Source organism: Sitophilus oryzae, unplaced genomic scaffold, assembly GCF_002938485.1.
Source record: "Sitophilus oryzae breed Bouriz unplaced genomic scaffold, Soryzae_2.0 scaffold_1297_pilon_pilon, whole genome shotgun sequence".
NCBI lineage: Eukaryota > Metazoa > Arthropoda > Insecta > Coleoptera > Curculionidae > Sitophilus > Sitophilus oryzae.
Genome location: NW_022145945.1, coordinates 3,533,597 through 3,585,754, shown reverse-complemented (window position 1 = coordinate 3,585,754; position 52,158 = coordinate 3,533,597). Strand labels below are relative to the sequence as shown.

Below are 52,158 nucleotides of genomic sequence, written 5' to 3'. Positions count from 1 at the left end.
GCAACAGATTCGTTGTTAGCATCTCTTTGCGATACAGGGGCGGGTTTATATTGAATATCGAGTTAAAACGGAATTAATAAGTTATCCTAAATTTCCCATAGTGATCTTGGAAACTACACTCACCCGCACGAGAAACGGGTACCTTACAATTTTGATATAGGTATTTTAAAGTTTGATATTTATACAGGGTAGTTCGAACTATATTCCGGAAACTTGGCAGCATATTCTGCAGATAAAAATAAGTACAAAAGTTCGTATAAATGACATGCCACATGTCCTAAAATATTTAGTTTCGGAGATACAGGGTGTAAAAGTTTCATTTTTATTTTTTTTCCAAATAATTTTTTAAGTAACGTCAATATTTGAATGAAAATTGGTGTCTGGAAGTGTCTTCATATTAGAAATTTGATTTTGATGTTAATATGACTCCTAGTTTTGAAGAGTAATAAATTTTCGTCCGTACCTGTATAAAACTACCGAGTAAAAAATATACATTTACGACGATTTTTACGTAAAAAACGACTCTTGGTAAAAATCGCTACGAGTAATGGTTCTCGAGATATTTGGAATCGAAATTATCAATACCTTTGTCATTGATATAAATTACACATGTTAATTTAGCAAACAGAGTTATTAGACTGAAATCATAAATATGAAATGTTTTTGTGTCAAAAGTTCAACAGAAACGGTTTTATCATCATTTTTCCGCAGAAGAATTTATGATTCATTTAAAAAAATAAAAATTTCCCAAATTTATTATTTCAGTCAAATAACAATCTACTCAACGTGTTTATTTTTTAGTCAATAATGAGATGTATTGACTGTTTCCATTTGAAATAACTTAAAAACGGTTGCTGGTAGCGATTTTTACCCAGAGACATTTTCTACGTTAAAAATAACGGTAATGTATATTTTTTCACTCAGTAATCTTCTGCAGGTACGGACGAAAAGTTATTACTTTTTAAAACATTTAAAAGACATGTAGGTGGCGCCCCCTACAAATTCATATTGACATCAAAATCAAATTTCTCATGTTAAAAAACTTGCAGACGCCGATTTTCAACCAGACATTGACGTTACTTAAGAAATTATTTGGAAAAAATCGAAATAAAAATGAAACTTCTACACCCTGTGTCTCCGAAACTAAGCATTTTAGGACATACATTTATACGAACTTTTTTACTTATTTTTATCTGCATAATCTGCAGCCGAAGTTTCCGGAATACAGTTTGGACCACACTGTATTTTGTTTTAGTGCGTCGATTTTGATGATTTTTTAAGCAATTTGTAGGTACCTAAATTATTTGACTTTTTAGTACTTCTTTCTTCTTTCTAAATTATCACTAGTAATACCACTAGAGGTCAAATTATTTCGGAAAAAAATGATCGGATTTAATTTGACCTCGTGTGGTATTCGGTAAGAAAATTTCACACCAAATTGTGTTTGAAAATCAAATAATTTAAATGTATTTTTCGATTTTTGGTCGAAATGATTATTTAGTTACTATGACAACTAAGTGACACTCAAACCCTAAAAACCAAAGCTAAAAACTATTTCAGTTTTGAATCTGTCAAGCGGCACGGCTTAAAAAAAATGTTTCGCTTGGGTCATGAAAGCAAAGAAAATATTCGCCAGGAGATTAATCAGTTGACACCCGCGAATACTAGGAAATCGAAGTCAAGCGTATGGAAGCAGTTTACAAAGTTTCATCAGATTTGTAATTGAAATGTATCAAAATTATCATGTAAGCAAATAAAAACCAGACTTTCATAAAGATATTCTGTCATTATAAACGTCAAAAAATTTCCAGTATAAATCGCTGTTGGGTGCCCACAAGGAAAAATTTTTCACTAAAATTTATCCGTTGCCATGGTGATTTTTCAAAAAAACACGTTTTGATTGGTTAAAAATTACAGCTGTGGAATTTTCAATGAAAGTCCCCGTCTCTGAATTATACGAGGGAAAACAAAATATTTTGGTGAATCTTTGAAACACCCCGTGGAATATGTTAACAAAGCGAAGGAATTAATAATAATTTAATCATCTAGGTACATATTTTCTCGATAGTTAGTTTTTAACCACTTTTCGGAGATAATGTTTTTAACAAAAATTTTAGAGGAAGAAATAAAATGGCAGTACTGCATTACAAGTAAAAATAGTGTAACATATGCAGAATTTTATGCCGAATCCAATTATTTACAGAAATATAGGGGGTGCAATTTAAAAAAAACTAAAACTTAAAGATATTTAAAACCAATGCAACATCTGTATAAAACGTTTTTCATATTTTCTACAACAACGACGATATTGGACTTCTTAGCACTAATGGGCCACCCTGTATATGTTCACACATAGTTGCACAAAACAATACAGTATGAATAGTGTCGATATTTGCTAATTGAAATAGGTTTTCTTTATTCGTTTTTTTTCTTACGACGCGACAAAGGGAGGAGATATGCACCCTGAAATGTCAAGCATGTTTTTTGGCTTGGCCAATTTACAAGTAAAAAACCACTTAAAAGCTAGTTTCCGCATTTGGATTCTACGCACTACTTTTTAGACTGCTATTTAAGGTGGCTAAATACCCATTTTTTAAAAGATATATTTGCATTATCAACGAATTTGATAATAATAATAAATAATTTGTTCTATCAGTCTGTTATTTGCTTACTACGCCTCTGTCAATAATCACTTATTATTCAAAAGAATAATTAACCGAAACTAGTTATTCAATAATTTGAAATTGTAACGATCTAATTGGGGAGCATATTGGTAACGGTAGGTACTTCAGAAAGTACTGGTAATTGCGTGATTTTACCCAGGAAAATATTTCCCATCGCGTACCATAACTTTGTCTGCCACTCATAAGTCGACATGTTACAAAATTCGGCAACTAAATTCTTTTAAAGTCATGTAATACACGACTTCATATGCTGAGGAAATTTTAAGACACGCCATATGAATTACACCACGGTAATAATAATATTTGTGAAGGATGTGTTATTGTTTTGTAGCCTGTTTTATTGCTAAGATGTAAGTACCACTACTGTAGTAATATTACTGGTATGTAGATATATTTTTATGCCTTCAAAAAAGTTTTGTGGGTATTTTGCCACTTAAGAAAATTTACAAAATAAAATATTTATTCTTTGTAAACACTGCTGCGATAATTCAACGAAGACCAGCTTGCCAATAATGATTTACTAATAAACAAATTTGCCTTACTTAATTTGCCAAGTTGCTTTACTAATAAACAAACAAACAAAAATGCTTAACATTTCGAAGAGTCTATCTCTTTCCGTCGTCGGAAGCAAAAAAAAACACTAAGAACAAAGAAGAAAACTATTTAAAATATCTAAATACAACTATTCAAGAACACTTTCGTTTTTTTTAACATATACGTTTATAAAAACCGTTGACGTTCTGTTAAAATGGCATTATATCAAGTTAAACTTCAAAATTAACAACTACTACCTGATAACAATTACTTAATGAGGTAAAACCACAAAGGTTCAAGCTTTCTGTATGATTATTTTTTATTTGTTTTTAATTTTTACTTATTGTTATGTTTATTACTTATATGTTTATTAAAAACAAAGAAGCGATTGCCATACGTTACTAACCTCTACATATCCCTGAGCAATACATTTACTATTAGACTGTATAAAAAAATCTTCTTTTATTTTTCGTTTAGGCTATCGCTTCTTTCATAATAATTTTTGCACAGTTAAAATCTATTCCGTGCCTTGTATCCCATGAATGCTAACAAAATTTGTCAGGTCTGTGAAAATCGCCCTTTCTTTAATAATCTTTCATTAATTCGAACATTTAAGGGTCTAGATGTTTCACCAATATAAAATTTCATCACATTCACATGGTACTTTGTATATTATATTTTTTGTTTGCTGTTCAGTGTTCATTGGTTTAGCGTGGTTTATAATAGATGTAAGTGTATTTTGTGTTTTGAAGGATGTTCAACTTTTTTTAGCGGAGAGACGAATTTACCACAGAAATATAGACATTTTTTTATGGTTATTCTTAACAATTAATTTTTAAAATCGTCGTTGAAAAAGATGTTTCGTTTCATACTGTATCGTATAATACACCCTTGCAGAATGTAGAATGTTTATGAGGGGAGTTATAAAACCAACCAAATCAGGGCAAACCAAATCACCGCGACCTTACAGATCTATTGTGTGTTCCCCTTTCTTGAGTTATAACAAGTTATAACTCATCATACAGTCTCAAGGCTTTAACAAAAGCCAGTATCTAAGACGGCTCCACAGAGGCCAGCTCTCCATCCTCGACATCAGCCGTACCAAAGTTCATGGCACGAATGGTCGTCGTCTCGGCGCACTCAGTGATAAGGTGTTCTGGTGTTTCCCCATTTTCCCCACAGAATCTGCATTCGCCGTTGTTTTTCAGCTTCAGCCTACTGAAGTATTAGTTGAGGTGTTCGATGAAGAGACAGTGTCCTGTTAGAAACCCCGTGACTGTGATTGTTTTTACTTAAATCAAGAAAAACCTTTGATTTTTCTCGGTCGTAAAGTTCTGAGGAACTTTTTCGAGTGACTTAGACCGTTGGAAAATACCCATTCCAAGTTACGGATGGAGTCTTCCAGATTCTTTAGTTCCGCTTTCAGTTGGTTCCCGTTTGGAAAACAGAACGGTTCTGGTCCAGTTAGTGGAGTGTTCGCTCCTTTCCTAGCTAGATCATTTGCTTTTTCATTGCCTTTTATCCCTTGGTGAGCAGGCACCCAGAGTAGGAGGACTTTATTTTCTTTGCCTAATTTGTGGAGCTTCTCTAGGCATTCTTTGACCAACTTCGAATTATTGAATAACACACCCTTACCTTATTTTAAATGGGTACCCTCATTTTTTATTATAATCATAATAGCTCCCGTATATAGCGTTCAACGCCTTGGGAGTAGCAAGGTATAGATAGCTTGCCATACTAGAGCCGTTCGGTATACAAGGAAGGTAATGTGGCTAGCACTACGCTTCAACCGCCTATTATTACCTCAGGATTGTGAATCCTAAGTACTCATTTAAGGCTGAGTCGACCTAGGTACCCAAACTATTTTTATTTTAATAAAAATAGTCGGCTGATGCAATGCCGGATGTGGGAATCGAACCCACCACCTTGAGATTGGTAGACGAGAGCCTGTACCTCTACGCCACCGGGCCACCCTCATTATTTATTACATACTTAAATTCTCTGGAATTGTAAATTTTATGAATTTTGATATTAAACACTCTACACCTAACATTTGCCGTTTTTGAGAAAAAAAATATTTAAATTTTTTGAAAGAAGAAAACTGCCTGTCCAAAAAAATTGTATAGCCTAAACCTCAAATTTAGTGATTATCACAGCCACTGTGACATAGAGAGAAGACGTGGCGATCTATTTAAATATATAAATTTTCTAAAGTTTTGTAAGAAGATTAAACGGAGAAACCGCATTGTTATAGGAAATAACAAGAAACGCGTTCATATTATCTCATAGCTGATAAGTTATACTTTGGTTATACCCTTGATTATGTATAAATAGATGTACAATGAGGGCTTAGTACAAGCCCGTCTTCTAGGTGGCGCCTTGCCCGTTCTGAATTTTTGTATTCCCCTACGATTTTCTTTGAGGGGAATCCGTTAAACCCGCCCATCGTTCAAAAATGGAAGGGCGCGAGGTCACATCTATTGGGCCACTTATTAGCACGTTTCACCCATGTTTTACGAAAATAGCTTTATCCTTGTTTGTTTCAACTGTGACAAGAAAAAAGGAAAAAAAGTTATATTCGCTTCTAAATTCGGCAGTTTTGTTGATCTTTCTCGACTTGTAATTTCGTTTCGTTTAGGTTATGTCTTATAAAAATAAATATTTATAAGCTTTTGAATTGAAATATACCTTAATGCATATCTGAGTAATTAAAAAATTCAGTTTTTTCGTCCCTCGCGAAGAAACATAAACAGTATTTGTGAAATTTGGATTAGAAACTATTATTTTATTAGTTTATTTTGTTGTGTTTAAGTGTTGTGTATTTGTACCTACTGGATAATATTTTCCAACATATTTAATTAAGCAAAAAGCATCTGTTTTACAGGTAAGTAAATACTGTTCATATTTATTTCTAAATTCATATAAATTTGTTTTAAATCACTCTTGGGAAAAATGTTATAGAGTCTGAGATAAGTTTAATAATAAACATTTGATAGATTGATAGATAGATTAAACGATAATGCCCAGTTTGCTTAAAAGTTTAAAAAAATACTGATTTTATGCTATAAATTGTTTCATTTCTCACTTTGCTTTTTTGGAATTGTCAGATATATTGTGTATTTTATAATTTTTCCGAGAATTTTTCTTAATAACTTGATAACGTAAAATATTTTTTATCTACAGTCAACCCTGTGTTTAGATAAAGCTTCATATCAGATTTCCTATTTTATATTTTCACTCAAATCATATTTTTTGTAAAATATGCTTGCAAAAGTAGCGTAAATTTGACAGGGAGGTATTTTTATAGATATACAGGATGATTCAAATATATATTTACTTTTAAAGTTATTAGTTATGAGCAAAGGTTATGAGTTTGTGAAAAGAAAGGCTATATTTTGTATTTTTGCTTGGTGGATTTGTTATTAAATTGTCATTCCAAAAAATACCATAATGTCGTAGTCGTATAGAGTTCATTTTGACCAAAGAATATATTTTGACCCTTTTTGGATTGAATTTTATTGTTTATATAATAAAATATATATTTAAAGCCCTCTCTTTCTAAGTTAAGTTAAAAATAGGTAATATCGACGTTTTTTACTGGAACTAATTTAAGTTAATAATTAATAATTATATAATTCATATAATTATATTAAAATAGACTAAATTGTTTATTATATACAGGATGAGTCAAAACTAGATATTATATTTTTCTTTGCTATTTCAAATGAAACACTGTATTTTATATCATAAATCAACAAAGCTTTTATGCAACTTTTGTTTTATTAAGATCTATATCCCAAATTAATAGTTATTAAATTGTTTTCAATTGTCTCTTTGCGAATAAACATGATTTTTTACGCAATTTTTATTAGTAGGTTTGTCGACAAAAGTGATGTATCTATTTATCAGCGACAAAAATTAAGAATTAGATGTTTAAAATAATTTTCTAATTATTTTTTTACTTGGCATCAGTAAATATGATTTATTTTATCGATGCAGCTGAAAATAATTATGTATTCTAAAAGAGGACATTACTGTATATACATCGATTATGGATTTAAAAATTATTTTTCAAAACAAAGTTGGAAAAAATTTTTGAGAAAAAATTGGAGTTCTGTTCGAAATAATCGAGAAAAACCCAACATCTAGTTTTGACGCCCCTAGTATATATCATGCATTATAGTTGATTATACTGCAATTTATTATACATACGTAGTTTTGTTTGGTGAAAATGAAACTTTCTAAAAGTATTCCCAATTAAAACATATTAAGAATTTCCTACATTATAATTTTGAAGACGTTTGAGTGGGCAGACAATTTGGTCTAAAATAATATGTCTAAAAAATTTAGCCTAAAATAATCAAAAACCACTTAACACATATAACTCGCTTTTAAAAAATCTAAAAGAAATAAGTTTGTTTATTATATTCATATTTTATTAAATTATTATAGGTGTGACTGCTAAGTGGTCGTACTCGCCACTTTAACCAAGCATTGGTGGGACCTTCAGAGATCATAATGCGAATTTCTTCATACCATGTAAATCTATATACATGTATAATAAATGCGTTTGCTTTATTAAATTTTTTTTCTTATACGGTATGAGCGAAAAAAAACGGCGTCTATTTGTTTACGTACAAATGACATCGATATTCATTTCCAAACCACCTCTGAGGCCGTTTTTTTTTATCGTATGGTATATATTTACATATCCCTTATCCTTTAATTCCGATTTATTTCTAATAATTATAAAAATAAGATACCTGATTAATTCTTCCGAAATATTATAAAATGAGATATCACGAAAGAAATAAAGTTAATTATCTCGTTTGTTTTGGGAATTCCAAAAAAATAAAAAAAAGGGTATAGAGAATCTTTAGAGACACAGTTCAAATGTTATTTTTGAGTATACTGGTTGCTTCAAAAAATGTGGCGGATACATGTTTTTTAATGCAAAACTCCATTTTTATTTTATTTTCGATTCTGCCTAAAATTCTATAACTTTTTTTTATAAATAACGTTAGTAAGTATTTACAATTTAAAAAAAAAGTAAAATTTTATTCCTATGTTACTTAACTGTCAGTTGTTTCCGAAGTTGGACTACACAAATTTGGTAGGAGTGTTTTACAGAGATGAAAAAAAAATATATTTATATGTAAAAATACTTGCAGTTAGATGCTACACTGTGTTCAAACATTTTTTTTGGCTGATCCGATATATATATTATTATTTTTTCTAGTGATTTTACAAAACCTTTCAACATTTGTTAAGAAAGTATATTAAGTACACCTATACTCAACAGCTTGCAATCTGTTCTGAATTTTATCCTTCTTTTAATTCATTTACATTATAACAAGTTGCCATATGACAAAACAAAAATTATTTATTATTAAACATTAAGTAAAGTGATTTATTTAGTTATATGACATTCTTAATAGAAGTTGAAGGATTTTGTAAAATCTATCAGAAAGAATTATAATATATCGGGTGTTTTTCAAAAGTAGCTTGATTGATGTATTCAATTAGTTTCGGTCATTTCTTGTTTCACCGGAAATGACTACAACTTTTGGTTTTTAAATGGTACCGTCGGTATTTTTTTACTTTATTTTGCAGAATATGGCATTCTCAATAGAATAATTCAATGTCAACTTTTGACTCTTTTACTTAAAAAATAGTATTTTAAAGTTCAATCTAGTAGAGTGCCATGATAATAAACAACATGTAACCGGTCGTAAAGATAACGACAGTTTGACTCGACATACGGAGTGTGTGGTACCAAATTATTTACCAAAATTAGGTACCAAAATTTATTAGGTATCAAAAAATGCTTTTCCAAATATGCTAATGAGCCACTCTCGTTTCATTAAAAAAAATTGAGTTATGATTAAAATACGAAATGGGCATATTTCAACTGACCAGGAAAAGACACAAAAAATATTAGACGACCAAATCAATTTTTCCAAAGCTCCTTGATTAATCCTTGATTAAAAAATAATGGTTTTAACACAGCCATGACACTAGATTGAATTTTAAAATGCTATTTTTGATTTAATTGAAAATGTCAAAAGTTGACATATGATTGTTGATGTCAAAAGTTGTCATTCTATTCAGAATGTCATTTTCTATCAAATAAAGTACCGTATGATCGAATAAAAACGGCGTCAGCAATGGCTATGAAATGAAAAGCGCTGTCATTTTATATGTAAATTTATATGAGAAATGTCATCGATGTTCATTTCATAGCCATCGCTGACGCCGTTTTTATTCGATCTTACGGTATAAAAAATACCGAGGGTACCATTTAAAAATCAAATGTATACATTTCCGGTGAAACAGGAAGTGACCGAAACTAACTGAATACGAATCAATCTCGATTTATGTCATATACCTACTAACATTCCCAATTTAGTTTTTTTCTCGGAATCTGAAAAAATAAAAAAGTTATAGAGGTGAACCACTTTAAAAAAAAACACTCAGTATAGGCTGTGTCATTGAAAGAGTCTGCAGATATTTTTTTAATTTTAAATACGTAGAATTAACCATTAATATATGTTGAACACCCTGTAGCATCTGCCTTAAATATCTACATAGTATCTAATATTTTTTCTTCATCAACAAATTGAAATATTAGAAAACTAGTTTTAGGTTACACCATTATACAAGGATTATACATAAAAAAGTAATAATTTTACGCAGGATCTAAAATAAAATAGGATGTTACATTTAAAAAAAAACATATGTTAAATCCGTCATACTTTTTACAAAGTTACAGAGGTAGGTAGGTATAGTTTCATATATTTTTTTAATTATCCATCTAGAAATAAAATATATATATACCTAATATAATAATTTAGTATTTAACAAGGGGCCATGAAAATCAAAATAAATATAAATCCATATCCACAAATAAAAAATGTAAATAACGCTTTGAGGTAAAAATTCGATTCAAAGCAGATAAGATATTTTATTCTTTACCGAGAATTAAATTCGAAGAATTCCTAGTCCCTACTTCTTTGCCAAATTCAATAGTCTCCGCCCCTTTTTACGTTTTAATTTCTGCCACCAGTTGGCAGCATCGACTTATACAGGCACATTGACTAACTATTAATATATAAACAAGGGTTATACCTTATGTTTCTGGTTGATCGTGACTTACAGTTAAGGAAAAATTTAGGGATAAAGAATGTCTGTACATTTGTGGCGTTTACAAAGCTTTTCCAATGAAGTTTAATGATGTTGACGCATGATTTATCATCAATACACTCGTATGCGTACAGTTATTGCAATGGCATTATATAGAATGTTACACAAAGAGTACCATACATATAAACACACCGGCACAATTAGAGAAATATAAACATATCAAGCTGTTAAGTAAATAATGAATTTTTAGTGTTCTTAAAGATAGCTATTAGCAAATTTTATCACATTTGAACTGAGCTTCTTAGTTGGTAGTTGTTAATGGCGTTTTAAATACAGTATGGTACGTTTGAGATAATGTACAGGGTGGGTCAAATTGGACGATTTTAAAGGGAAACACCCTTTTCTATAGGAGATAGACGAAAAGTAATATCGGTGTCTGGAGCTCAATTTTTGTCAAAAACATGATGGTGAAAACCGCATATCGATATCTGTTACCGTTTCGGAGTTACGGAGTGCATTTTTAACAAATCGCTGTAACTTTTTTACTATGGAAAATTTTGTATTTCTATGAAAACATTTCCAACGCACCTTTTTACGTAGAATTTAATGGTTTAAGTTTAATTTTTTTAAAATGAATAATTTAAGAGTTATCAACAGAAAAATTGATTTTTTATTTGGGACACCCTCTATATTTTTAATTAACTGAAAATAATTTAAAATTACCTTTCCAAAAATCTAGGACACTAGATATTTTGTTATAATCCCCTTCAAAATACAGAATTTTTAAAAGTACGCCACTTTTAACTAGTAGGCTTTGGACCCCTTATTGATGATATGCCTTTAATGGAACTCGAAAACATATTTTTCCAGCAAGACGACGCACCGCCTCTGAAAGGTGAAGTTATCAGCAAATTTTTGCAGCCAATTTCAAGAATAATTGAATAGCTAACCAAGATCCCAGCCGTTGGCCATTGAGGCCGCCTGACTTAGTGCCCATGGATCTAATCCTATGGATATATTTGCGGAAGAATAAAGGTTTCTTATTCTTTCGTATAATCTAAACAAGAATTAGAAATACTTAGCAGTTATGAGAGGGTTTATTTCACCCCTACTGAGTTAATGAATTCCGCGAGAAATGTTCAAAAACTGCCCCGTCTGTCCATAACAGAAGACGGTCGATATGTCGAACACCTGTAGCAAAATCTCATGTCTTGGCTTGCTATTTATTTTTATTGTTATTAGATATAGTTTAAATGTGTTGATGTTGGTTAAATATATTTTAAATTGTTATAAAATTCTGCATCTCTCATAGCGAATATTATTTTCGTTTTAATTGACGCTCACAGCTAGAATTTTTTTGCATTACAGCCGGTGCCGTTCAAAGCCTACTTAATTAAAGCGGGCGAATTTTTATATACTCTATATCTCGAAGAGGAATTGAGCAAAATATCAAGTGTGTTATATTTTTGGAAAGGTAATTTTAAATTATTTTCAATAAATTAAAAATATACAAGGTGTCCCATATAAAAAATCAAATTTTCTGTTGATGATTCTTAAATTATTAATTTTAAAAAAAATATACTGGTGCTTTGGAAATGTTTTCATAAAAATACAAAATTTTCCATAGCAAAAAAGTTACAGCCAAAACAAAACACCCCGTAACACCGAAACGGTAACAGATATCGATATGCGGTTTTCACCATCATGTTTTTGACAAAAATTGAGCTCCAGACACTGATATTAGTTTTTGTCTATCTCCTATAGAAAAGGGTGTTTCCATTTAAAAGCGTCGAATTTGACCCACCCTGTACATGAAGCAATGAACGACAATCAAGCCTTTGCGTTGTTCGAAGAATCAAGGTACAGCTGAAGAAAAAAACAACGGAAATCGAGCGTAGGGTGTAGGGTTTGAGAGCAAAAAAATGTTAAATATGGTGTATTTTTTCGATTCTTTAGTTGTGCCGGAATGTGTATTTTGGTCACAGCTTTTTTATAACTAGCCGGCCAACGATTATTTGGTTTAGGCATGTGCACGAGAAAAGGCGCGGCAGGTAAAACGCAAATACCCAAAAATATGCGAAGACTGTGATTTTGAATTTTTTTTTCAGGTTTCAATATAAGAAAGTGTCTCGATTTTTTCTTTGATGCAGATTTTGTCGTATTTTCATTTATCTGTTCATATCTATATGCATATTGAAAACCAATTCTATTATAGTGAATTGATTTCCAACAAAGAACTCACGTGAATTATGTAACCCGCGAGCCTACCGTAGAATTAAATTCTTGCTTAAAATCTTGAAGGTTGCCTTTTGCCCAACTACTGGTCGAGGTTCGGTGAACATGCGCCTCAGATGCGCACTTACATTTCTGTTTCCTTCGTTTAATTTGATTTGGTCCGTTAATTTTTTGAGTTTAGCAACTCTACGTACTTATACAATCAAATTTTAATAGCGATAAATCAGAACACAGTAAATATTAAAGACAAGCGCTAAATATTTGACAGGCGGTATGGACAGTGATTAATTAATATTTATAAAAGCACGAGTGCGTAACTTTGAAATGGTAACCTAAAAAGAATAATTGAAGACTTGAAGTAAATAATGTTCTAAGTGCCAAAAAAATTGGTTTGTCATGTTTTATTTGTAAAATGTCCTATTATAATATACAGGGTGGTCCGAATTATATTCCGGAAGCTTCGACAGCATATCCTGCAGATAAAAATAAGTAAAAAGTTCGTATAAATGTATGTCCTAAAATGCTTACTTTCGGAGATACAGGGTGTAGAAGTTCCATTTTTATTTTGATTTTTTCCAAACAATTTCTGAAGTAACGTCAATATTTCGATGAAAATTGGTATCAGGGAGTAATGTGACACGAGAAATTTGATTTTGATGTCAAAATTACTCCTATTTGTAGGGGGCGCCACCTACATGTGTTTTAACTGTTTTGAAGAGTAATAACTTTTCGACCGTACCTGTATAAAACCACTGACTAAAAAAAATATACATTTCCATGACTTTTTATGTAAAAAATGTCTCTTGGTAAAAATCGCTACGAGCATCCGTTCTCATGATATTTAGAATGGAAATAGTCAATACATGTCATTATTGACAAAAAAAGCACACGTTGAGTATAGTTATTTGACTGAAATAATAAATTTTTATTTTTTTAAATTAATCATAAGTTTTTCTGCGAAAAAATGATGATAAAACAATTTCTTTTGAACATTTGACACAAAAAGATTTCAAATTTATGATTTCAGTCTAATTACTATTTAGTCAACATGTTTAATTTATGTCAACGATGACAGGTATTGATAATTTCGATTCCAAATATCTCGAGAACCATTACTCGTAGCGATTTTTACCAAGACACCTTTTTTATGTAAAAAAAGTTGCAAATGTATATTTTTTTACTCTGTAGTTTTATGCAGGTACCGACGAAAAGTTATTACTCTTCAAAACAGTTAAAACACATGTAGGTGGCGCCACCTACAAATGGCAGTCATATTGACATCAAAATCAAATTTCTCATGTCAAAAAACACCCATCCACCAATTTTCATCCAGATATTGACGTTTCTTTAGAGATTATTTGGAAAAAATCGAAATAAAAATGAAACTTCTACACCCTGTATCTCCGAAACTAAGCATTTTAGGACATACATTTATACGAACTTTTTTACTTATTTTTATCTGCAGAATATGCTGCCGAAGTTTCTGGAATACAATTCGAACCATCCTGTATAATACCAACAACGTACAGGGTGAGTCCTAAATAAGTGCAAATATTTCTAGGAGTAGTATATTTCGACCCCAGCAACACCATTATAAGTTTTTTTCGCAAAAAAAAAGAAAATTTGGATTTTCTTTTAGTTTTTAGTTAAAAAACAAAGTTTCTTGATAATATGGCAACATGGGTAGTAAATTAAATTTGCAAGAAAGAAAACCCAGGAAAGGTAATTCTCAAAATTTTAGCAAAAAACATTTTTTTTTGGAAATTTTAAAAGTAAAATAACTCGGTTATTATACCGGGTGTGTCTCATAAGTGGCTCACCCCTATAACTTTTTTATTTTCGCACCTAAAAAAACGAGATTTGGTATTTTAGTATCTACATATCGTATTACATATAGTATTTTAGTATCTACATATATAAAATGCTAATGTTTATCTGTATCGACTCTACTGAAGACTTGCTCTAGAAAGTTATTTTTTTTACTAAAAGATAGCTAATTGGTTCTTCTAGAAAACCGTCGCTGGATTTTTTGTTTTTCATTTAATTAAAAAAAAAAATAAAAAGTTTTTTTTTTCATTATGTCGTGGCGGATGCGCCAGGCTTCAACTAGTATGACATAAATTTGGATTGATTGACGTATTCAATTGTTTTCGATGACTTCCTGTTTCACCGGAAATAACTACAGCTTTTGATTTTTAAATGGTACTCACGGTATTTTTTAATTTTTCTGATAGAAAATGATATTCTGAATAGAATGACATTAAAAAAAGTAAAGAGATAGGTAGTACTTAAACTTTTTTATAATTATTAGTTCCCTACTAATTTCCACATAACAGGTTTTAATTAAACAGAAATGAACTAGTAACAAAATTGCTGGTAACATTTATTATACAGGGTGCCCAGAAATAAGTGCAAATATTTTAACTGGTAGTATAGTTCAACCCCAGAAACACGTCTATGAGGTTTTTTTCGCGGAAATTTTTTTTTTGAAAATTAGAAATTTTTTGAAATTTTTTTTGGAATTTTTTTTAGTTTTTAGTTAAAAAACATAATTTCTTGATAAGATGGCGACATAGATATTAGATTAAATTTAGAAGAAAGAAAATTCAGAAATGGATATATCCAGTGGTTCTCAAAATTTTAGCAAAAAATCATTTTTATTTTGGAAATTTTCAAAGTAAAATAACTTCGTTATTTTGGACTTATTTGAAAAACGATAAAGACAAAATATGTTTCTTTTATCGAGATCTGCCACCCCTTAAAATACTTGCACTTATTTCTGGGACACCCTGTAACCCGGGTGCGTCTCAAAAGTGGCTCACCCCTATAACTTTTTTATTTTTACAGTTAAAAAAACGAGATTTGGTATGTTAGTATATGACATAAATTAGGATTGATTGACGTATTCAATTGTTTTCGGTCACTTCCTGTTTCACCGGAAATGAATAAAACTTTTGATTTTTAAATGGCACCCTTGGTATTTTTTTACTTCATTTGATAGAAAATTACATTCTGAATAGAATGACATATCATATGCCAACTTTTGACATTTTTGCATATGGTTTATTTGAAATTATAACTTGCGGCTCGTAACGACAATTTGATTCGAAATGGCAAGTGTCTGGTATCAAATTATTCGTAAAAAATGCTTTTTCCAAATATGCTAATGAGCCACCCTCGTTCCATTTGAAAAAATTGAGATATGATAAAAAATACGATTTGGGCATTTTCTAACTGACCAGGACAAGAGACTAAAAACATTAGACGGCCAAATCTATGTTTCCAAGGCTCCAAAATATCATTTTCTATCGAATAAAGTAAAAAAAAATACCGAGTATGCCATTTAAAAATAAAAAGTTGTAGTCATTTCCAGTGAAACAGGAAGTGACCAAAAACAATTGAATACGTCAATCAATCCTAATTTGTGTCATGTACTAATATACCAAATCTCGTTTTTTTATCTGAAAAAATAAAAAGTTATAGGGGTGAGTCACTTTTGATACGCACCCGGTAGATAATTTTAAAAATGAGGTTTTACTGAATGTCAAGATATTTGTTTTACCAACTAATGGAAACACTCAATTTAATGAACAATCAATAAAAATAATTTCTTTTGATTCAAATTTCGATGATATATAATATATATCGCTTAAAAGATGATTTTAAGCCCTACATAGATATGTAAAAAACATATCTACAGAGTGTCATTTAAATATATTATATGATAATATATAATCTCTCAAAACACTCTAAACGATGCCTTAAGCTACCTACTAACACACTTCATGGATTTGTGCCTTCGTAATATTGACCTTTGGGTTAGCTACTGCATGGGGATTGGTACTTAATTAAGAATTTCGTGCTTACAGGGGTCAGGTGTATGAACTCTTAGTTTATAGACGTAAATGCATATATAAACTGTTGCATAATGTTTGTTTTTGTTTGGAATATCGATTCCCACAGTTAGCAGTGGAGAAATTTATCATTAAGGTCTATGCGCACATGTGAGTTACGTATCAGTTCTTTTGCCGTACCGTCTCAGTTTCACTCAGTCAACATCTGCATGGCGATTGATACTTGGAGGGTTCAGAAGTGAATCAACGATTGCATTGAGATAATGAGGTTTTAGAAATAGCGTTTAAAAAAATAGAACTCAATCTGTATAACAGCCGCTACACTATCCCCGAAATGTTTTACGAAATATTTCTGGAAATATTTCGTGAAACATTTCGCAAAATATTTCTGAAAATTTATTGAAACACCCTGTAGACATTATTAGTAGGCGAGATTAGTATTATATAACTATACACAATGTTCTGTAAAATTATTCTTTAAAAATGTCAATTTAGACATCTCATGATATATATTGTACTCGAGTAACATTAAAATATGTACAAAGCGTTGTCTGATTTACCTCAAAACAACTGAACAATATGTGTATAATTAAATTTTGTAATAATTTATTGTATCGCGGGTCTGTACGCAACTTACAACAACACATGGCAAATGATACCTCTTTCTGATCTATATTCCGCATTTCTTTAATTGTTTATAATAATGTAACAAACGCGCTTAAACGACAGCGCTGAATAAATTTAAATTTTAACCGACATTTGTCACGAGTGGCTGACTTTCGAGCAACAGATAAATGATTATTAATAATTTATTTATAGTTTGTTGCGACTTTTACAGTGTATAAATATATAGTATCAATAGTTTATAATAAGGAACAGAGATCTCTAGCCAATGACTGTAATTTTATTGCGATTTTTATCTTAATCCCTTCCAGAAGTCTCTGTGATATAACAAAACTAAATTTAACAATACGTTTTCGATTTTAGTTTATTGTAAAATGTCGTGATTTACGAAGGTGCATGACTTTGGGAAACATAAACGTAACAAATTATGTGAAAAGTAAATATAATTTTTCTATATGCCCCATTGCGTTATTTTTTTATTTATTCTTCTAAATATTGGTAAGTTTTTTTTATTAATTTTCTGAGAGTTCATTAGGTAATTTAGTTTTTTTCATCTAGGGTATTCTGAAATATAATTATTCTTGCTGCAACCTCATTCGCCTCGGTTGATTATACTAAAACGGAAAGATGCAGAAACAAAATATATTATGGGTATATGTGGGAAGGCAATGTGCATAATTTAAAATTATTTTGAAATGTACAGGGTGTGTCAGAACTAAGATCCATACCACAGTTATATTTTTTCTTATGGAACACCCGGTATTTTATTTCATTTTTGAATTCTTGGACATAAAATAAGGCATTTATTAGAAGGGTTTAATATGTTTAAATGCTTTGGTTTTTGAGATATTTAAAGATATTTAAATATGCATGCTATAATAAAAAAGTTTGTCAACACCTTGTCAACACTTTACAGAGTTAATTCTTGTGCTGACTTTGAGGCTAGAGAAATAAACTTTACTAATAAATTTTATTGCTTCCTTAAATGTATACAGGGGTATCAAAAATTACTGGTCTATTTTAAATATTTATTTTACATAAAAACTTCGTTATTTCAAATACAACACTATGTATTTTTTTTAAATAAGTCGACGCAGATTTAAATGCTCTTTTAAACTATATTAGGGTTTCCTATATCTAAGATATGGGGCCCCTTTTTCCAATCCAATTCTCTCTAAATTCTGCATTTAATAGTTCAGTTATAACCCTGGCGTTTTAATTACAATTGGTTATACTAATATAGAATACTAATATAGAATTACCTTTTCAAAAAGCTTTAATTATGCAGATAAATAAAAATATAGAATATTAAACTGTGACAAATAATAATTAGGCAACTAGGTCAACACAAAATCAAGGCCCGCTTCGATACAAAGATAAAAAACCTAATATTTCTCTCATTCTGAAATAAATCCACATAACTTTATATCGTTCGAAAGGGCTAAACGCCAACATTTTTTTAAGTTCATAGCCAACTATGATTTCCATTTAAAAAATTATATTTTTTATCATTACTGACAAAAAGAGCAAGCATAGAAAAAAAACTGACTACGCCACTGAATTGTGCTTTAAGAACCTTTTTACAGAATTTTATTATTCCGCGAAATACAAAAGTTATGGGCAATTTTCCAAATGGTAAAAAATTCAAAAAGTCCCCGTATCTCAGTTGGCAGTGAAAATATCAACGCGTGATTTACGCCATTAAACATCTCTCTGAAATCGAGCTCATGACATCTATGTCGGTTTTGCTCTATCTAGTCAGGAAATAGGTTTTCTCTGTTAAAACAGACCAATTTCGACCACCCTGTACACATGTAGGAAGCATTTTCATGCGTTAATATGATAAAAAGATGAGAATTTTATTTGCTGGGGAACAAAAACTCAATATTTCGTGTTACATAATTTTTTTCAGACACAATAGGGAGATAGCAGATATTCGTCTTGCAGAAATAAGAAATAAAAATATACTTCTGGAGATAGCAACCTTTATTGTTTGAAATGTTGAAAATGGAATTGAATATTACCCAGACAGATTTAGAAATAATGAATTAAATTTAAAAAATATGATATTCATGACCATATATTTAGAATATCGTCGGTCTAGAAGCAAAACATACAAGTCCAAAAACGAATACATTTTTAAAGAACTGAAGTAGCAGCATTTTGGACTTGAATGAATATGAAAATCATTTAAAAATTAAACTTATAAGTCTTAGAAGATATGGTAGAATCCTTCCATGCTTATCCTAATTTTTATATAACGGTAGTAGACCGAGCTTGAAAAACAGTGCGTGATTTTATTAAATTTTTATTACTTTTCTCCTTATTTTTTTAATTTTTATAAAAATTATGTATCATTTACGTGGTAAAACGTTGAAAAAAATAAAACTGATTAGGTATTATGGAAATTCTTGTACAACTAAGTAATGTTATTTAAACTATTTATAGCACGCCGATGAATTGCTCATATAGAGAATTTCGTTTTATATATATATATATATATATATATATATATATATATATATATATATATATATATATATATATATATATATATATATATATATATATATATATATATATATATATATATATATATATATATATATATATATATATTTGGGGGGCAGTATTAGGGGGGCACCAGCCTTCGCGGGCTCCCTTTAAGGTAAGCGCGCATTTGTTCGCACCGGACGCAACGGACGCATCGGACGAATCGCAATATATTTGTTATCATCGCATATTATATTCGGATTTTCTTCCCGCATTTTCATTTTAGTGCAATCCTGGAAGCGGGCTAATACAAAACTTCTGTTTTTCACGTTCGCTTTCCAAATTTAAAATGAGTAGTATTTCTGATGAAGAATTGTTATTTGCAATTGCATGTGCATTTGAAGAGGAAGAGCAAAGGAACAAGAAAAAAAAACGAATTTGGGTCCATAATGTAAATATGAACTGTATTTTTAAAAAGTTGTTAAACTGATTTTTCTGCTGTTTAAATATACCTATATGTTAAAGATTTATTCTATTATATTGCGTCTACGTACCTGGTTGTTTCATTAGACAGTTAAAGCAAGGCACAATACGTATACGTATCTCTCGACACGTAACGCAGAAACTTACGTTACGTCTGCCGTTGCGTTGTCGTGTAAACAAGAGTTAAAGCAAGTATTTTGACGTACGTAACGCAAATGGTACATTTGTAATTCTAAATTATTTTGTGAAACAATTTATTTAATTTTAAAATTGAAAATGGATATCTATTATTCCATTGATTCCACATTAAATTTATAACAGTAATATCGAAAAACGAAGAAAATTATAAATGGAAATTATTTTATTACAGAAAGTAGTCCTTACAACTTAAAATGCTCTTCGTAATAAAAAAATATTGGAAAACAGACACAGCTTTATGATTATTTATTAGATTCTATCTTTTAAAATCCTCATATTATGGTTTTGCCTATAAGAACTAGCATTTAATTAAATAGATTCCCAAATGAGTTTATTATGATGCTTAATATTTTCATACTAATTTATTGTAATAAAATAGGCCCAGTTCTGTGACACTGGCCCCAAAATTTATGAAATAACTTAATTACTAGCCAGTTGTGGAAACGAGTTGTTTGTGAATTTGTACGTTCGTCATCATTCGGGTGAAAATCGAAACTCCTTCGGCTCGATACGTTTGCGTTTTGTACGTACGTAAAGGCACGTAAAGATACGTATCACGTATCCGTAAACGCAAGTGAATTTCACACTGCGCAAGCGTACATGTCAAACGATACGTTTACGTCTACATCTTCGGCCGTGTTTTAACTGTCTATTATCTGCCCAATTTCCTCCCATATATTTTGGCGTCCTTGCTGATTACTGTACTCTTTGTTTTTCAAATTATAAAGTTCATTTTATTGTTGCACTAAAGAAATTAATAGTCCGTCATCCATTTTCACTCTTTTAGGCAACTGCTCAAAATAACGTTAAAAACAACGTGTCTACGATGCGTCCGATACGTATGTATGCGCGTTGTCTCATTTAAAATAAGGCAAATAATAATTTTAGTCCGTTCCGTGTGTTCGATACGTCCGTCCGATGCGAATAAATGCGCGCTTACCTTTATAGTTCATTATTTATTCTTAACAAAATTTGCTTTTGTATTACATTATGGCATTTGCATTGTATTGGTTTACCTTGCATTAGGGTAGTTCCCTGATTTCTATATAGGATGAGTCTTAAATAAGTGCAAATATTTTCAGGGCTGGTAAATCTCGATAAAAGAAACATAATATTTTCTCTTTACTGTTTTTTCAAATAAATCCAAAACAACCGAGTTATTTCACTTTTAAAATTTTGAGAATCACTCGATTTTCTTTCTTGTAATTTTAATCTCTTACCTTTGTTGCCATATTACAAACAAAGTATGTTTTTAAATTAAAAATTAAAAAATATTCCAAATTTTTTTTTAAAAAAATTCCAAATTTTCAAAAAAGAAAAAAAATCGCGCAAAAAAACTCATAATCGCGTTTCTTGGGTCGAAATATACTAGGTACCCCTAAAAATATTTGCACTTATTTAAGACTCACCCTGTATATAATAGGGAAAAATTGATCAAAACGTAAGGCAAAAAAATACGCAAAAAAATCCACAGGGGCCCCTCCTTACATTGCCCCTTTGGCCTAGTGCGACCCTGGATCGACGTACTGTACTAAATAAACATACGAGTAAGAATCCGTGTGTTTGCTTTAGCGTGATCGTAACGGAAATTACGGACATAGCACCATTTCGGTGGCTATTTTAGATTACTGGGAGTTAGCAGCTATTATCACACTATTATTGAGTTAAAATAGCATTTTTTTAATGGGGAAAAATGTTTGCTTTCCCTACTTATCGAGTATTTTTTTCTCTTTCTAATGGTATAAAAATAAACGTATTAACGTAAAAAATGGAGTTAGCAGGTTATCACGTTTCACTGACGATATGTGGTTGTAAATAAATCAACTTAAGTATTGAGTTGTTTCTTATTTCACAAAAAATAATACTTGACGTTTAAAAAAAATAATTTTACAAACTTGCAATCAGAGAATTAAAAAGCAATCAGAGAATTAAAATCAAACCAAATAATGGTTCACACGATAGTACGGCGAACCATTTTTAAATACCTGAGTACTCCAGCGCAGCGGTGGCAATTGGTGCGTGAAATCAGTCACAAATATGCTCGAATGGCACCGATCAAAATACTACTGCAAGCGAGCACTATTCGTCCGATTTACATAAATTGAATAATTATCAGGTAATATTCTCTGAAATGGTATTTGATAATGCTTTTTAATGATCTGCATTGAAAATATTTCGATTCAATCGAAAACTGGTTATGGAAACCGTCATAAAAATTGTTTAAAATAAATTAGTTGGTACGGGACCGGCGAAAAACAAAACAAAAACATAAATTATTAAGAATTGTGAAATATTCACAATATAAGTATATGACACAAGAAATTTAGACAATAAAATACAGTTTGATGGGACAAAAACGATTATTGGTTGTCGCATTTTCTTCCAAGCTACTTAAAAACAAAAGATGTTCTGTTTTTTTATTTTAACAAAAAAAATATATTTTTTCCATTGCAACTGTTAAAATTGTCGCACGTTTTTTAATTGCTTCCATTTTTGAAAATTTTTGTATTTCTTTTCATAAGTTATTCGGGATTTAAATGGAAGTAGTTTGGATATGGCGTTTGTCGCCTCAGCCTGAATATCTGTTGGTAATTTACTTATTTCGTTTTGAGCCATTTCTGGCTCCAATTCAATCAGCAATCGATACGAAAGAGAATTAAAAAATATTGACTCAAATCTGACAACTAAAGAGACAGCTTAATTTATTTGATGCCACCGATTGAAGCATTAATCAGTATTGCTTCTTTAATCTCCAAAAACTCTCAAACCTGCAGCATTCGAGATTTAGTATATAAACATACTGAAAGAAACTACAACATTAACTTTATGTGGATTCCTGGACACTCTGACATTGCTGGTAACTATCTTGTCTTGTCTGTGAAACGAATAACTTTGAATTTGACAGTTCCCGCGGGCTTTTCCAGTGTTAATTTTATTAGGTTAGCAACTTGTTAGCAACTTGCGGCCATGCTGACGCAATGCCGTCTCTAATAGAACAGCCTCGGAGCGAGATTTATGACGTCACGCTAACATAATTATTCCTTATATTTGACTATGGCTGAAATCGTACCCCATAGTCAATGTAGATAGTTTTCGTGTTAAGAATAATAATTTTAAAAAACATGTGGTCATCTTTTGACAAGTTTATATTAGTTTATTAATTGCAGTAAACATTATGTGGTTTGTGGTGTGAATATTATTTTATATGCAATTTTTTGGATTATATTCGACATTATTTCTTTTATATGACACAACACTGATGAAGGCTATAATGTTAGCCGAAACGTTTTTTTTAAACCAAAAAAAAATAATGAAAAACCAAATGAAAACTTAATCAGCGTTTTTCCCGAACCTAAATCCCAAGAAAATCAAGAATTTTAGAATAATTTTACATTATAAAATGACAGCGATCTTTATTTCATAGCCATCGCTGACGCATTTTTTTCTATGATATTGTATTATTTGCAAATATAATTTTTCGAACATTGATACTTGCAAAATATATGTACATATAAATTTTGTGAATGCAAATAATAATACATCACTATTAGTATATATTGAATGTTTTTTGTTAAATTTGATCGATTTTCAAACCCCAAAATTTAAAATATATTTTACATTTTGCCCATTATCTTATGTACCTATTCATTATTTGTATATTGTAAAACATTTGCTGCATTTGTATGGTTCATAGTTTATTTGCCCAAGTTATTATTACTATAAATAGGCATATATATTATATTTATTAACTGTATATTATGTATATTTCATGTAAACTATATAATTTTTAAAATACAAACCAAAAATACGAGGAATAATTATGTTTTCCATGTATTCTACAACATATTTATTAATCCGTATCTAATTAGCGTGACGTCATAAATCTCGCTCCGAGGCTGTTCTATTAGAGACGACATTGGTCTGATATTTAGAAATGTCAAAAGCTGATGACATTTTACTTTTGACAATTATGCCATTTCGTGTTGATTTTTGCAAGAAGAGGAAGAACTGTCACTTGTTTTATTATTTTCCTTTTCTATTTCACGAAAGTAAAAAGAGTTACCTATCTGATTCGTTCAGGCACTCAATTTAAAGAATACTTAAAGAACATTAGTAACTTTTTTAACAAAGGGGTTTTATATTTGCCATGTTGGTAAAAAATAACGGTCAAAATTCAAAGTTATTCATTTTATAGACTATATAAAAAATAACTATTAAAAGTTATTTTAACAAAAAAAATATATACTGGTGTATACGGTTGCGAGTTGTTGAGGGCTGAGCCGTTTAATCTTTTCCTTCCTGTTTAACAAAAAAATATACTTTTTGATTTTATTCAACTTTGTTATTAACTTGTTATAACCAAAATTGATATGTGTTTACAGCATTTTATCAACAGAATAAAAAATTAACTTGCAATTATTTTGAAAAGTATTTATTATATTTAGACCTTTTTATTGTTGTAATTAGACACACAATTTTGCTAAGAACAGAAAAAAGTCAGTGATACACATGTTTTTTTTTAGAAAAATATTCTAGCGAAAATCTATATGAATGTCTTTGGTGAATATGTCGACACTTTTTTAGCATTAAAATATGTAGCACTTTTACCATCAAAATTTTATTCGAATCACTGAAAGCACTTTAAGTCTTTAAGCCTCTGCTACTAGTCACGACACAAAGCAGAATTGGACCCTTTGTCGATATAAAAAACAAATCTTATCTTTACGTGAGGAATCTCCCCACCGAGAGATGGCACATGTTTTTTAAACACCCTGTATAATTTTATATTTTATTTCAAAATATTAGATAAATTAGCATTTATTTACTTATTTTTATTATCTATCAATCGGTATAGTTTTACACATGGGTTATTTTAGGATATATTGCAAATCTGGTATAGAAAATTAAATTTCCATATTTTAATATTCATATTCTCGGGAAAATTTTGCAATAATTCCGATTAAAACATTGTTTGTACGAAGGAACAATGAGAAAACAATATTAGATTTCTTAGCCAATATATTTTATTTTTTTAATTATGAGCCTCGATACAGATAAAATCAATTATTTCAAAATAAAATTAATTGGTAAAAATAGTTAATATGTTTTAAAAAATTAATTACGTTAAAAAGTAATTGTTGGTATTTTTTATTTAGCACATTTAAAAAATACATAATTTTTGATGTGACAAATGTGACAAATTAAAAAACATTTACTGTACAGGGTGGCGCACCTCATTCGCCTCGGTTGATTATACGAAAACGGAAAGATGTAGAAACAAAATATTTTATGGGTATATGTGGGGAGACAATGTGCACAATTTAAAATTATTTTGAAATATACAGGGTGTTTCAGAACTAAGATCCATACCAAAGTTATATTTTTTCTTATGGAACACCCGGTATTTTATTTCATTTTTGGATTCTTGGGCCCAAAAAAAGGTATTTATTATAAGGGTTAAATATGTTTAAAATCTTTAGTTTTTGAGATATTTAAACATATTTAAATTTGCATGCTACAATAGAATAGACTATTAACACCCTGTACATTACTTTTCAGAATTAATTCTTATGCTGACTTTAAAAGTAGAGAAATAAACTTTACTGAAAAATGGTATTGGTTCGTTAAATTTATACAGGGCTATCAAAAGTTGCTGATCTATTTTAAGAATATATTTTATAAAAAAACTTCGTTATTTCAAATGCAACGCCCTGTATTTTTTTAGATAAATCGAAGCAGATTCAAATGCTCTTTCAAACTATGTTAGGGTTTCCTATACTTATCTAGCTCAGATTTTGAATAAAAAGCGATTTTTAAATAAAATTGCATCCATTTCTGACTAAATTTCTTGCAAGGATAAAAATTGGTATACAACTTTAAGATAAGGCTTTTTGTTGTAAATAAACATGAAAATAAAGAGTAAACGACTGCTGAGATTTATTTTCTTTTGAATTTTGTTTTCAGTAGTAAAAATCACGATTGTCCAGTAATTTTAATTCAATCCAAAAAAATTAAAAAATGCCTTATGTTGGATTAATAAATGTACAGAGGGTAAGAATTATTGCTCTCACCGAACAAGGAATGCTCCAGAGAGACGTAGCAGAGATAGTAGGCGTTACCCAGGGTGTTGTATCGAAAACATATGCAAGATACTTGGAATTAGGAACACACAAGGATAGGCCCATACAAATTCGCCAAAGAGTCACAACTGAACAACAAGACCGCCTTGTGTGCTAAATTGCTAGAATAAATCCCAATGTTTCTCATCCAGAGCTACAAAGACAACTTCTGGCAGCTACAAGTGTGAATTCAGTTGAAACCATAAGAAACAGTCTTCGTGCACGAGGGTTTTACAGTAGGAAAGAGTTACGGATCCTACAGTTATCTCGGCAAAATAAAATTGACCGGCTAAATTGATGCCTTCAACATCAAAACTGCACAACTGAGAATTGGCAAAATGTTCTTTTTTCGGATGAGAGCAGAATTGGCCTAAGATCAGATAACCATCGAATTCGGGTTCTTAGAGCTCCAGGAAGACGAGCGAGACTTCAGGCTGCCAAATCTGTACCAAGATATAAAGGAGGAACTGTAATTTTCTGGGGAGGTATTATACTAGGAGCAAAAACTCCATTGTTACCACTTCAACAAATTTTAACGGGTCGGAGATATGTTGATTTGGTGCTAGAACCAATCGTTAGTCTGTGGAGAGCTGCAATTGGGGATAATTTTAATTTCATGCGCGATAGTGCACCTCCCCATACCAGCAGAGTGACTAGAGAACGTATTGAAACGGAAGGTGTCATAGTTTTGGACTGGCCTGCCTATTTACCAGATCTAAACCCTATCGAACACTTGTGGGACTAGCTCAAAAGAAGGGTTAGAGCTCGTCGAAACAATCCAGGAAATCTCGCACAGCTTATTGATGCAGCATTAGCATAATGGGAAAACATACCCCAAGACAACGTATATAATTTAACAAGAAGCATGCCAGCGCGGATAGAAGCTTGCATAAGGGCTAGAGGTGACAACAAAGAATATTAAAATTACCAATTTTCTTTCTGTTTAAGCTTTTTGACCATTAAAAATTTAAATCTTAATTTCGTTTCAGAAACCAAAAAAATACCATTTTGTTTATTTTGGGAACTGATTATTTTTTTTTATTGCTATATGGATTATTTTTCATTAAAGGTCATTGATAAGGACTGAGTTTTATTCATAAACAGAAAATTTTCATACATCTCAAAAATTATGGGAAATAATAGGTGATTCCATATAAGTTTGGTTGTGTGTACATGAAAATTTTGCAGGAAAAAAGAAGAATGCTGGCTGTTGAATCTTCTCTTGTAATGTAGAAAAGACAAGCAGTTGATGTAAGGTTGTTGAGAATGCAGCAACTGCCATTGCGGATACTATGAAGATGTGAATCTGCTAAACAAATATACTTTTATCGCCATGGCAATATTCTAGTGACAGTTAGTAACTATTTTCAAAGTCGACATTAGTTTATGGACATTATTATTTATAATTTATAACAGTTTACTTAAATTTACCTACAATAGTTTAATAACTAAGTATTCATTATTTTATCAAGAAAAATAAAGCAGTATCTGCTGGCGGAACGAATAGATATGTTACTAGTGATATTATTTTGTGAGGAAAATTGCTCAAAAGTTTATGTTCAAAGATATCCAAATAGGAATATTCCTGATAAGCGTTTCTTTGAAAAACTTCTTGTCCTATTTCGCAGAGCTGGTAGTGTGGTTTATAAAAAACTTAGCTTTATTAGATTAGGCAGAAACCTGTCGTTGGAAGTGAATAAAATGAATTTGCCGTAATTGGCTATTTTATAGAGAATCCATATATCTACAAGTTATCGAAAAATAATTCAAAGAACTACTTCTTCGTTTTTCTTGATAGAATAATATACAAATATTTAATAAATATTATTTATTAAACTACTGTAGGTAAATTAAATAAAAGTAAACTAGTATAAATTTAAATAAGTCCATAAACTAACTCCGATTTTGAAAATCCAATTTTGAAAATAGCTACTGTCACTAGAAACTTGCCATGACAACACTAGCCATGTTGATTACAATTTTATTTATTGGAAAATCTATTTTTATCCAAAATCTGAGCCAGATAGGTATAGGAAACCCTAACATAGTTTGAAAGAGCATTTAAATATGCTTCGACTTATTTAAAAAAAGTTTTTATGTAAAGTAAATATTTAAAATAGACCAGCAATTTTTGATACCCCTGTATACATTTAAGGAAGGAATAACATTTTTCTGCAAAGTTTATTTCTCTACCTTTAAACTCAGCACAAGAACTAATTCTGAAAAGTAACGTACAGGGTGTTAATAATCTATTTTATTGTAGCATGCAAATTTAAATATCTTTAAATATCTCAAAAACCAAAGATTTTAAACATATTTAACCCTTATAATAAATACCTTTTTTTGGGCCCAAGAATCCAAAAATGAAATAAAATACCAGGTGTTCCATAAGAAAAAATATAACTTTTGTATGGATTTTAGTTTTGAAACACCCTGTACATTTCACAATAATTTTAAATTGTGCACATTACCTCCCCACATATACCCATAAAATATTTTATTTCTACATTTTTCCGTTTTCGTATGATCAACCGAGGCGAATGAGGTGCGCCACCCTGTATATAGTTTTTTGAATACCACTTTTATTAGAGTTTTATGATAATTCTGTATTAAAAGTTTATTTTTTCTATATTTACATTAGGGCTACCTTAATTCGGATTTGTTCCCTGATAAGTAACTCCACTCATACACTAACCTTTTATACAGGATTAGTCTTCAATAAGTGCAAATATCTGAATAGATTTTATACATCTAAAAATATTTGCACTTATTTAAGACTCACCCTATATAGGGTCGTGCGTGTAGTAGAGATGGGCGGTTATTGGTAAAAAACCGGTTATAGGTTAACCGGGATTATCTTTAAAAAATAATAACTTGACAAAATTAACCGACACAAATTAACCGGTTATTCAAATAACCTAACCTAGCAAAACTAAATATTTAGTTTTCCTATAGGTTTACTTACCTCTACACTCCATAGATCTACTTCAAATTTAGATAATAAACTTAGTTAAATCGCATGATTAAATAGAGATTGTAGCAATGTAAGTATGTATATGTACAAAATGAATTTAAATAAAAATGCTAACCTCACTTTTTTGAGTAGACATTGATATGATATTAAAACTAGTAATTACTTAACGTTCAAATAAACCACACAACTCACAAGTTCTACAATCTACAACCAAGTTATTTTAATCAAATACCAAAGAAAAATAAGGAGACTGAATGAATAGATAATGAAATATTATCTTCATTCATTACTTGAACTTCAATTTTGTATTCTTTAGTCTAAGCTTCAAGAGAGACTTCAAACTACAAATAAAATATATTTACGGTGAAACGTGGGTGAAACTGGGCGAAACCATGGAAAAGTTTTAAAGAACCGTTGAAAATCCGTTAAAGTCGGTTAAAATTTAAATATAGAATTTAGAGAATCTATTTGAAGTTAGTTTCGTATCACTTGGCTAGCTGGTGGCTAGTAGTAGTCTATGCCATTAGTACTTTGTTTTACGGCCTGACCTGTCAGGGCCATTCGGCCGTTGTTTTGATTATTATCATCAGGGTTCGCCTGATGCCTGATTTAATTTTGACATTTGATGTTTGATGTCATATATTTTCGTTTTGGGAGCGGGAGCAGGATCTCCCGTTATCGTCGTAATAGCTGGAAGATCCGTGCCGTTCGCTTCTTCGAAATTTACGATTCAAACAGCTAATATTTAATTGTTACTCGTTTTAAACAAATACGATTTTTTAAAAAATAACCGGCTATAGGTTATTGAACGTAATGCAAGGTTATTAGGTTAACTGGTGAAAAAAAAACTACCTTTAAATAACCGGTTATTTTAGAGGAAAATACCGGTTATTCAAAAAACCGGTTACTTTTGCCCATCTCTAGCGTGTAGAGCAGCCGATCGAAAAAAAAGGAGAATTTGAGCTTTTTTTTAATTTTAGTTAAAACATAATATCTTTATAATATGGCAACATAGGTAGTAGATTAAATTTACAAGAAAGAAAACTCAGAAATCATCCAGCGGTTCTCAAAATTTATGCTAAGAATAATCAAAATAACGGCAAACTTTTGAAGTAAAATATCACGATTATTTTGGAGTTATTTGAAAACGGTAAAGAGAATATATGTTTCTTTTATGGAGATCTACCAGCCCTGAAAATATTTGCACTTATTTAAGACTCACTCTGTATAACCTCTGTCTTTTAATATAAAAGGCCTACACACGGTGTTCTATTAAATATGTAGATAACTTGTTTATATATAGTACAATTTTTTGCCTAAATGCATTATAATATTGAATACAGCATACATTTAACTTAAATATATCTCGATATAGCATGTTTCATTTAATCAATTCTTAGGAATTCTCGTTTGCAAAGAAAATTTTTGGTACTGCCATTGCAATGAATTTTTAAATTCCTTTCGTGCGAGCTTGGATATTGAACCTTCTGTTTCAATTTACATAAATGATATTGACCAACAATTTACTTATTAAATATTTCATATGTAATTTTTTAAACAACATGTATAATAGTTATAAAAATAATTTAGAATGTAGATATTATGTTTTTAATTAAACTTTTACAATTAGAAATATATCAAATACAAAATAATTTAGTTACATTAATATAATTAAAATATGTCATTTACAGCATGATAAAAACTAAAATAGTTCAATTTATTAGTTTTGTTGAAAGGCGCATATTTTTTTAATAAAAATACCAACGGAGTATCAATACACTTGTCTGACTTCACTTTCTGTTGTTCGGTGGAATTTTAATTTGAATTTTTGGAATATTTAATATAATTAATTAGTGTTCAAAGTAAATTTGAAATCAATTTGTTTTAAGCTTTTCATTATATTTTCTTGCTAAAATGGCGAAGGAATTGGCAGTTACCATATTTGACTACAATTTAATCTATGTATTAATATCGTTATTATTTTGGTTTAACATACAGTTTAGGTGATTTAATAAGTCGTTTTGTGAAACCTTAAAACTTAATAATTATTCATATGTATACAATATGTCCAAAAAAAAAAACCGTTTTAGCGATGGCAATGAAATGAACATCGCTGTCATTTTATATGTAAAATTATACAGGGTTGTTCACCACATACGACACGGAATATTGTAGCTAAACGATTAGATTTTTACAAATTTTAAGTTTTGGGTTCGTTGAAGGACTATTAGAGCTACAATTTAAAAATATTTTTACTAGATACAGAGTATCCCAAATAAGTAAAAAAATATTATAGTTGTATTTTTTTTAAATAGAAGACCCTATATATTCTTTTATTTTTGGATTCTACGATTGAAATAAAGGTAAATTTGATTAAGGTTTATCACACTTAAACCTTACCGTTTTTGAAATATTTTCAATTTTATGAAATTGCAGTAAAAATTTTAAGGCTTCATTTCTCCAAGGGTATCAAAGTTTTTAATACTAAATATTTACTGAAGATTATTTATTGATCAGATATTGTGTTGCAATCATAAAAATTTTACTACCTTATACAGAGTGTCCAAAAATGTATATGAAATAATTCTAGCTTTAAGCGGCAATAACTTGTTTAATTTAAATGGAACACCCTATATATTTTACGTCAATCAGATGCACAATGTAATTGTCTATACAATTTTATTATACCATTTTTTACCCATCTCTCCAAGTTTTCGTAAAAAATGCATTTTCTTATAATTTAGACCTCATTTACCCATGGAATATTGACATTTCAGATTTTTTATAGCACCATAATATGTACAAAATGTACAGGTGGTAAATATTGCAAGCCCATTGGCATACAAAAAAAACTATTTAAATCTTTGTAAAAGAGTATACCAAATAAATACCACCATTATTACCTACCAAAAACACCAAAAATTAGTTAATTACATACTTTTAAATTGTTTTAATTAATAAATTATTCTAAAGAAATGTGGATTTGGCTCAGAAATCAATATAATAATAAGTTATGAAAATGAACGTTTCAGTTTTTATAAATAAGCATCCGTCAAAAAATGAAACAAAATTTATAAGGTCTTACTTTTTAACACACTGTCTAATACACACACAAAATTCAGTTTTTTAGTATTTGGAGCAATTATTATTAATCAACGTAAACAGTCAATTAATGTAGTTTGAATACTGGGATCATATTAATTGGTCCTCAACAAAAAAATATTTAAACTGTTTTTTATTTATTTTTTAATTAAATAAGCGAACTATATTGACAATATTAGTATTTGCACCCTTTGAAAAATTTTTACATCTTTAAAAATTTTTACATCTTTAAAAATTTGTTACATTTTTAAAAATTTGTTACATCTCATAAAAAATAAGCTAAAATGTCAATATTCCATGGGTATAGTGATAAATAATGACTAAATTATAAGAAAATGCATTTTCTACGAAAACTTGAAGAGATGGGTAAAAAACGGAATAATACAATTTGATAGACAATTACATTGTGCATCTCATTTATGAAAAATATATAGGGTGTTTCATTTAAATTAAACAAGTTATTGCCGTTTAAAGCTAGTAATTATTTAATATAAATTTTTGGACACTCTGTATAAGGTAGTAAAATTTTTATTATGGCAACACAATATCTGCTCAATAAATAATCTTCAGTAAATATTTAGTATTAAAAACTTTCATACCCTTGGAGAAATGAAACCTTAAAATTTTAACTGCAATTTCATAAAATTGAAAATATTTCAAAAACGGTAAGGTTTAAGTGTGATAAACCTTAATCAAATTTACCTTTATTTCAATCATAGAATCCAAAAATAGAATAATATACAGGGTGTACCATTTAAAAAAACTATAATATTTTTTACTTATTTGGGATACTCTGTATCTTGTAAAAATATTTTTAAATTGTAGCTCTAATAGTCCTTCAACGAACCCAAAACTTACAATTTGTAAAAATCTAATCGTTTAGCTACAATACTCCGTGTCGTATGTGGTGAACAACCCTGTATAGGAAATGTAGTGATGTTCATTTCCAAGCCAACTAGACGCCGGTTTGTTTTTCGATCATACGGTAACATCCAGGTAAAACCAGCGGTGATAAATAAAAAAAAACCTGTTGTGATTTGAGCGATGAAAAATTTTGAACATTCGTGGATTGTATTTTGTCCAATTTTTACATTTTAATATATTTATTAATATATGAAAATTTACGTTCAAGACTTGAAAAAGATATATGCCTGTGAAAAGAAATAAAATTTTAACCAAGAGCCAGCAACATCTTTTAAAAACCCCAATAACTTTAAGCCAAGAAAAAACAGAAAAATATACCATATACCATATGAAAGATATCAAACTAAAGTTTTTAAATCACAAATTGATGTATTTCTTTAAAAATTACCTTTCAAATATTGACGTAGTTTTATATACTTGATACAAGGACTAATCGAAAAGTATATAATTACAATGATTGGTTTTAAAATGACGTAAAATGAGTGCGTATAAGATAGAGCTAGTCTGCGAAATTTTGATCAAGTATTATTATTAACAATTGTTGCGAAATAGAATGTATAATTCCTAGAATGTATTTGATAAATTTATTTATTAATTGACATTTGCATTAAGGCTTTCAATAATTTAGTTAAAAAAAATTATATCAGATTGATAATATAAAAAATGTCTATACCTATGTGGCGGATTCATCTCTCCAAAAAAATCCTTTATGGGTATTTCGCCACTGCACTGCAAGAAAATCTACAAAATAAAATAGTTATTTTAATCACAATAATCAGGTAGTAATAGTTAATTTCGAAGTTTAACTTGATATAATGTCATTTTAACAGAACGTCGACTGTTTCTTGTAGACGTATCTGTTTTAAAAAAGTAAAGTGTTCTCGAATAGTTGAATTTAAATATTTTAAATAGTTTTTCTCTTTATTCTTTGTATTTTTTTAAGTATAGATAATTTTTCCGAAACGTTAAGCATTTTTTTCTTTGTTAGGTAAATTTGTATAACTGTAAACATAACTTCTGACAAGCAGTGTCCGTTTAGGTTTAACGCAGAAGTGTTTACAAAAAATAACTATTTTATTTTGTAGATTTTCTTGCAGTGCAGTGGCGAAATACCCATAAAGGATTTTTTGGATTGATAATGTATGTTGTAAATGTATGTGTGTTTGAGGCTATAAAAATACTGTATCTTTTAATAAAGTCATTCAATATTCTGCAATATAAAAAAGCTGCGTCAAGTTGGTCTGGAAATGACGATCAATAACATTCACCATATCATCTAACATGACAGGGAATAGCCAAATGCTACAACCGAGAGCAAATCAGCTCCAAATAACGTTTTCATTTATATACACATCCCCTTCAATTGTAGAATGTTGAAAATGTAGTCTTATACCTTTTTTAACACTCTGAATTAAGTTTAATAGATTGGTTGTTGGTAAAAATTGTAAAAGCGGCAACACCCTAAAAGACTATCACCGTCAATTATTATAATATGAAAGTAAGTGGATCGTTGTTACGTAACCATTTCGTTTTGCAGAAAAAGTAGTTCTTTTGCCATGTTTCGTGCCTTTGAATGATTTGAATGGACACTTCTTTCGATGACTGAGTTCAGGTATTTTTCTGGTGCACCGATAGTTTTTGCATTGCAGAATAATTTAAGTTTGTGTCAATAAACGGTATTTGATGTCAAAGAAATTCAGACCTTTTAGAAGTGAGTAAAAGTCATAAATAGACACGTATAAAAGATAGACTAACCTGATTACGCATTAATTTATTTTGACTCAATATACAGTCTGATTTGACTACCAACTTACATTTGATTATAAAATAGTGTTAAATGTTTAGTTTAAATAATAGTATATATATTATTAAATCAGAGCGAAGGTGGAGAAGCAAATGATGACCTAACTGAAAATCACATGGATTTGTTGGTGTCTACATAAAATGATCATCTACATACATGCTATTCTACAGTTGGGTGGTTGGAACCGTTGGTGCTCCAACAGCAAAATAAAACCTAAATCTTTTTTTTAACTAAAATGTTTTTTGAATATCCTTAGTTCTGTTGTTACTAATATTTATTAAAACCAAGCCTGTATCGTTATTTTTTAACGTTTTTTAAATTTTAAAATAGAGTTCTAATCAGTGTTGGTATTACGACAATAATCACAAAAGCCACCTCGTGAAATTAAAAAATACCATCATAAAGTAATAATAGTTGAAAAATTTTAAATTGTTGGTGGCAAGTTCATTTCGCTCTTAAAAATTAACCAAGACACGAGTCAAAAAATAAAATGCTCGGGAGACTGGGAATGGTTCTGATCGAAAAATGATGTTTTAGGTAAAGTTACCTACGAAATTATTGCACAGGGTATTTTAAAGTTAGGATAAAAAAGAACCATTCAATTAATCCTGTATAATAAGCCAAATACTAAAGTTTATAAAAAACTGAATTTATGAATTAAAGTTGATAGATTTATATACCATTTGCTAAAAAAAAATATGAAAATATGGCTAAGCTTGATTTTCATGCATTCGTTATACGTTGATACGATGGTCCGACGGTGCTCTGATTGGTTATAGCGTTTTCGCGCCACTTTTCATCCGTAAATATTTTACTTCACCCCGTCAACGGATCCGTTCATACCTTTGAATAAGAAGACTAAGGAAGGAGCATATCAAAAATCTTAGGTACACCGCGATGGTCCTCAAATATGGCCGACTTAAATTCCGGTTTATCAGTGCCGTTCTAATTTTATTTAAAAAATGTAAAACTATGATGTAGGGTAGACGTGGGGTAGACTCAATAATTTGTTATTTTATTTTACGTTGTGAATAAATGTTGGTAGTTATTAAAATTGTTATAAAAATATATAATTCTAATAAAAATAGATAAGTTATAATAAGTATTTATTAACACAAACATCCGATACGCTACTGAAGCAGGTAAGTCAAATTAACGTATCAAAATTCTTTGACATCTGATCTTTGACAAGTAGTAAATAAAAGCTAAAATGCAAGAGAAATATATAATTTAGTTAATTTAAGTGAATTTCATAAATGATCGGTTTACTACACGTATGTATATTATATAGTCACTTACTAGCGAAAAGTTGTTCCATTATTTCACTCAATTTTTGCCGAGATCTACCGCACGCTACACAACCAACTATTTTAGAGAATTTTTCGATAAATTGCGATAGTGTCACTGTTAATTTAAGTTCTGCCACAATTTCCATCTAGATTTACTACCTTTATACAACTATCAGTAGTAGAATAAATAATAAATAACATAAAATAAGCTCCGTAAAGACTGATAAATCCACAAAATTTCAAATCAAATTCAAATGTGTCAAATGAATCGTCAAACAGAACTGTCAAGGATCCCCACCCTAGAGTGCTTTTTCCGCCCACCATGCATGAATACATGGAGAGTATTATGCTCTTTCCTTAGTCTTCTTATTCAAAGGTTCATACGATAACGGACGTTTTGACACTTTTTTGACAAATTTAATTTAACGTTAATAAAAATATAAGTAAAATAGCAAAATCGTTATGGAAACGAAAATATAAAATAACACCGATATATCCGATAAACGGAGGCATGAAAATGCAAAAAATTTAAAAACTGCGTTGTTTTCTAACAAATCAAAGTCTTTGAATTCTACCAATAAAATTAATATCGTATCAACGTATCGTCGGACAACGGATGCATGAAAATGTAGCTTTATAGTAAAAAATATAATACTTTAAACTTGACGAAAAAATTCTCAGTTGCGTTTTTTTGCATCTGAGTGTAGTTTTACATTTTGGCTGGCTACATAAAAACCTTATCATCGTTACATGGCTAATTTTTTGTGTGAAGAATCCTTTTGTGTAGTCATTATGAAATAGTCATGTCTACCAGCACGATCCCGGGGCTTAAAGCGGGGGCGGCCATTTGAAACGATGATAAGATTTTTTATGTAACCAGCTCTTAGACTATCATACAAACAAAGTGTCATACGAATTCGCATTTAATATAACACCCGCCCAATGAAAAAAATAACGTTATATTTCACGGTGGTACGGTGAGCAGTGCAAAGATGCACAGAATTAAGCGCTATTACAATCACTCAAAGTACCGGAAGACGCTGGTTCATTCCTTTCTGTTCTTGTTCCATAAATTAATTGGATTAGCTTCCTGACTTGAGCTGGCGATCGAAACATGGCTCATTTGATAACAAATTACTACAATCTATCGTTTTTTCCAATATTCTTTATTGTTTGTCTCTTCTAAAGAGAGAAAGAATGTGGAGGGTGAATTATATAAGGTATTTAGAGATGGGTTTCTATGTACAGTGTACGGTTGGTAATACGTCGTGAAACAATGAAGGTCTTTGTAAGTGTCAGAAAATTGAGTTATACAGGGTGGTCCAAACTGTATTCCGGAAACTATGGTAACATATTCTGCAGATAAAAATAAGTAAAAAAGTTCGTATAAATGTATGTCCTAAAATGCTTAGTTTCGGAAATACAGGGTGTAGAAATTTCATTTTTATTTCGATTTTTTCCAAATAATTTCTGAAGCCACGTCAATGTGTGGATGAAAATTGGTGTCAGGGAGTTTTTTGACATTAGAAATTTGATTTTGATGTCAGTACGACTCCTATTTGTGGGGGTACATGTGTTTTAACTGTTTTGAAGAATAGTAACTGTTCGTTCGTACCTGTAGAAAACTACTGAGTAAAAAAATATACATTTCCGTGACTTTTTACCTAAAAAGTGCCTCTTGGTAAAAATCGCTACGAGCAATGGTCAATACATGTCATTAATGACAAAAAATAAACACGTTTAGTAGATAATTATTTGACTGAAATAATAAATTCAGGAAATTTTGATTTTTTTTAAATTACTCATAAATTTTTCTGCGAAGAAATGATGATAAAACAGTTTCTGATGAACTTTTGACACAAAAACATTTCAAATTTATGATTTCAGTCTAATAACTATTTAGTCAACATGTTTAATTTATGTCAATGATGACAGGTATTGATAATTTCGATTCCAAATATCTCGAGAACCATTACTCATATCGATTGTTCTCAAGGGACCTTTTTTACGTAAAAAACGTAGTAAATGTATATTTTTTTACTCAGTAGTTTTATACGGGTACGGACTAAAAGATATTACTCTTCAAACCAGTTAAAAATATGTAGGTAGCGCCCTCTACAAGTAGGAGCCATATTAACATCAAAATCAAATTTCTCATGTCAAAAAACTCCCAGACACTAATTAGTTATGGTAGTGAAGTATGGCCTTTGAAAGAAAGAGTGCTCGAAGCTACAGAAATGGACTTTTGGAGGCGCGCGGCCTGGAAATCGAGACTGGATAGAGTAAGAAATGAAAGAATCTGGGCGTTAAACACAGAATATCAGAAGATATCAAAATTAATCAACTCAGGTGGTACGGGCATGTACAAATAATGGAAGAGAGCAGAATCCCAAAGAAAATACTCAATTGGACACCGCTAGGCAAACGAAAGAGAGGGAGACCTAGACGGAGTTGGAGAGAAGGAATAGACGGGGACATCAGAACAAGAGGAATAGACGAAAACCTCTGGACAGACAGAGACCAATGGAGACTGGAAATTAGAAGACGGCGAAAAACGTTATGAACTGATTTGTATATATACACTAATTTTCACCCAAATATTTACTTTACTTCATAAATTACTTGGAAAAATCGAAATAAAAATGAAACTTCTACACTCTGTATCTCCGAAACTAAGCAATTTAGGACATATATTTATACGAACTTTACAAATACAGTTTGGACCACCCTGTATACAGGCTCCGAAAAAGCTCTATATTAGATTTCCTCTTTGAGATTTTCACTTCAATGTGTTTTTTTTAAATATGCGGGCAATGGTAGCTCACATTTTATAAATATTTTTGTCGATAAACATATTTTAAATTTTTAGCATATTAAAAATTTCTTATATTTTCAAATACCAAATTAATTATACGAATTTAATATTTAAAAATATTAGTATAATAGTGTTCTTTTCAAAACTAAAAGTAGAATGTAGAACATTTAGGAGAGGGAGAGAGGTTAATCAAAGCGACCTTGCATATCTATTGTGTGTTCCCCTTTCTTGAGTTATAACGAGTTATAACTCATCATACAGTTTCAGGGCTTTGATAAAAGCCAGTATCTGAGACGGTTCCACAGAGGCCAGCCTCTCCATTTTCGACATCAGCCGTACTAAAGTTAATAGCACGAACGGTTGTCGTCTCGGCGCACTCAATGATAAAGTGTTCTGGTATTTCTCCATTTTCCCCACAGAATCTGCATTCAGCTTCAATCTCTTTAGGTGTCCGTTGAGGTTACAGTATCCTGTTAGAAACCCCGTGGTAATCCGAAGATTGTTTTTACTTAAATCAAGGAAAATCTTTGATTTTTCTCGGTCGTAAGTTCTGAGGAACTTTTTCGAGTGACTTAGACAGTTGAAGGATTCCCATTCCAGGTTACGTATGGAGCCTTCGAGATTCTTCAGTTCCGCTTTAAGTTGGTTTTCGCTTGGAAAGCAGAACGGTTCCAGTCCAGTTATAGTCTATCCAACGACAAGATCCTTGACAGTGATAGATGTGTCTGTCATTTTAATTTCAAATTAGTTTATTTTATTTTACAAAGAAATAAGTTGGTACAATTGGAACGCATAGCAGGAAATTGATATATTTAAAATTTGACTGACAAACTTCAAAATATTGTGAAAAAAAATGTATAAAACTGAAAAAATCTAATCGAGTTGGTAGGTATGTGTTAATACAAAACAAACAAGAACAAGGCACCACATACCAAAAAAATATAAAAAATAACTATTTCTTACTTTCAAGCTTCATGAAACTTCCCGCATTTATGATTATATTTATCAATATAACTTATAATATGTACAAATACAAATTTGTAATATTCCGCAGGAACAAATAAAACAACATAAATAAAACAAACTATTTTATTAATAATAACACTTACCAAATTTTATACCTTAAAGGTTGATTAATTAACTTTAATCTTAATTTTTTCAAACCAGTACCTTTTGACATTATTTTTCTGCAGTACTAAAATCCATTATTTACCTATCGTGTGATGTCGATATTTTACAGCTACTCCAGTTTTTAGTATGTGTTTAGTATGGTCCTTCTACCATATACGAGATGCACTTATCTACGACGAGATGGTATACGAACTTTATTGATGGTAATTTTATTGGTGTATAAGACTTGGGCAGCGAGTATTAACCATAAACTGTGCTCTGGGTCTACAGTTAATTTTCACTCGATTTTTCCTCCACTTGACTTCAAAAGACACAAAACACACGTAGTAACACAAATCAAAATGCATCATCTTCCAAAACGCAGGGTATTTGACAAAAGTTGACACAAAATTATAACCTCTAATTTGGCAAGACTTTGACGCTTGTCAAAAATCTAAAGGCGAGTTCATACGCATCGGCGTCCGTTTGTCGTTCATCGTTCCGTCAAACCAATAAAATTGAAATACGATCTGTCATTTTTGAAATAAACCAATAAAACTGGTTAAAAACAACAAGAGACGACGTATGACGGATTTATATTTAAACCCATCCATAGTTAACTTATTAGTTAGATAATTAGAAACTTTTTTTAGTAAAATAAATAGATTGGTATGGGAAGTCATCTGCTTTTTTTCTGTCATCGTCTGTCGAAATCTTACCTGAGAAAAAAAAACAGAGTTTTTTTATAGTGGAGTGTCCGCTACTTTTCTAGATAGATCGTTTGTTGTTGTTTTTCATTGCCTTCTATCCCTTGGTGAGCGGGTACCTAAAGTAGGAGGACTTTATTTTCTTTGCCTAATTTGTTCAGCTTCTCTAGGCATTCCTTGACCAACTTCGAAATGATGGTTACTGAGTTGATCGTTTTTAGTTCTGTTTGACTATCGGATAAAAAACTAGAAGTACTAAAATATAATTTAATACAGGATGAGCAAACAAAACAAAAAGTTCCTGTGAACATATGCCCCAAAATGCTTACCGAAGAAGATTTTCAATGTTAACTAACCCCCCCTCCCCTTCGCTATGTTTAATTGAATATATTTCTTAATATACTTAATATTATATTTCAGATCTTAGTTTGCTTGCTGGGTGTAGCTGTCTGTCAAGAAGATGCTCATCAGAGATTGAGGCGAGGAATAAAGACCATTACTGTTCCAAAACCCTATCCGGTTTATGTACCGAAACCGTACCCTGTGGTCAAAACTATTCCAGTTAAAGTAAGTATTTTCCTAAAGAATTAAAACATTTTTAATCCTAGGATATATTATAATATACTTTGTTGTGTTACTACAATAATCTTCAAAATAAACTAAAAAAATACATTTTGTATTTTATCTTTAGTTTTCTAGGTGATCGGTCCATTGTCAATTGATAAATGTGTCAAGCATCAATGTATTTACTGATGGATGATGTACAGGGTGGCTCGAATTCGACGCTCATCATTGGAATTTCGAAACCGTAAGAGATACAGGATCGGTTAAATAGAGGCAACGTTGCGCAATTTGATGCTCAATAAAATGCCGTATTGCATTTTGAAAAATTACGAATACTTCCGAATATATTCGAAAAAAAAATGGAATTTTCAATTTTATTTTCTATTGTTTCCTGGCTTTATTTGTTAAGATAACTTAAAATGAAAAATACATTTTCATGGCCACTTTTTCTGCTCTATCTGTGTGATTAAATATTGACTCTGACGTTTCGGCTTCTGGCGACCATCATCAACTTAATTTTTTTTTAAATACGGACCTGATTTTTTTTTCAATTTAGTTAAATCCTTTCATCGCTCTTAAAACACTATATATAGTAACTTTGATATTTGCCGACGTTTCGTACTGAAAATTCCATCACCAGAATATTTTATCCAAAAAAAAATACGGTATTTTATTGAGCATCAAATTGCGCAACTTTGCCTCCATTTAACCGTACCTGTATCTCTTACGGTTTCCAAAATCCCAATGATGAGCGTCGAATTCGAGCCACCCTGTACACATTGATCTGTTTTATGAGTGGTAACCATATTTTGGAAATTTCTATAGTTGGATCTCTTAAGATGTCATTATAGTTTTATATAAAAACAGTTTATTTAATATTTAATAAGTTTATACTTTTTGCAATCTTTACTTGTGGATAAACCGGGCTTCCAGTCAATTTATGTTGTGCTGCCCAGACACACATGGACTTAATACCTGACATTGATTCGCCTCTTTGCGTTTGCTTTTTATGCTCATTTTCGGAGGACGTTTTGTCTCTCCAAGGATTGTCTTTACAAGAGGAAAAACTTTTTCTATTATTGGCATTTTGAGAAAAATACATTTTTCATAAAAAATTTTGCTTGTTCTAAAATAGTTAATCTAGTTTATACTTTTCCATATTTCCATACCGTTTTAGAGAAAATTAAAAAAATACTCCTAAAAAGTCCTAAAAAATAAAAAATGCGATTCTATGGTAATATCAGTCCCATTTCATTCTTTGATAGTTTGTTACTGATAGAATTTTAATTAACCCCATATTTTTTGCTGTTTTAAAATGTTAATGAAACACAAAATTTATTTAGTTTGATGCTACGGAGAGCGTGCTAATTAGGTTTGGATAAGTCTTTAGTTATCGGAAAAATGTGATACTTTAAGGAGATAAAAAAAAATTGGCGCCGGGAGGCACGTATAGCCGCCCATACTAAAATATGTTAATAAAAAGTTGGTAGGCAGTTCTTTTAGTTTCAAAGTAATGGAATTTTTTCAATTTTTTTATCTCAAAAACTGCAACTTTGACTGATTTTGATGTTATTACAAATTTTGTTGCAAATATTATTCCTAACCTTAAATTGAAAACCGCGTTTCGCTAGCTACTTGTAATTTTGGAGTTACGATTTTTTTAAATTTTTAACCCCTTTCCATACCCCCTTACCACCCCCCACCCCCACCAAGAACTAATGGCCAGATTCTCGGGTACAACAGTATTTTTGTGCCAAATTTGGTTAAAATCGGTTTAGCGGTTTTTGAGTTATCGTGTTACAGACGGACAGACGGACAGACGGACAGACGGACAGACGGACAGACGGACAGACGGACAGACGGACAGACGGACAGACGGACAGACGGACAGACGGACAGACGGACAGACGGACAGATAGACAGACAGACATCATGAAAATATTTTGTATTTAGGTCATTTATGACCCAAATAACTCATTTTGAGTGAAATTAAAAAAACTTTTTTTTGCCGATCTTAATAGCCTCCATACCTATTGGTATTGTCGGCTAAAAATATGATGTTAATAAAAATTAATAAAAACCATCTATCAAAGAATGAAATCGAAATTATATTACCATAGAAACGCCTTTAAGAACTTTTTTAGAAGTTTTTTTTAAATTTCTCTTAAACAACTTTTTGAACAAGCAATATTTTTTATGAAGCATGCATTTTTAGTTTGCAACTAACTTGCGGGCATAATTTTTAAAGAAAATCTTAAATTAAATTGGGCAATTAGACATAAAAAATGAATAGTTATGATGTCACCTCGTTTTGACAAATTCACAAGGGCAACAAAGTAAATTTTCTCATGTAATTTTTAATTTAACTCAAAGCAGAAACTATCGCCCAAGCCAAGTTTACACCCAAGCCAATAAATAAATATAAAGTTGATGCGGATTTTGTTTTCCAAATATACTGTAATTCGCTAAAAACGGCCCCCTTTGTCTAATACTTTAACATAAATACATAACGAATTTTGTATTCCAGATTCCATACAAAGTCACCATATCCAAACCCTACCCCGTAGAAGTACTCAAACCGTATCCAGTCCCAGTGACGAAAACCGTGCAAGTTCCAGTCACCAGAACCGTCCAGGTACCTGTCAAGGTGCCGATCCACGTACCCGTTCCTGTGAAAGTACCCGTGGCGGTACCACAACCTTACCCTATCACCATCGAAAACCTGAAGGTCGTGAAGGAGTCGTACCCAGTTTACGTTGGAGGTGGCGGTGGTGGCCATTCGTCCTCCTACGTCATCGGAAGTGCCCACGGTGACATCAAAGTGGGAAGTGGACATGGTTGGTGGTAGTCTATATGCGTTAGGTTTGGATAAGTCTATTTGGTTAATTTGTTTGTTGATTAGTAGTAAGTGAAATCTTAAAATCTTGATTGGCGTAAATTCGTTTGAGATTGATGTTTTTAATAGTGTAATAACATACATTTTTATTGTGTATATTTGTAAATAAACGTTTAAAAACGAGATGTAATTTTTTATTTTGAATATAGCCCAACATTAATAAAAAAAAAGTTGCTGTAGTTTAAAAAAATTGGTCAAGTGCGAGTCGGACTCGCGCACGAAGGGTTCCGTACCATTCATTACCTATACAACATCAGACACTATATTATTATAAACTTTTTTTCCGATTTAGCTGAAATTTTGAATGCGCGTATAAGTAATTTAAAAAAAATGAAGAAACACATTACTAAAAATTGTATTAATCAATAATAAATATGTAAAAAGTAAAAATTAAAAAAAAAACGATTAAAAAAAGTCGCCGTGACTAGGATTCGAACCTGCCTTCCTACGGCTCCAACGTCATAGCAACGTAAAGTCCTAACGCTTTAACCACGTGGTCACCGAGGACTTGAAATATTCTATGTAAAATTCTTACTTAAAAGATAATGTTTAGTGAAAGTACTTTTTTATTTATAAACATTTATTTAATTCTGCTTTTAGTATTGGTTCTTATAGCGGCAACATAGATACATTATCTGTAAAATTTTCAACTGTCTAGCTATAACGGTTCATAAGATAGACCTTTGTGACAGACGGACGGATGGACGGACGGACAGCGAAGTCTTAGTAATAGGGCTCCCATTTTTACCCTTTGGGTACGGAACCCTAAAAATGAACAAATACCGTAAACTGGGGTATCTTTCTGACTGCAGCATAATTTTGGTACATTCCTCATATTTTCACACTCTTTAATGTATGATACAGCTGCAACATGTCAGTTTTAAAAAAAACTCTCAAGTCTTAAGTCTGATATCATTTCTAAAATCAAAATAATTTAAGTCTTAACTCAAATTCAACATTAAATTCAAATGATTTAAGTCTTAAGTCTTTGACTTAAGTCATTTTATTTCAAGTCAATTTTCAAGTAATTTTTGAAAATACTTAAATCAATAAAACGTTATTTAAATCGTTCTTATAACTTAAGTCTACATTTTTGACTTAAATTATGATGATCTGCAAGTTAATTTAGTAAAATTACTTAAATCAGTATAATTACCCTCAAGTCAAGATAAACAGAATTCAATTTAAGTACTTTAAATGTTAGTATTACCTGTGGTATTACTTTTGTCCACGACCACTTAATAATAAATCAATATTCTACTTCCTAGCTGAAGGAATATGGTGCCCATATTAGTAAGAGAGTGAAATATAATAGCTGATAACAGTGAATTCTGATAAATCACACTTTGCATTTACTTTACATTTGTTGCTATGCCCAACGTGACACTCACAACCAGGGGGGTGACAGTAAACCGGAAAATTGGAAACAGTTCTGGCGCGGTTCTACCCATGGTTCTACCCAGGCAGAAAGCAATGCCTTCTAGACTGTCTTAGACAAAAATCTGAATATTTCTATATGATTTCTGTCAATTTCTGTTACGGAACATTTTTATGCACGTCGACGTCCTCTTCTTTTGTCTTTTGTCTGTGTGTCAGCGTCAGCTCCCGAGGCCTCTTGCAAGATGCTGGCAAGGTCGGGCGCCATTTTAATTTTTGCTGTTTAGATTTGATTGGAAGTTTGTTTCTGATATTTCGGCTGAAATTTATAAGTACAAAGATGTTTTTTGATATAAAGTTCCTTGTTAACACTTTAATAAAGCATATATAATATTAATTACATGAAGAAAATGATGAAATCGACGTTTCTGCGTGTAGTAGGTATGGGCCATATTATATGTAAAAATAGGTAATATATTAACTGTTTTTATAATTTTTTAGCTTTAAACCCAAGGATATTGGGATATTCTTTGCCAAGGATTTTGCGGTATCTCTACTTTAAAGACTGATCGGTGATTTTGAGCAATTGAAAGCAAGTTATACAAGGTAAATTATGATTATTGAACTATTATTAGCCTACATTAATTTTCTACAAGATGAACAGAAATGCGTAATTACATATCACATAGGTACCTATTATGTATTTTCATAGCAATAATGCTATAAATCTATGTATGTAGATTATTTTTAAAATACAAATGAGGTATTAGATATATATGTATCATATTTTTATTCATTTTATTTTCATTCAAGTCCTGTTTGATTTAATTCACAAAAGTCTTATGTACCTATATTTATGTTTTTTACATATTTTTTTTTTTTTGATTCCAGGTTTTGTGTGGGTTCCGGTTTCCTTTTTCCTGCTTCCAGTTATTTAGTTTTACGCCGGTGAAGTTGTGAAAACCTTTATTGATCTTCAAGTTTCTGTAAGTCAATGCACTGTTACTTTACTAATTCACTTTAACACAGCATCTCGGATATTATTTAAATATTTGATATTGATACAGTAGTTTATGTGTTTATAGCTCTTTAATTGTGTTGATTTGCATATTTACATTGTTCTAAATTCCAAATAAATATTTTTGAGTAATTTTGTTGTATTATTTACTACTAGAAAGAGTAAAAAGTATATTAACCCTCATTTAAACCTCCTGAACAGCCCGCCATTATAAATCGGAAACGGAAATAAATTTCATAAAATTGAAATTGTCATGTCTATGTCATGTCAAATGTCCCAGCCGCCATATCTGAAAATTAGTTACCCAGGCAGCCACGCTGTTTCCATAATTTAACATTGACTTGACACTTCTTCTTGTATTTATTATTTTATGCTCACAACATCCCGATGCGCGGCGTGGATGATTTGACGTTTCTCTTAACTTTTTATTAATTTTGACGTTTAAAATTATCAAATGTTAAGTAGGTAGCAGTTTTTTAGTTAGTAGCATGTTAGTAGGTAATGTTAGTCTGGTAGGTAGTGATTATTAAGTGGCATATCAAGAACTCGTTTAAAATCAAAAAATGAATTATGAGAGTGATAATGAGCCCTGTACACCACCAGAGATAGCAGAGGCGGCCAAATTAACAAGTTTTGGATTGCTACCACAAAAGTCTAAGGATCATTACATGTCTGCCTATAAAAACTTTCTAGACTGGAGGATTGCTAAAGGCATAAATTCGTTTTCCGAATCCGTGTTATTAGTATATTTAGTTGCCATTGTAACGGAACAAAAATCAATCTCCTGATTGACTAAAGAATGTTGGTACGATATTTTCATGCAAAGAACTTGAAAAATATCAATGAAATTCAAATACATATATAACTTTAAATAAAACATAAATTACCAACTTTAGTTAAACAAAACAACAAAAAGTTATTTTATTGCATTGCTGGTACTCCAGTTTATCGTTCTCCAACAACTATACTCAACTAAAGTTGGTAGAAGTATGTTTTATTGCAAAAAAACTTTAAGCAGCATCAATGAAATTCAAATACATATAACGATAAATAAAACACAAATTACCAACTTTAGTTACACAAAACAACAAAAAGTAAGCTGCTGGTGGTACGATTTATCATTTTTCAACAAATTTATTTTACTAAAGGTGGTAGAAAAAAGTACCTACTGATATACAGGTATGTCGTAAAACACATCAAATAATAAATTTCCCAAGTATTTGAAAATAGAATAGTTCGAGATGATTGCGACACTCGATGCATAGCAACTGATGATTTTGTCGTTTGAAATTGCCAAATTTTAAGTAGGTAGTGACATTTTCCCCTAAAACATGAATACAATAATTAATAGTAAGATTAACATTTAAAATACAAATTCAAACACTCCTCATAATTATTATAATGGCCGTGGACAAACTCGCAATTTATAGCCATTATTCACTCGGGTGAAACGTCACCCTGCGTGAATAATGGCTAGCATAAATTGCTCGTTCAATAATATACTATTCTTGTATTACCAATTACCGATTTTCTTATTAAGTATCACATTATTAATTTATTATAAATACAGATGAGACTAAAACTAAAACCACAACAGTTAATTTTCAGATCAACTACAATCACAAAAATACGTTTTTGTAAAATTTAACCGATTTTGTAGTACTTTATATGTATCCATTACAGATAGATGTCATCGAATACATGTCTATTAAAAAGTGGTGATGTGTTTTGATCTCTGTGTAATATATCGATTGCATAAGTTAAGGGCTGGGGGATTTTAAGGTACTCTTCAATAGATTCAAGATCAATTTCTTTCTCTCGTCTTTCTACACTATGGAGTAACTACATAACGGAGTCGCGGATTCACTTCAAAGATAACAGACTCACTAAGCATGCGTAACAGGACAAATAATCAAAAACGGTTCCGAAAAACTAACTTTTTATTCACTAGTGGTACTGAGCATTTTTTATTCTGCTGCTTGGCTGCCGCCTAAAGGTAAGCGCGCATTTATTCGCATCGGACGGACGTATTGGACACACGGAACGGGCGAAAATTATTATTTGCTTTATTTTAAATGAGACAACGCACATACATACGTATCGGACGCATCGTAGACACGGAAATCCGTTCAGAATTATTAGAAAAGAATTAAATCCTTATATACGATGCGTGCGAATGACGTCATTCGCAAATTCGATGAAATGCGCGATGCAAACAGGAATCGACTTGCAGAATTTGATTTGTTTTTAACGTTATTTTGAGCAGGTGCCTAAAAAGAGTGAAAATGGATGACAGACTATTAATTTTTTTAGTGCAACAATAAAATGAACTTATAATTTGAAAAACAAAGAGTACAGGGTGGGTCAAATTCGACGCTTTTAAATGGAAACACCCTTTTCTATAGGAGATAGACGAAAACTAATATCGGTGTCCGGAGCTCAATTTTCATCAAAAACATGATGGTGAAATCCGCACATCAATATCTGTTACCGTTTCGGAGTTACGGGGTGTTTTTCAAAAATAAGCATTTTTAACAAATAGCTGTAACTTTTTTGCTATGGAAAATTTTGTATTTCTATGAAGACATTTCCAAAGCACCTTTTACGTAGAATTTAATGGTTTAAGTATAATTTTTTTAAAATTAATAATTTAAGAGTTATCAACAGAAAAATTGATTTTTTATTTGGGACACCCTACATATTTTTAATTAACGGAAGAGAATTTAAAATTACCTTTTCAAAAATATAGCACACTTGATATTTTGTTATAATCCCCTTCGCAATACAGAATTTTTAAAAGCTCGCAACTTTTAACTAGTAGGCTTTGGACCCCTTATTGATGATATGCCTTTAATGGAACTAGAAAACATATTTTTCCAGCAAGACGACGCATCACCTCTGAACGCTGAAGTTATCAGCAAATTTTTGCAGCCAATTTCAAGAATAATTGGATAGCTAACCAAGATCCCAGCCGTTGGCCGTCGAGGTCGCCTGACTCAGTACCCATGGATTTAATCCTATGGATATATTTGCGGAAGAATAAAGGTCCCTTATTCTTCCGTATAATCTAGACAAGAATTAAAAATACTTAGCAGTTATGAGAGGGTATCTTTCACCCCCACTGAGTTAATAAATACCGCGAGAAATGTTCAAAAACTGCCCCGTCTGCCCATAACAGAAGACGGTCGATATGTCGAACACCTGTAGCAAAAACTCATGTCTTGGTTTGCTACTTATTTTTATTGTTATTAGATATAGTTTAAATGTGTTGATGTTGGTTAAATATATTTTAAATTGTTATAAAATTCTGCATCTCTCATAGCAAATATTATTTTCGTTTTAATTGATGCTCAGAGCTAGAATTTTTTTGCATTAAAGCCGGTGCCGTTCAAAGCCTACTTATTTAAAGCGGGCTAATATTTATATACTCTATATCTCGAAGAGGAATCGAGCAAAATATCAACTGTGTTATATTTTAGGAAAGGTAATTTTAAATTATTTTCAATAAAGTAAAAATATACAGGGTGTCCCATATAAAAAATCAAATCTTCTGTTGATAATTCTTAAATTATTAATTTTAAAAAAATTATACTTAAACCATTAAATTCTACGTAAAAAGGTGCTTTGGAAATGTTTTCATAAAAATACAAAATTTTCCATAGCAAAAAAGCTACAGCGATTTGTTAAAAATGCATATTTTTGAAAAACACCCCGTAACTCCGAAACGGTAACAGATATCGATATGCGGTTTTCACCATTTTGTTTTTGACAAAAATTGAGTTCCAGACACCGATATTAGTTTTTGTCTATCTCCTAGAGAAAAAGGTGTTTCCATTTAAAAGCGTCGAATTTGACCCACCCTATACAGTAATCAGCAAGGACGCCAAAATATATGGGAGGAAATTGGGCACATAATGAAACAGCCAGGTATGTAGACGCAATATAATAGAATAAATCTTTAACATATAGGTATATTTAAACAGCAGAAAAATCAGTTTAACATCATTTTAAAAATACGGTTCATATTTACATTATGGACCCAAATTCGTTTTTTTTTCTTGTTCCTTTGCTCTTCCTCTTCAAATGCACATGCAATTGCAAATAATAATTCTTCATCAGAAATACTACTCATTTTAAATTTGGGAAGCGAACGTGAAAAACAAAAGTTTCGTATTAGCCCGCTTTGAGGATTGCACTAAGATGAAAATGCGGGAAGAAAATCCGAATATAATATGCGATGATAACAAATATATTGCGATTCGTCCGATGCGTCCGTTGCGTCCGGTGCGAACAAATGCGCGCTTACCTTAAAGGTACGCGCATACTGACCAGAGCCGCACGCGCCGCATCGACTGAAGAAAAATAATGTTTGTGTTACTTTCAATGAAGGTGCGCACACTAGCCAGAGCCGCACGAATCGCATCGACGAAAATGCGGCCAGCATTGTTGGGCCAGAATGATTTTCGATAAATGCGGCTAGCGGCCGTACAACTACTACAACTTTGCCAATCGAATTTCTCATCAGTCGCTTCCGGAGTCCTGTCTGCGGTGATAAGCGTGTTTTTTTTTTAATATTTCTCGACAATAAATGACAACAAACAAGAAATAATTATGAGCTCCTTGCTAATAGAAGAAGAAGAAATCACAAGAAAGAATCGAAAGTTATGGGTTCACAATATTTGCAAAAATCCACATTGTTTCCATATTTAATTGAGGATAACTAAAGTGACGTAAGATCCGTAGTGACTCCATAACTAACCAATCAATTTTCATCAGTATAATCGTCAGTTGCTTTTAAACATAAACACCAATTTGTAAAATAACTATTGTAAAATGTCTTTCTCTGGGACACTTATAATTTTAATTTTAATAATCATCTGTTATTTGTTCGGTTTGAAAATTTTTAAATAAAAAAAAACTAAAAATTTTTCAATATGAGCCATGAAAAATTTGCGAACTTTCTTAGCATATTGAATTTCTAATCTCCTCTTCGGCTACCTACGCTACGTAGAGTGGAAGGAATTGCGTGTGACGTCAGCAGAACTAGCCGCATTTACCGAAAATCATTCTGGTCCAACAATGCTTGCCGCATTTTCGTCGATACGATTCGTGCGGCTCTGGCTAGTTAGCGCACCTTCATTGAAAGAAGCACAAACAATATTTTTCTTCGGTCGATGCGGTGCGTGCGGCTCTGGTCAGTGTGCGCGTACC

General features: G+C 30.9%; 2 protein-coding genes across 4 annotated transcripts in view; one reads left to right on the top strand and one right to left on the bottom strand.

Moving 5' to 3' along the window:
- Positions 1 to 2,875: 2,875 nt before the first annotated feature.
- On the top strand, positions 2,876 to 44,615 carry LOC115874585 (zinc finger protein 512B-like). 3 transcript variants are annotated; one of them, XR_004048859.1, is made up of 3 exons: positions 2,876 to 3,034; positions 41,513 to 41,659; positions 44,184 to 44,615. XR_004048859.1 is itself a non-coding variant. In XM_030889779.1 (3 exons), exons 1-3 carry the CDS (start codon positions 37,737 to 37,739, stop codon positions 44,502 to 44,504), a joined length of 480 nt encoding a protein of 159 aa, XP_030745639.1. In that variant the 5' UTR covers positions 37,711 to 37,736; the 3' UTR covers positions 44,505 to 44,615. The 3 variants fall into 3 exon arrangements, 1 of the variants encoding a protein (XP_030745639.1); XR_004048858.1 differs by lacking the exon at positions 2,876 to 3,034 and adding an exon at positions 17,409 to 17,572; XM_030889779.1 differs by lacking the exon at positions 2,876 to 3,034 and adding an exon at positions 37,711 to 37,748.
- Positions 44,616 to 51,847: 7,232 nt separating this feature from the next.
- Positions 51,848 to 52,158, bottom strand: part of LOC115874581 — a 2,303-nt gene continuing 1,992 nt past the window's right edge. The window contains exon 2 of the mRNA XM_030889774.1: positions 51,848 to 52,004. The gene's annotated coding sequence lies outside the window, so the exon portion shown is untranslated. The remainder of the gene's footprint in view (positions 52,005 to 52,158) is intronic.

Excerpts from the sequence above, each read along its gene's own strand:
- LOC115874585 (XM_030889779.1), top strand. Across the intron at positions 41,660-44,183 it reads TCAAAACTATTCCAGTTAAA|ATTCCATACAAAGTCACCAT; the intron begins GTAAGTATTTTC and ends TTTGTATTCCAG.